Here is a 65000-nt window from a genome sequence, read left to right as displayed (position 1 = left end):
ACCAAACCTAACCAAACCTAGATATCGTTAGGGTGTTTAATTATCACGTATCATAAGCTGGGGCGCCTCTAATCTTTACGTGATGTGAGCAAGACCAAATACATCCATTAACAATATATTTACCTTGAATATAATTGAGAACGTTGAGAACAAACTAGTAAATTATACTACTGATAGATAGATAGAAAAGAGAGAGAGAGAGAGAGAGAGAGAGAGAGAGAGAGAGAGAGAGAGAGACCAGTAAAACAAACACTAATTAATGATGAAAATAATACACTATAAACTACGTCAGATTGATCCATTTTTACACACACACACACACACACACACACACACACACACACACACACACACACACAGGACCACGGTAGGAGATCAGAGTGTGTCTTATAGTACCGAAACGTAAGACACTTATGACCGTTAACACTACAAACAGACGGACACACACACGACTCAAGCAAGACCATTCGTTCACGTTCGTTCACCAAGTCGAGTAGGTGATAGTTCTTTTGTTTCCAGAGGCGGCGTTCACTACTACACGAGGAGACAAGATGATGATGATGATGATGGTGATGTAGGCACGTGAGTGATAGTGAGTGATGGTGACAAGCAGGATATCGTTAGGCAAGATCGTGTTATAATTGGGAATGTGAAATAAGACTAATTCAAGTGATGTAATGCTAAACAAGGGATCTTAAGCAAGGAAGAGTTGACGTAAGCAAGTAATAGGAAAGGAACTTATTGGGGGAAACAAAGGAACTCACTGGGAAAGAAACTCATTTGAGAAAGAAAGGAACTCATTGAGAAAAGAAAGGAACTTATTGAGGAAACAAAGGAACTCACTGGGAAAGAAACTCATTTAAGAAAGAAAGGAACTCATTGAGAAAAGAAAGGAACTCATTGAGAAAAGAAAGGAACTCATTGTTAAAAGAAAGGAACTCACTGATGAATGAATGAAACTCACTGAAGGAAAGAAACTCATTTGGGAAAGAAAGGAACTCAATGAGAAAAGAAAGAAACTCATTGGGAAAAGAAAGGAACTCACTGATGAATGAATGAAACTCACTGAAGGAAAGAAACGCACTGGGGAAGAAACTCACTGGGAAGGAACTGCCGAATAAAATGTCATGAACTGAGATACTGTTATTCATGACACTGCACTGTTCAGTTAAGCAAGGAGCTGCTCTGCATAATACAGCTAAGAAAGGCACTGTCAAACAAAGCTGTGTAAAGCAAACTCAACATTAAGCAACTCATTCTTAAAAAGGCTATGTTAAGATAAATCAACGCTAAGCGAGTCATTATCAGACTAGGCTATGTTAAGATAAATCAACGCTAAGCGAGTCATTATCGGACTAGGCTATGTTAAGATAAATCAACGTTAAGCGAGTCATTATCAGACTAGGCTATGTTAAGATAAATCAACGCTAAGCGAGTCATTATCAGACTAGGCTATGTTAAGATAAATCAACGTTAAGCGAGTCACTGTCAAACAAGGCTATGTTAAGATAAATCAACGTTAAGCGAGTCACTGTCAAACAAGGCTATGTTAAGATAAATCAACGCTAAGCGAGTCATAGTCAGCCTTGGAGTTAAGATAAATCAACGCTATACAGTTCAGTGGCGATCAATCAGCCTCTCTCGTGTTACTTATCAACAACCGAATCTTTGGGAGACACTTAATATGAAGAACTGATGAAGCACAGCAGTACGATACTACTAAATAATAATAATAATAATAATAATAATAATAATAATAATAATAATAATAATAATAATAATAATAATAATAATAATAATAATAATAATAATAATAATCTTATCATTATAAATATTATTTAAGGTTATCAATTATCACGACAAAAAAAATAATAAAAAATAACATCACCATCCTAGATTCCCACCAAAATAAACTGTCAACAATAAAAGATTTTCCCCGCCAAAACTCACATTTCTGAAGGGTTCCATTTCTGCCGCTGCTGGCGAAGACAACACCCAACTGTAGAAGGAATAACACTAGGAGGGGCATCACCAGCCTCGCCTCCGTTAGCCGGGTCACGAGGAACCCCCGGGAGACACTCGTCATGCCGGCTAGGGAACTACACAGTCACACGTCCGCTCGCTGTCACAGCCAAGACAAGACTGAGGCGGCCGGCACTCTGCCTCAGTGACCCCGACACCCGCGTGAACGTGAAGGTAGCGGCACTACCCGGGAAGGCGTGGGTTATGAGGTGTTGCTCCTCTCGTGGACCACATTGATGAGGGTTAATGAGGAAGGGGGGTGATGGACGAGATCATTGTTGATGCTACGAGTGTGGTGGATCATGCCTCGTTACTGGTGTGGATCACATGTTACTGGTGTGGATATTTGTCTCTCTCTCTCCATCTATTTATCTATCTAGTCTTCGTCCCACAGATAATAAAAAAAATACCTAAAATTAATATCTCAAGACGGCACAAGTGAGAAAAATAATATATCCACTGAAAAAATTCCTAATGTTTGTCGTAATTTTTGCTTATACCATTACCTCATTAATAGTACCACAGGTGTGTGAGGAAGGCAAAATTACCTGAACATGTTTTAGTGACGTCAGGGATCAAACTTGTGACGTCAGGGATCAAGTTTGTCAGGTTTATTTTGGAAAGTTTGTCAATCCTGGAAAAATTTTAAGAGGTGAAAGTGTAGCTGTGTTTGTGTGCTAAGTGAAGCTATTGAAGTTGAAAGTGTGTTAAGTGAAGCTGTTGAAAGTGTGCTAAGTGAAGCTGTTAAACTTGAAAGTGTGCTAAGTGAAGCTATTAAACTTGAAAGTGTGCTAAGTGAAGCTATTAAACTTGAAAGTGTGCTAAGTGAAGCTATTAAACTTGAAAGTGTGCTAAGTGAAGCTGTTGAAAGTGTGTTAAGTGAAGTTATTTAAGCTGAAAGCGTGTTAAGTGAAGCTATTTTAGATGAAAGTGTTACAAAGGCATTCAATTTGAAAGTGTGTTATGAAGCTGTTTTGCTGGAAGTGTTAAGTGAAGCTAGCGAAAAAGTAAGTAAAGGCATGCAATTTGAAAGTGTGTTAAGTGAAGTTATTTAAGCTGAAAGCGTGTTAAGTGAAGCTATTTTAGATGAAAGTGTGTTAAGTGAAGCTGTTGAAAGTGTGTGAAGTGAAGCTATTTTTAAGTTGAAAGTGCGTGAAGGGAAGCTGTACTCAGGTATAAAGTGCATTAAATACAGGTGCCCCTTTAATGGTAAATGCGATAAGTGAACTTGTATCTAAACTGTTGATGTTTGTGGTCAGGCGTCATGGAGACTACAGGGGCGTGAAGTGAAACCATAAGTAAACTATAAAGTAAAGAGAAATCACACCACACATACATTATAAGTAAGACAAAAAGCCAATATAAGTAAGGGAAAAGTGGCAGTAAACAAGACCCAATAAAATAAGATGACACCCCCAAAAAAATTAAAAACGATAAAACAAATAAAATATAACAAAAACAGACACAGAGACAAAAGATAACGGGGGGAGAGGAGAGGAGAGGAGGGGAGGAGGAGGGGAGAGGAGAGGGGGAGGAGAGGAGAGGAGGGGAGGAGGAGGTAAGAGGGAGAGTTTAGCTAGTCAGTTAGGGAAGGTGAGATACCCAAGTTGCGTCCAGCTGACACCACCACAACAGGTAGGTCTGGTACCGTAAGTTCCACACCCACACCACACCACACCTCCCTTACCTCCCCCTGGTGTGGGCCTCAAGTGGGCAACGGGCCAGATGGAGGGAGGCTTGGTGAGGGAGAGGTCCAGATGGAGGTTTGGTGAAGGGTGAGGGTATTGTGAGGGAGAGAGGTGAGGGAGTCGTGAGGGAGAGAAGGGAGGGCGTGAGGTGAGGGAGAGGTCTGATGGAGGTTTGGTGAAGGGTGGGGAAAGGTGAGGGGAGCCGGGAGGGGAGGAGGAGTCGGGAGGGGGAGGTGAGGGGAGCCGTGAGGGGAGAGGTGAGGGAGTCGTGAGGGGGAGAGGTGAGGAAGGCCGTGAGGGAGAGGTGAGGGAGCGAGGGAGAGGTCTGATGGAGGTTTGGTGAAGGGTGAGGGTATTGTGAGGATAGGAGGTGAGAGGAGAGGTGATGGAGCCGTGAGGGAGAAGTGAGGAGGTGAGGGAGAGGTCTGATGGAGGTTTGGTGAAGGGTGGGGAAAGGTGAGGGAGTCGGGAGGGGAGAGGGTGAGGGGAGTCGTGAGGGGAGAGGTGAGGGGAGTCGGGAGGGGAGGAGGTGAGGGCGCGTGGAGGGAGAGGTAGAGGAGTTGTGGAGGAGAGGTCTGATGGAGGTGTGGTGAAGGGTGGGGGAGAGGTGAGGGAGTCGAGGAGGCATGGAGAGCGTCGTGAGGGAGAGGTGAGGGAGCTAGAGGGCGAGATGAGGGAGTTGTGAGGGAGAGGTCTGATGGAGGTTTGGTGAAGGTGGGGAGAGGTGAGGGGAGTCGAGGGGAGAGGTGGAGGGAGTCGTAAGTGGTTAGGAGGCAGGAGCTGCAGAGAAAGAGAGAGATGAGGGAGTCAAGGGTTAGGGGAGGAGGGAGTCAAGGAAAGAGAGATGAGGAGTCGTGAGGGGGGAGGTGAGGATGGAGGGGGAGAGGTGAGGGAACGAGGGGAGCCGTGAGGGGGAGAGGTGGAGGGAAGTCGTGAGGGGGAGATGAGAGGGGTGAGGTGAGGAGTCGTGAGGGGGGAGAGGGAGGGGAGCCTTAAGGTTAGAGGGTGAGGGAGTCGAAGGGGAGAGGGTGAGGAGTCGTGAGGGGAGAGAAGGGAGGGCGTGAGGTGAGGGAGAGTCTGATGGAGGTTTGTGAAGGGTGGGGGAGAGGTGAGGGGAGTCGTGAGGGGAGAGGTGAGGGGAGTCGTAAGGGTTAGAGGTGAGGGAGTCATGAGAAAGAGAGATGAGGGAGTCGTGAGGGGGAGAAGTGAGGGAGGAGTTAAGGGGAGAGATGAGGGAATCGTGAAGGGGAGAGGGGGAGAAGTGAGAGAGTCATGAGGGAGAGACCTGATGAAGGCTTGATGATGGAGGAGGAGGTTTTGGGTGGCGTTTGGAGGAAGGGAGGGAGGGAGTGACCAGTGGGCACACGTCACAGCCTTCGTGGTTGCTGATGGGTGAAGACACTAGCGGCTACTACTACTACTACTACTGCTACTACTACTACTGCTGCTACTACTACTACTGCTACTACTACTACTGCTACTACTACTACTACTACAATCACAACGTAACCACAAGCAACACCACTACCACCACCACCGCCACCACTATCTCCACTACCACCACCACCAACATTATCTCCACCACCACTACCACCACCACCAACATTATCTCCACCACCACTACCACCACTATCTCCACCACCACCACTACCGCCACCACCACCACTACTACCACCACCACCACTACCACCAACATTCCACCACCACTACCACCTTCACTATCTCCACCATCACCACCACCACTACTACCTTTACCACCACCACCACCACCACCACTATCTCCACCACCACCACCACTCATTCCACCACCACCACTACTCACTATCTCCACCCCATCACCACCCATCACCACCACCATCACTACCACCACCACTAACACCACCACCACCACTATCCCTACCACCACCACCACCACTATCTCCACCATCACCACCATCACCACCACCACTATCTCCACTCATCACCACTACTATTTCACACACCACTATCTCCACCACCACCATCCCACCATCACCACCACTACCAACACCTCACCACCACTATTACCAACACCACCACTACTACTGCACTACCATCACCACCACCACCATTTTGCCACCACCACCACAACCACTATCTCCAACCATCACCACCACTACCACCAGCCTCACCACCACCACCACCTCACCACCACCACCACTACTTGGCCACTTTCACCACCACCACACCACCACTATCTCACCTCACCACCACCCTCATAACCACCAGCACCACCACGTCACCACCACCACCTCCACTACCACTGCCACCACCATCACTACTACACCACGAGCACCTCACTACCACCACCATCACTACCACCACCAGCACCACCACACCACCACCACCACCACCACTACCACCTCACCACCACCACCACTCACTACTACCACCACATTACGACCACTACCACTCACCACCACTTCACTTTTCACTATCTCCACCACCACTCACTACCACCACCACCACTATCTCCACCTCACTACCACCACCACTATCTCCACTACCACCACCACCACCACTATCTCCACCACCACCACCAGGCTTTTAGTCCGCTACCCACCAGTAACGGTAGGTGCCACCCTCCTCACTCCACCTGCGGGCACCTGTACCACTGGCCACCGGTATTACTGGCCGCAGGTAATTCTGACCACCGGTACTACTGGCCGCAGGTACTTCTTCCCACCGGTATTACTGGCCGCAGGTACTACTGGCCATCAGAACCCCTGGCCACCTGGACCACTAGGCACTTGAACCCTTGGACACGTGCACTCCTGGCCATCTGGGTCTCTGTTAAGCCCCTAAATCACCTGGCCTGACTCACCTGGGCCCCTGATTCACCGAGTAACCACTAAAATTCTTCACGAGGTAAAAGTTGTGAGGGGACTGTAGGTGGGTACTAGTGTAGGTGGGTACTAGTGTAGGTGGGTACTAGTGTAGGTGGGTACTAGTGTAGGTGGGTACTACTGTAGGTGGGTACTAGTCCTTGTGCCAGTGGGTAGTGTAGGTGAGTGTGGATGGCAGTTGTTTAGGGAGGCAGCAGAGAGCGTGACTAGCGGGCGCGTGTGAGGCCGGGCAGGAAGGGCGTAGGTGGGAATGAGTCGCGTGTTATTGGATATTACAGGTGGAGAGTTAAAGATGAAGGTGGTACATGGGCGTGTGTGTGTGTCGAGGAGCAGGAAGGGCTCATACGTGGAGGGGGAGATACGCCAAACAGGTGAGACTTGGCGTAAAACTGCGTAGGTGGTAAAGGTCATGACGTCTTGTGTGTGTGTGTGTGTGTGTGTGTGTGTGTATCTTGAAGACGACTGTACACGTTAACTGTATACCTGTATCTCTTGTCTGACTTTATGATTTACCTCACCAAATGGTAGGTTAGGTTAGGTTAGGTTAGGTTAGGTTAGGCTAGGTTAGGTTAGGTTAGGCTAGGTTAGGTTAGGTTAGGGTAGGTTAGGGTTGGAGAGAGCGAGGGACAGAGGTGACCGACGCACTCAGTGAAAAATAAAAAGGGCAAAAAGAGTGTGTTAGGGTAAAGTGTGTACAGTACAGTATGCTCTTGTCTTTTAATAACCCTCTAATTCATAATCCATCACTGTATCCAGGATGAATGGTGTTAGGCTAAGTTAGGTTAGGTTAGGTTTGAATAAATTATGTTATGTTATGTTGGGCTGGGCTGGGGGTTGGGTTGGGTTGGGTTGGGTTGGGTTGGGTTGGGTTGGGTTGGGGGTTGGGTTGGGTTGGGTTGGGTTGGGCTGGGTTGGGTTGGGTTGGGTTAGGTTAGTTGGTGAGTGAGTTGGAACGACACCTTGAAATAAACCATGTGAGGGAGATGGTTGTGAGTGATTGTGAGAAGACAGGAAGAGGATGTGTAACAAGGATGATGGTGATTGGTGGGGGGTGAAGGAAGGAGGAGCATCATCATCATCATTACTATTATCACCCCCCACTGCCACCACCACCATCACCCCCCAATCAGATCATCACCAAGCACCACCACCAACCCCCGCCCCCACCACCACCACCATCACTACACCTTCACTCACCACAAGGGGACGACACCCACAGCCACTACACAGGATACACCCAACCAAAGAAACAAGAGGAAATGGTGATCAGAGAAGCGTAATACACGATAACACAGGATATATGCTTGAGGAGTGTCACAAGAACGTCCTTACTACATTAAACACTCCAGTCAGTCAGTCAGTCAGTCAAGTCAAGTCAGTCAGTCAGTTCCTAAAGCTATCCCTAACGCAGCTAAAGGTGATGTAAATTGTGATATTATCGTCTCTTTGTTGATTATTTATTCTCCCTCATACCTGACGCAAGATACGCAGCCCAAAAGAGTGACATAAGAACATAAGAACATAAGAATGGAGGAAACTGCAGCGGGCCTATTGGCCCATACTGGGCAGTCCCGTTTACACCCAACCCCTATTGCTCATATAAGCATCCAACCTATGTTTGAAGCAATTCAGCGTATTCGAGTTAATGATGATATTTGGTAACTTGTTCCATTCATCCACTACTGCCTACGCCAGACCTGTACGCTTGACGCTAATAATGGGAGGAGGAAGGCAACGTGCAGGCCCGTCCTTTAGGGGGGGGGGGGCGTACAGGAGCGACCGCCCGGGGCCCCGCGCGTGTGGGGGCCCCGCGGGGCCCATCACTAGACCCAGTGACCTCGGACACATTACCTGTTGACTGGTTAATCTGACCTGACGGCTTACGCCACCATCACAACCGTGACCTTACCATCCATAGCGACAGTCCCATGGGGGTTGGTGGGGGTGGGTTCCTCTGACCACATAATCTGACTCCATAATCCATTGCACTCCACTCCACACAGCCAGTCCACCAGGGTCAGTAACCAGTGAGATCAGGTTATGTCCTGTCCTGTGAACTGTGACTCCTGCCTTTTGAGTTTTGTGGATATATTTTTTTTGTGTGTGTAAGACACATGGCAAGCAGAGACAGAGACAGAAAATACATCTCGGGGGCAGTGAAAAGGCAAAAGAAAAGGAAACGAGAAGATATTGATAATGTATTGAAAGGTTCCCTTAACAAATTTGTGTTACAAACAACTCCAGAAACTACTGCAAGTGACTGAGCTTGTGTGAATTATATAAATGAAAGGAAGAGAACAGTGGTGAAAAACAGATGAAAACTTTAAAAATGGACAGCTCAGACAGTAACCGTGAAACTGAAGATGATTTATGTGATCCAGCCAACTGGCCACAGCTTCTGGACAGTAGAACAATGAACTACTTGGTAATAAATGGACCTGTGAAAGTTACTAGTGAAAATTATATTTTTCCTAAAAATAGTGAAAATTGGCATATATATATATTTTCTGGGGCCCCGCAGTGGCTGAGTTGCCCCGGGCCCTGCACCCTCCTAGGGACGGCCCTGGCAACGTGACCCTGACCTTAAGGTGGAGGACATGGCATGCAGATTAGCCACTTGGTTCATGATGCTATGTGAACCAGTGCACTGTAGGTGGTGGTTCATGATGCTATGTGAACCACTGTACTGTAGGTGGTGGTTCATGATGCTATGTGAACCACTGTACTGTAGGTGGTGGTTCATGACGCTATGTGAACCACTGTACTGTAGGTGGTGGTTCATGATGCTATGTGAACCACTGTACTGTAGGTGGTGGTTCATGATGCTATGTGAACCACTGTACTGTAGGTGGTGGTTCATGATGCGATGTGAACCACTGTACTGTAGGTGGTGGTTCATGATGCTATGTGAACCACTGTACTGTAGGTGGTGGTTCATGATGCGATGTGAACCACTGTACTGTAGGTGGTGGTTCATGATGCTATGTGAACCACTGTACTGTAGGTGGTGGTTCATGATGCTATGTGAACCACTGTACTGTAGGTGGTGGTTCATGATGCTATGTGAACCACTGTACTGTAGGTGGTGGTTCATGATGCTATGTGAACCACTGTACTGTAGGTGGTGGTTCATGATGCTATGTCATGGGTCATATTACTACTACGTTATATAACAAATTATTCTTCCGTGGTTATTAATTTATAATATATTAAACTAATTAACACTTGTGGAGCATATTGAGCATATATTTGTAAAGTAACTATTTACTTCTGGAGCATATTGAGCATTTACCATAATTATATTCATAAAACATTACCAACTATTGTTTCTATTTAATTCTGTTACTTGATGGATTGATAATTTAATCTTTCGTATAATAATTCTGTAATATATTTAGTTACATTGTTTTATTGTGTTATATGAATCAAGATAAAATTATATAGTTTGTTATAGTTTTATATAATTTTTAATGTCCAGTGTTTAAGACCTGCACACATAAGGTTTAATAGTTGATACCAGCAGTAAAACTCACGAGGGACCTATGGATGACCTGTAGTCCTATCACAACCTATTAAAGAGATACACACACACGTACTGTATATAGTGAAACAGACATATAGATACTTACATAGACAGATAGACAAAGACAGACAGACAGGACACAAAGACAGACAGACAGACAAGAAAAAACAAGTCTCAGGTAGGATTAACTCATCAAGGTCGTCTGACAAGGAGGAGGACGCACCTCTTACCTGACCTTCACACAGCACCCCCCTCCCCCACACTCCTTCCTCCTCTTCCCCATCCTCTCCCACACTTCCTCCTCCTCCTCCTCCTCTCCCGCACTCCCTCCTCTTCTTCATCTTCTTTTTCCTCCTCATCCTCTCCCGCACTCCCTCCTTCTCTTCCTCCTCCCCCTCTTCATCTTTATCCTCTCCCACACACTCTCTCCTCCTTCTCTCTCACACTCTTGCTCTTCCACTCTCCTCTTTTTCCACTCACTTCGTCTCCCACTCCTCCTTCCTTCTCTCCCAAACTCTTCCTTTTTCACATTCCTTCTCCTTCACACCCGTCCTCCTCCTCCTCCACACTCTTCTTCCTCCTCCTCCTCCTCCCCTTCCACACCCCTTCTCTTCGTCTCCCACATTCCTCTCGCCAGGGGCTTTTCCCTCAGGTAGGTTCACCTGTTTACGCATTTTGCGGTCCTACGCGGAAGTGGAGTCAGGGTCCTGGGGGGTGTTACTGTCAACACTTGACAAAGATGGGGGTATGTGGGGGAAGAGGGGGAGAGAAGGAAGGTGTGGGGGAGGAGGGAGGAGAACCTCAGGGAGGGAAGAGGCAGTGTGGGGAGGCAGGGGGTAATGAGGGAGAGTAAGAGAGAATGGGGGAGGAAAGGGCAGTGTGGGGGGAGACGCAGGGGTGTGTGGGGAGGTGAGGGAGGTGTGGGGGAGGAAGGGCGGTGTGGGGGGAGAGACGGGGGTGTGGGGAGGTAGGGAGGTGTGTAATGGAAGCGGGTGTGTAGGGGAGGCTAGTGTATGGGGAGGGAAGGTGTGTAAAGGAAAGTAAACAAAATAATTAACAGGTAAGGGACCCCGGTACAGTGCAGCTATTAAGTGCTCTGCCAACTCTATGTGGAACAGAAACTTGTCTTCCCATTTTCGAAAGATTCAGAGAGGCGAGTCGTCCACCTACTTCCGTCAATGTTAACTATACATTAGTTTTTTATGAGCTCTTTCTCTATTTAATGCATTTAGTACAGAATTGCTAGTTAACTTCAGCGTATTATTCGGATATATAAAATGAGCAGGGTACTGCTATATTGCCGAAAATATAAGGCTGGAACTATTAAGTTTTGGGCCATTACCCGTGTTAGGACCACCTCAACTTATTGGACGAAATTATATTTTTCCTGTATATTTCGGTGTATTTTGAATGAATTTTACATTCCTTTCTTGGGCAACTTCATGAAAAACTCACCAAAATTGTGTGGTAAAACACGTAAAAAAAAAACTAGCCAAACGAAACTTCACGAAACCTGACCTAATCTAACCTAAAAATTTTGTCTGTCTGCATTCTACAATAGTCAGGAGAGGACGCCTCATCATCTTTGGTATAAATTTTAGATAAAACAGCATAATATTTTCCCGGGTTTAAATAAGCTACACACATTTGGAATAATATTTCTGGAACTATGACATTTCGATTATCCCAGTAAACTGAAAGCCTTAGGACTAACAACACTTCAGACAAAAACACAATAGGGCAGATCTCAGAGACATTCAAAATATTGCAAGGGATGGAAAACGTGAACCTGGACCACTTTTCTGTGATGTCCCGCACCACCAATAAGACAAGGGTTAAATAGCTACAAAGTTCGCCAAGTTATCATACAGAACGTACATAAGCAAATACTTTATCACACAGAGGGTGGTAGATCTATAGAACAGTCTACCAACTCAAGCTGTGTAATAAAGAACAGTGTTGAGGTTCAAAATGGCCCTAAATAAAATTATCACGAACCATGGTGGGATACTACACAGGTCAGTGGCCGCCTTCCTTCTGCATGACCACCTCCATAATGGGTAGCCATTTGGTAAATAATAGGAATTAGTACCAGATAACAAACTAGGTACTTTCTGTTTAATATGGAGCCTCCCGGCTAGTAACTTAGGTACAATTATGTAATTTTCTTAAAGTCGCTGAGTGCTCTTGAAAACATTTACCAAATCGTCAAAGGGTGTTTTCGAAATCATCTAAAATTATCCATTAGACAGTTATTTTGTTAATTGCAATACCATAGTTAGTAGACATGAGTCTTTGTAATACTTACTGCAAGACTGTATGTGTGCACATTGGAGGTCTGTAAAGAATCCCAGCTACTGCAAAGATATGTTTCTCCAGTTAATAAACATCTCGGCAGTAAAGACCTACCCACCTCCGCAGGCACAAGGGCTCTTTCTTCATTACACCTTGCTTGGAAGTTGCTGCTTGCGCGGGATGTCTTCGTAGAGCTACGAAAACTTCGAATCGCTGACTACGATGACGTTCAGTTGAAAAACTAACACTACGAACGCTACGACTCCTACGAGTCGCCCAACTAAACGTATAAGAAGTTAAGAACAATGGAGAATTAAACAAGTTACCGGCTTCCTTTCCTCGGCAGGGCGGTAGTTCAAGATAAAATAAGTTATCCAGTGTGACCCTACCAAGCAGATAAGTGACAAAATGGAAAATTAATAGTAATACTAATAATAAAAATATAGTAATACAAAATCACAAAACCCTAATATATCATCGTTCGCATGAGAAATCTTAAATCCGGATCATTTTGACATCGTTCGCATAAGGTGAGGAAGCTGTTTACACTACTCACTAGATATTAATGTTAAAGAATAACACAAACAAACTCTTAAAGCTATTTTTTCCCCAAGCTTTATCAACCAACTAATATTATTCTAAACAAACCGTAAATATTTTTGGAGAGTCGGATTTGATTATTGAAGGTTTGTATAGTTTGCTTAAAGAAATAAAAGTTTAAGGATTCCATTGTTCTGTTCGTATCATTTCTAACATTAACCATCTTGCTGATTGACTTGCCCAGTAAGGTGATGTACCGACAAAATTTAGTCAATATAATCAACATTTGTGATAGGTTTTGGTTTCTGGTGTAATAAAACTATTATTTATCTGTTACGTGAGTATTATGCACCTTATTATTGTATATGTAAAATGTAAGCTAACTCCTTCATTATTCTAGAAACAGGAATAAATGTTGACATCACTGACTGTATTGAAGCATCCTTGCATGGCATTGATACATTTTTATTTTTTTTCTTGGTTAAGATTTCGAAAAGGTTAACCATGGAACTGTCTAGTATTAATTTGTATAGAGGGATAGAGAGCAATAAAATAAAGTGTGCTTTATAGCGTTATCATCGGGAGTATATACATTTTTAGTTTTTTTTACTTAGATTTTAGGTTTGGTTGTTTAGGTTCTTTTGTTTTCTTCTTTTGTCTTGTTTGGTTATGTCAGGTTTACACACAGGGCTTGTCCATCCCGCCTGGATAGAAGGTTAGGTCTGGTCCTTCTGGTTTCTTTGGTTAGGTTAAGTTGTGCATGTACACTGAGATTTGAGAGTCGTTAGGTAGGTTCTTGATGGTCTTCTTGTTTGGCAAAATTTTATTTCCTCCACAATTTTTGGATTTCTTGTTAATCTGAAGAACTTTTTCTCTATTAAAAAGTTTCCTAACTCTGCTCCTTAATCCGTACATCTCATCTTAAATATTACACTCTAAAGTTTTCTGTAATTAATAGGTTAGGTTAGGTTTCATTAGGTTTGGTTTTATCATTTTTTTTTTTAGTGTATTTATACCCCACAGTTTCCTTCTACTTCAAAAGCCCTGCCCACTTTGTGGAATCAAAATTATATTTTTTATGTGAAATAGAAAAGTAAAAAAAAATCAAAAAATATAAATTCCAATGAAAATGTTATAGACTAAAGTATTATTATTGTATTTGCTTTATCTTCTTATATACAAATCAATACAGTATTGTATAGAGTTCCATGGATGGCCTTTTTGAAATCTTTACTTGTTCTTTTTTTCAGAATTGTTCAGTACACTATTATTTCTTACTGCAGAAATTGTTGTCAGTCTAATGAAAAAAATGCTATAGTTCATATCAGAAGCAGTCCATAACTAGTGATGAAAATGGGGGTTATACGGGTACATATGGCGGGTACTGGTATCTGCTTCGCAATTTCCATGTTTTTATGTTCATTTTCTGTGCTAATGGAGACTCTTATTAGATGGCCTCTGTCAAGTTTATACCAATCAGCTATGATTTGTTTCCTCTATGGTAAATATCGAAAACTCTATACATAACGTATGTAGATATAAATATATAAATCATATGTTGGATATCGCGATATATGGTAAAAGTCGGCAAATGTAATCTGGCAGTTATAATCGTAATTGTATGCCAAATGTGGCGTAGGTGTACAGATATTGCACATCACATAAGGAACCAAATGTGAAAGACAGTTGTGAAAAATATAATTTCAAAAGCATTCCAAAATGTCTATTATGATTGTTGAATCTACTACAGTACTATTAATGGCAAAACTGTTTTAGTAATGTGGCCATAAAATTAACTAGTGTAATTCCAATATATATATTCTAGGAATTTTGTAGGTTTTTTACTTTTGTGCAGTACACCAGACTACCTTAAAGTAATGTTGCTTATTTTTAAGGGTCCATAAAAATGGCTGATGAAACAAATGGAGCCTTGCTGATAGAGGAGGAGCTTGTGGCCACCCACCGTAGAGAGAAGAAGGAACTACAAGGTGACGCTCAACCTCTACTTGTTTTCAAATTTAAAATTCTCCAGTCATTACATATCAACAGTCTTCTTCCACACTGGCATATGAACTACATTCTTTACCAGTACACTTAAGTTCTGTACTGTTTATACTTTTTTCAATATCGTATTTTATTGAATTGTGATTGAAAAATAGTACACTATAATTTTTTTTTGTATTTCTGTTGTATGCCAATTGATGTCTTCTGCAATTTGTGTTTGTGGAAGCAAGATTCTAATATCTAAATGTGCTTCTTTTTCAATTGATCTGTGTGTGTGTGTTATAGCATGTATCCAACAACTGAAGAAGTCTGCCAACAAGGATAAGAAGAAGAAGAAAGAGGCATCAGATGAAATAGCACGAATGGAGAAGGACTTGCAGGACAAACACACTCAAGAGTTAGCTGCACTTAAGACTTCCCAGCAGGAGGTAAGTGAAATTTAAACATGGATGATTTTTTATATTTTTATTTTAAGCTTTCTGTACTCCCAGCTACATGGATTGAGGAAATTTAGTACAGTCTCATGGAAGGAGAGAGAAATACAGAACAGTAATTATTAACTAACACAAGGGAGACAACCTTCCTCAAATGAATGATAAAGTTAAAGTTGAAAAAGAACGATAAAAAGACACCCCCAAAAAAGTTTAATAATGTACAACAGACTAAAAAAATCCTATGGTGTCCATCTATATGTTACTTTTACTCCTCTTCCTCTTTAGTATGAGATTGAATAAGGAGTACAGAAACTTAAGTGAAGAGGTGGCCATAATAGGGAGATTTGCACGAAACACAAATAAAGCAGGAAGTAACGTGACAAAGCTAAGATAAAAAACACAAAAATACCTGCATGTGTACAGTATTTGTATCCTCAACTTACCCACCAAGTAAATCATAACATCTTCATTGATTCACACAACCTCATAGCCATTCACTGTGCCTACTAACTTGAGTCCTCAGGTTTATTGATGTTACCTCTATCATGAATGAAATGACTCTACTGTTCCCATGCCTTTATTCATACTGATATAAGTATTCCTAATCAATCTTCTGACAGCTTATGTCCATGCTATATCTTCATGGGCTCTCATGCATTCGACTCCAGAAACTTCTTCATATGTCTTCATTCCTTAATCTGCCAGTTATCCAGATTCCTATAGTCTTCTCACCCTATCCCTCACTTCTTTTCTATCACTACTCTAATACACCTGAGTTTTACATCCATATAAATGTTGGAACAAGCACTCTTTCATGTTTTTATTTATTTATTTTTTTTTTTTTACGGGGAATAGCCCACCCGGGCACAGGTCATCGACCCACATGATAGCTGATATAAGTAAGAAAAGACAGTTCCAGGGTTTAAAGCAGATAAAGATTGCCTGACTTGTCTGCTGGGATGGCAATTCTTCAGGAGATGTAAAGCTCAAACTTTTATTGGTCTACCATTCAGGGACCAAGGTTTTTGAAGGGCTGTTCCGAGAATAACTTTCCTGTCTTTGGCAAGCAAATGAAGAAGCCTTGGTGACAATGTCTGTGTTCCTTTTTTAAAGGATTACTGTTCCAGAAATAACCTGGAAAACAAAGCATTGCTAATCTTGGATAATGCACCTGGACATCCTGCGAATCTCAGTGATTGATGAAAATGTAATTTTGTTTTTGTTTTTAGTCACCAAACACAACATCATCATTGTAGGGAGTTTTGTCAACTTAAATACATAATACTACTTTGTCAATGGAACAAATGGTGAAAATAAGCCAACAACATGAAAGTTCTGGTATTGCTACAATATTAGACAAGCTATGGGTAATGTTAGGGCATCATGGTGTCAAGTTTCCTTAACAAATATGAATGGTGTGTGTGGAAGAAAATCTTGCTTCTGTCAGTGAATTCAAGAGCTTTCAAAAGATAAACCAGAAATATTAAGTGAAATTGTTGGGCTGGCTGAGAAATTTGGATTTGACAAAGTTGATGAAGCAGAAGTCAAGAAATTGTTCAAGTCTCAGAGGACTTATGTAATTCAGACTTGTTTCTGCTGGAGCAACATTGAGCAGAGGAAGAGGTTGTTAACACTGACACACCACCCCTAAACAGTTGGCAACCAAGGCATTCCACCATTTTGAAGATGGAATGACAATCTAGGTGGAGGATGATCCCAACATGGAACACAACTCTGCATTGAACAAGAGTTTTGAAAGTTTTATTCACTGCCACAAAGAACTGTAATAACATACTCGGTAAGAAAAAGGCTGTCCACTTGTCCAGGTGTGTCTGCATACATTTATTAAATGGGTAAGTAAGAATGCCTCACAGAGATCTGTGGCAGCAGTCCACAAACATAGCCACTAAAAGGCTCAAAAAGAACCCTTGCTACAAGCCCAAGGAAGTAGCCAAGAAGAAACTCTTAAGATGAGCCAGCAACCTCTAGCACTTATGTTTAGCTTCACTTTTACCTTTTTTCTCCTCTGCCTCTTTCAACAACATCTGCACTCTGGTGAAAATTTACTTGATTTTTAAACTTGTTATTATTACCTTCTTCTGGTGCTTATTTAAGAAAAGTTTTTATCAAATATGCATCCTAGGTATGTCTCTTAGAATTTTGTCATTAAGTCACAGTGAAATGGGGTTCAATTTACTGTACATTGTTTTGCCCAATGTAATGTTTTACAGGATTGAGACTCAATGTAGATCGAGGACTTAATGTATATGAATTCATTCACACCCTCCACTTCTTCATTAATAGTTACATTACACAAGACTTTGTACTCATTCATACACTATTTCTTTACCTTTCCAGTATTTACTTTTGTCATTCCTCTACAGCTAACTTCATCAGTATAAAGTACAATACCATTCTCACTAACTCTCTCTCAGACTTGGAAAACAACACATCATTCACACATTCTTAGATGTAACAATCCTAAATGTGAAGAAAAAATCCTAGCCTATTATTGTACTGCATATGTACTGTATACCTGAGCTGTTTGTACACATTATTGTAGTATTCAACCCATAAGGAATTAGTTATGGGTTCAACTTCCAATTACAATGTTGGACTGGGCTCCATTCTTGTATATTATCAATGCTTATAGCTTCAGTATTTTCCATGCTTGTGTTGGTTAGCTGCAATTATTTGATGGTAGATGTTGGTTAAAACTAGAATGGTCCCCCCTCTCCCTCACCACTGCAAGCCCAAGGCTCCAGCCCAGAAAATACAGCAGGGGATGGGCACAGCTCTGGTGACCTGGTTGCCATCAGGCATGTTGAGGCAAAGTTTTATTGCTGGATCCCATTCCTAAAACCCTAAAACCAACCCACAGAGTAGGAACAGTTAACAAGGCAGGGTCAAAACTCCCTAAGGTAATCTCTGACTACACCAGCCATTATTTGCTCAGCAGTAAATGCATATAATATCTTGTTACTCTATTATCCAGTGTTGTGGATGCCATTAAGTATTTCGACACCTCATAAGAGCCTTGCTAAAACAAATTTTTAACGAGCTATGGGGAAAGAATTTACATACAGTATTAGAATAAATCCCTTTTGGAGGCTGGTTTGTGGATACTGAATTTCTTGGTAGCTACTTTCCATGGAACCTGAGGACTCAAATCTTTGAGTTTGATCCCAGTCAGCCAAGGCTTTCATGAGTTTGTGGACTTATTAGGTGAATTGAAAGAACGCTGAAGTTTTTGAAGTTAATGCTGTCTGGGATTACAGGTAAATGTAGTGAGCAATGGTGTGGACTCATTGACCCTTACTGATGAGGATCCTGGTGAACCAGAGGAAGTAGATGGTGACATTGAATGTAGCCAGCCAGGAGGTAGGTTGTGTAGTAACCACCAGGTCTCACATTCTGCTGTGGAGAGTAATTAAACAAACAGTTTCAACAATGGTGTGGTATTTGCAGATGCTGATTACTGTCATGTCAAGTATCTAGACTACTGTACATTACTTATTCCTATTGTAAGATTGCCACCTTGAAGAGATACAGAAATAAGGTTTAGTTAACTTAATTAGGCAAATATTTCACACGTGACATCCTGATGAATATCCAAATTAATGTACAGTACTGAATATTTGAGCATTCTACTGCTGTACTTATTTGGTAGGATCGATTTTTTTTAAACTGCCCCTTCCCAAGATTGATACATTTGTCATTCACATATACTTATATTTGGTGATGTTAAATGTACTGTACAGTACTGTACTGATAATGAAGTAATAAAGTCACTCTGAGCATCCTTTGCTGTTTTATAGGGAAATGTACAATATCAAGCAGGTACAAAAGATTACAGGGATTATATAAGTCTATAACTACAGAACAATGTTGTATATTAAGCTGGGAGTGAATAGAAATGTAAATTATCATAAGTTTCTTATTCTGTCATTGTTTTGATATATAAGTAATAATAATAATAAACGGTTTATTAAGAGAATTGCAGCTGGTGGCTGAAAATATACAGACTTACATATGATTTAGACATAATGATATAATATGCGTTGAATACATTTACAGGGCTGTACAGTACATAAATCAGGAGTTGTTTATTATATCTATCGGTGCGGGCTCTTATGGACAGAATTTTGTTGTAGTGGCGGACTGCGCGAGGTGGGTGGGGGGCTGCCGGTGGCAGGAGGTGGCAATGACAAGGGTGGTGCATTAGTTCACTGCCAAACCTTGCCAGTGCTTGGTGGTGGAGGTCACTGAAGGATGGTATTTCCAGGGTGAAGAGAGCATTGATGTAGCCGGAGTATTCTGCGCCGAGCATGATTCTGCAGGCCCTTTTTTGTACCTTCTCTTGCCGACGTTGTTGGGTGGAGTTGAGAGAAGACGACCAGGCTGGTGATGCATATGTTAGTTTGGGGAAAATAAAGGCGTTGTAGATAGTCCTCAGCTCTGGCGTGGGTGTCCCAAGTGAGCTAAGTCGTCGTAGCATGTAGAGATGGTACGAGGCTGCCTTGACTGTGATATTTACATGGGCCTTCCAGTCCAGTTTGTTGTCTGTAGTTACACCCAGGAGTTTGGCAGACTGCATTAACTGGAGAGGATGGGCACCCACTGTGACTGCTGGAGCTTGCACTGGAGTGGTGGCAGTATTGATGTGCATGACTATGGTTTTGGTGTGGTTGATGGTGACCTTGTTCTCCATTGTCCATGCCTGTAGCCTGTCCAGGGTGCCTTGTAGCAATGAGTAGTCTGGTGCGGTGTTGTCCACTGTAACCCCCACAGTGCAGTCATCCACGTACTTCCACCTGTGAGGAGTGTCTGATAGAGCGTCGTTGATCAGGATGAGGAAGCACAGTGGTCCCATCTTGGTCCCCTGGGGAACACCGCAGGTGAAGTGTTGGAATGTGGAGACCGAGCCCTGATACCTCACTGCCTGACGACGTCCCACTCAAGAAATCAGTGAGCCATGAGATAAGGTTGGTGGGCAGCCCTAGTGCAATGGCCTTGTTGATAACAGTGCAGTGATCAAAGGCCTTCCTGAAGTCAACAAGGGCAACGGCCAGTGATGTCTTACGTTTCTGCAAGTTTTTGTGCAGAAAATCCAGAAAGCTCACTTAAGCAGTGTGATGTAGAGGAGGTCCTCAAATTGCCAAATTGCTGTGGATCAATTGACTGATAGATTCTAGCAAATGCCCACTCAAAAACAAAGTCTTCACAGAGTAGACTGGGTATGGGGGTAATGGCAACTGGCCTGAAGTCGTTAGGGGACTGTGGGGTGGTTACCTTGGGGATGGGGGTAACAAATGCGGTTTTCCATTCATTAGGGCATTTGCTTTGTCTGAGGGATGCATTAATAATAGAACAGAGGGGGGTGACAAGTTCGACTGCAAACTCCTTGTATATTTTGATTGGGAGGTCAATTGGGGTCGTGGAGTGTTTGGATTTAAATTTCAGGAGTTTGTTGGCGATTTCAAATGGTTGAACACTGGGAGGGGGAAGGTAAGTAAGCTGGGAGGAGAGTGAGGTCAAGACTGGGTAAGGTATGACATATGGTAGCAAAGTGGTTATTAATTATCTCAGCTGCCTCCTCACTAGGTAAATGTGAGATGAAAGGAAGTGCGGGAGACTGATGGTTGAGACCAGAGAGATCTTTTACCTTGGAGTACCACTGACCGATGCCGACTTCCTTGAGGCCGTGCACTTTCCTGGGATAATAAGTCTTCTTGGCCGACTTGATTTCCCTGATGACCTGGTTACATAGACTTTTGTACAGCCGGTTGTTGGTGTAGTATGCCTTGTTGCGCTGCTCAATAAGTCTTTTTATGCGGGGCGTAATCCACGGGACATCATCGGGGTGGATCCTCAGTGTCTTGGCTGGAAAGAAGTGGTGGTAGGCTTTGGTGATAGTGTCCAGGTAATTATCCCACTTGTTCTGCACATCGTCTACCGTCATCACTTCAGTCCAGGGATACCGGGTTATCCATTGTCCGAAACGCTGCATAGCAGATTCAGGGGTGGGTCGGTAAGTCCTGGTGGCAACTGGCGGTCGTGAGAAGGTGGGAGTAGGTGACCACAGTAGAGACAGGTGGGGGCTGCGTCCCATGGGAGGCAGCGGCTGGGGGGTGGGGAGGTAATGGTTACCGAGATCAGTCATGATGAGGTCAAGGGTGGCATTCCCAAGTGTGGGAAAGTCAACTATTTGTGTAAGGTGGAGGTGTTGGGTGATGTCACTGATGTGTATATCTGTGTGTGCACATATTTACTGTACAGTACTCTTTTAGAGCTTGTTATAATTTGAAAATACTGGTTACATGTGTCCTTTATACTCTAGTACTTACACATCTCTTAGATCATTTATATAATCAGTTTAAAGTATAGGCTGACTCCAATTTACTCGAGTTACCTTCCTGAAAAAACATTCTGTAAATAAACTTTTCCCCATTGACTTGTGTTATATAACTGAAGATACATTGTCTATGAAAAAATCCCACACTTGAGCCCTGATGAACTATTGTGTCATCCTTTCTTTATATAATGGAAACACTTTGGTCACAGACACTTGCACTATGACCCAATGCTTCTAGGAGTCTTTGTTCCTGTTCGAAGTGATAGAACTGAGTTTTAACAATGGTAAAAGGAAACAGTATGGTAGGTGTAAAAAAAAATTTTAATTCTTCAATACTGAGCCAAAGACATTCTATGAAACGTAAGCAGAGGCGCAAAATGTTACGTACCCACCCAGCACTCCCAACAGCCAGCTGGCCAAGTGTCGGGCTCGCCTCAGCTGATGCTCCTCATGTGATGCTAACATTCTCCACACCTCGAAACATTTTTTCACTTCCAAATTCCACACTTTCTCTTACAACTCTACACTTTTATTGTATGTAATTAGCATACAAAATTTAAAAATACCTGTACAGAATAATTATCATTTACTTAATTTTCCCACACACTACATGAGAGTAAATGAGGAGAAATTGGACAATTAAACAACAGGTTGAATAATTGTGTGTGTGGTGTAAGTGACGTGTCATTTACCTTCACATGAGTTTTAGGAGTACAGGACGTTATTTGGTGATGAAAGGAGAATTGTGACACATGAACGCTAGTTTGTAGCTGTAGATGTATTAACATTGTGGGTATTAGATGACACTGTTAGTGAAATAAGTAATCATATTGGTACAGTACTGGATTATTTAAAATACATTATTTTAGCACTCCATTGTTCTCAGTATTTCTAGTGAAAATTTTTTCAAAACTTTGGGGCTTTCACTTGTAAATCAAAGCACAGGATAAAAGTTTTCTTTTGTAATTGCAAATATTTGTAAATAAAATCCTTGTGAATCGGGATCTGCCAGTAATGTACACTTCAGAAATTACTAGGTCTGAGTGCTGCTGTAAGTATTCCAAGCTAGAGTGTCTTAATAGTTTTCTCATGTGGGAAGATATTGGAAGCATAATGTGTTGTCTAATGGTAGACCCTGCTGCCATATGGCATCACAAAAATTGTGACCAAGTCCCAGGTTGTTGATCTGACTTTCTGCCTCATTTACACACAATTACAGGGTCTCAATTGTTTCTCTTACTTTGGTAACACAACATACATACTGTATATCGTTTCTCACTGTTGATCTTTTTTTAATTTATTTATGGTCCTTTACTATTAGTATCATTATTGTTGCTGTATGTATTATATTTTTATTTAATATTTAAAAAAAATTATAATTATTATTATTATTATTATTATTATTATTATTATTATTATTATTATTATTATTATTATTATTATTATTATTATATTTTTACCCCCAGGCCCAGATGTGGGTCATTGACCTGTGCCCTGGTGGGCAAATCCCGTAAAAAAAAAGGAAAAGAAAAAAAAAGATAACTTACAACTAGTTTTTATATAGCTGTAATTATATTCTTATCAAGAATGTACATGGCTACTTGTGTCAGATATAAAATCTGTTGTATAATTTTTGTTTGCATATACTTCCTGTACTGTATAGTAGTCCTAGAAAGTGATGTTTGAGTATGGATAGAGTAAAAAAAAAAAAAAATTATTTCTGGTTCAGGAAACTGATGCGTGGATAGGAATGGATTGAATCAGTTTGTTTGTTAATAATTTTCAGGGAAGAAGTTGAGTAAAGCAGAGAAACGCCGTCAGAAGAAAGCAGAGGCCATCCGGGAGCGGGAGGCAAGAATTAAGGAGGAGGAGGCCAATAATAAGTACAGCGCTCGTAACATAGAAGCGGAGAAACTAAAGTTGTTACTACGAGAAAGAAAACTAAAGATGCACGAGATTAAACCTGATGGCAATTGGTGAGATTCACTTGGTATTCTTTAAAAACATTCATTATTGTTGTTATTATTTTTAACAGTACAATATGTATTTGGAATATTATTAGTTTATTTATTTTTATTTTTTTTATTTTTTTGAGGTTGGGTGAATCTCTTCCAACCCAATTAGGTTTAGGAAAACAAAAAGAAAGTTTACATACCATATTTTGAAAGCCAGCTGTTTGCAACACAAGTACAGTATGTTGACAAAGTAAATCTTGAAACCACAGATGAACTTGACTACAGATTTTGTGAATAGAAAGGAAACACAATTATTTTTAAAGTACCGATACTGTACAGTATACAATAGTGTATACTGTTTTTCACAATGGATGTACTGTACTACTTGTTTTGAGATTTTTACTTTTAATAAAAAACTTTGAATTTAGATGAGAAAAATAGAAGTTTTGTTCACAAAGTGTACATAAGGTATAAACCATAGACTTGTCCACTTGGTGTTATTAACATGGACAAATTCAGAGAAAGCTTTTACTGATACAGTACTGAAGAATCTTAAGAGCCTAGAACAGTTGTTTGCAGCGTATTTGAATTATGTACCACTAACCCATCTCTCCTTCAACTGTTTTATTACTGTACCGTATACAATACCTGTATCAAAAATATAAATTTAATATTGCAGGATAAGACATTTAAGACTAATACCATGTACAGTGGGGTGTTTCAAAAAAGACCAAATTGGCATTTTAAACTATCCGGTAGCTTTGCATCATTCACTATTCCAATAGCATCCAGTGTCTCCCTATCAATCACGAAAGCCCAAATTCATTCAGTGAATTTTATGACTATTTGTAGTCTGCACAACAACAAATGGCAGGTTTCACTATCTGAACATGAGAGAGTGTCTTATGTTCATTGTATGGGACTCTACCATCTGGATATTTTTTCATTTACCATAAGTGATTTGTTTAATGCAGGTTAATAACCTCTGGTCTAAAGTGTAAACTGGTAGTCTGACAAATATCTAATTTTTTGTCATGCCACCATCATCATCGCCATTTTATTGTGATTTTTCACACTTTTGTGGGTTAGCTATGATTACCTGATGGCATGGTGTCCCAGTTGCCATCAGGCAAATTCGAAGCAAGTTTTACATCTGGATGCTCTTCCTATTGCCAACCCACTTTTACAGAGTGGGAACTGGACATTATATGTAGGACTTCCAAGTGCCCTCTTAGTTTGCAAGGCAGGGTCACTACTACTCCCTGAAGGGATCAATAATGTATTACCACAAGGAGACTTTTTTGTGAGAGTGTTTGCAAGAGAGTGTTTTTAATTCCAAATATTCTATATCATTCCTCAGTATGTACACTGCCATAGCTCACCAGATGGAAGGAAACACAACAGTTCCATGGCTTCGACTACAAGCTGGTCAGTTTATCCGCCAAAACAATGAGGCCTTTGCACCTTTTATCACCGACCCCAAGACTGGAGAACTACTGACACTGACACAGTTTGCTGATTATTGCTTCCAGATTGAGAACACACCAGCATGGGGTGGCCAACCAGAGGTACTATATATCTGTCAGGATTCTGTTTAATGTACAGTATTAGTAAATTATTTAGCATGTTTCACTATTTCTTCAGAATGTAGTACAATGCTGTGCATGGGATCAAGAGAATAATAGAAATTTGCAGTACAGTAGTATAGTATTAAGTGAAGGAATAAAGACGTATGAAATTTCTTAAAACAAATCAGTAGGGATGAAGGCCATAGGTACCTAAAGTATGGATGATGTGAAGCAATTAGTTGTTTGTGACTCGGAGGAACAATTGTTACATTTATAAAGTCTAAAAAGCATTATGTTTGTAGGATGACTAAAAGTGTTTAATCTAATTATATGTTAACTTTATTGATATTACTGTATTTATTTTAGAGAAAAGGATGTGTTAGTTCTCCAACACAAATATCCAGTGTTTATTTGAACTTTTTCATTTCATTAGTTTCATTTGATTTTGTACCTCAAATATTTACTTGCTCAGTTGGTGTTTAATGTCTTGTATAGCTACAATAAAACTCTGATAATGTGGACCTCAGTAACCCCAAAACATGTTAATCCAAATTTCAGAGAGATAGTAGTGGTGTGGAGGGTTTTCTGTCAGGCTGTAACCTCAGGGGGAACTCCTTAGAGGACTCAAGCATCATAGATGAGATGGTTTACACATGTCATTCTGTGAAAAACATATAAGATCAATCCATCTGTGTGTCTCTCCCAATATCAGTGGCCTTCACAGAAAACTAAAAGGTGACCCAATCTAAGCATACTTACTTTGCTTTCTCAAATCTCATCCTCTCATAGCATGTTTCTCATATCCCCTTCCAGGGTGCTGGTTGCTTTCCCATCACCCAAGCCCAATTTTCATCATTCCGGCAAGTGTAACAATGTACAATTATTTTTCAGCTTCGTGCCTTGTCCCAAGTGCTGCAGAGGAAGATTGAAGTATTACAGGTATGTATTTATGATTACCGGTAGGTATTTGTCATTACAGTGGTTATTGGTGTGTGTGTGTGTGTGCGCGTGCGTGCGTGCGTGCATGCGTGCTTTTTTTTTTTTTTTTAAGAGATTATTCAAGAACATGTAGACTGATTTTGATAGAATTAGTGGGTTGCATTCTAATCAAAGAATGAGCTGCATTGATTATGGAGAAAATGGGTCTAGAGTTCACAGTATCCAGGAATACGTCCTGATCAGTGAGAGTAAACGGCCAATCAGGAGGACGTATTCCCGGGCAGATGACGAGATGACCCGCAAGAGGTATATAGGAGGCTGTCTGAAGTTGTTTTGTATCATTCTCTCTGAGGAAGGCATAATTCCAAAATGTAAAAGAATAAAACTTACCACCATTAATTCACTCATACTGTACTATACATTCAGTAAGTGTGAAAATAACATATATGCAGGAAAGGGGAAACACTGGAGCATCTTCGCTTTCATCTTTATTCAAGACCCCTAATCCCCCACCACACCTTCGCTGCAAATGAAAAAATAGTTTATATGTAAAGGTGACCTGATATAGCTTCAGGTCAGGTCAGTAACATGAGACCCACCTCCATCACAAGTGTTGAGATGTAAAAAGTGATTACAGTTACATATACAGTGAGTCCTCGCTTAACGTTGCTGTTATGTTCCTGAAAACGTGACGTTAAGCAGATTAATTTTTCCCCTTAAGAAATAGATAAAATACGGGAGTTACATTCCTGAGCATCCCTTTGCCCCATGAAAAAAGTTACATATACAGAAAATTATTGCCATTTCTATAGAGAATAGTACAGTATATAGAACTACAGTACTAAGTTTGTATTAGTACTCACCGATGGGCGGAGGTGGTAGAGCGACTGTATGGTGGGTAGTGGAGCGAAGGAGGATGGGAGAAGAGGAGGGTGGTGAGTCACTGAGACTCTGCGGCTGCCTCCTGCTCTGGGTTCCTCCGCCGCTGGTTGCTCCTCCTCCGTTGTTGTTTGCTCCTCCTCGGCTGCCGGCTGTTGTGAAGAAGCTCCTGCCGTCCCGCGACGAAAAAATGAATCCAGTGTTGACTGCTTGGTGCTACTCATCATCTCCTTATAGACCTTGGTGTAGCAACCAAGACTGTCCTCAATTCTACGTTGAACCTTTGAACTACATTCTCTGTTTGGGTCGTCATCTAGAAGCATTTGCATTGCTTGCTGGAACATGTTCAACGATTCTGCCAACCTCTATGAAGTTAGTGTTTGTTGAGGTTCTTCGTCGTCGTCGTCTTTAATGGGACTGTGCTCTGTTAATTGTTGCAGATCTTTGTTGGCGAGCTCTTCTGTATCGGATGCCAGGATATCCTCAATATCCTCTGATTCCAGCTCATCAAAGCCTGCCTGTCTAGCCTAGCTGAGGATATCCCTATTCACAGCTGGCACTAAGTCCGTGAATCCCGTAAAACTGTTGACACACTTGGGCCACAGTTTACGCCACACACCATTCAGGCAACTTTCTGAAACCTCTTCCCATGCCTTGCCAAATGTTGTCAATTGCATGAAGAATGTTGAAGCCGCTCCAATACTCTGGGATCTTTGGTTTATTTTCTCCGTCTGTAACCTTGAGCAGCTGGGCCATGGTAAGGCGTAAATAATACGCCTTGAATGCGGCTATGACGCCTTGGTCCATAGGCTGCATCAGTGCTGCCATGCTGGGAGGCAGGAATACAACTTTTACACTGTCAGGCAAGTCGTCGAGATTGGGAGGAGGAGCTGGAGCATTGTCAAGGATCAGAAGGATTTTGAAGTTAAAGTTCTCCTTGGCGTACACGTTTATCCACTGGCTAAATATGGCGCCGGTTATCCATGTCTTTCTGTTTGTCTTGTAAATGACAGAAAGGTGATTCTTAGAGTAACCTTTCAGGGCCAGTGGGTTGGCAGTGTGAGAAATCAGCATAGGCTTCAGCTTGAGGTCACCGGCAGCGTTCGCACCAAGCAGCAACGTGAAGCGGTATTTTGCTGCTTTAAAACCTGGCGCTTTTTTGGCTCCTTGGAGATATAGGTCCTCTCAGGCATCCTCTTCCAAAAGAGACTAGTCTCATCCACATTGAAGATATTCTTCGGTGAGTAGCCTCCTCGCTGGATAATCCGTTTGAATTCTGGCGGGAATGTCACGGCAGCAATCGTATCTGAACTGGCAGCTTCACCAGTGTCATCTTAATATTGTGGAAGTTATAACAATGCTTAATCGTTAAAACCATCCTCAGCTGGCTGTAAAGGTCTCTTCCTTCGATCCTTCTCCCTCTTCTGCCTTTAAGTCATCAAACAGGGATCTGGCCTTATGCTGGGTAACCATAAGGCTCACTGGGTCATTGCGTTGATTCTGGTCCTCCATCCACATTGCCAGCATCTTTTCCACCTTCTCTATCACAGTGCTTCTAGTACGAGTCATCTTAGTAGCACTCAGGGAAGAACCACTTTCAGCACTAACCTTAATTTTGTCAGCGTTGGTCCGGATAGTACGCGCTGCTGTTGTGGGGGTTAGACCAAGCACAGCGGCAATGTCCATAGCACGCTCCCCTTTTTCACATCGGGTTGCCTCTTCACTACACTAGCAACGGTAGCTCTTGATGGGCACTTGGAAGCCATTTCAAATGGTTAAAATACAGTATTTAGAGCAAGAACACTTAAGCACACACGAATGATGTGAAGTCATAGCAGAGACTGGCTTGGCGTCACTTGGGAACGCTGTGACGTTCCGCGACTGAGGGCAGCGCTCTGAGCTGAGAGAGCGTAGCGCGGCCAGACAAGAGCGGGTGATGCGCCGTAGAAAGTAGTCCGTGACGATGTAGTACCAAAACAACGTTAAGCGGGACGACGTTAAGCGAGGACTTACTGTAGTACTTTACTGTACATTCAGCAGAGTGGATAGTGTATGCCTACTATAGGCTCAAGATGGCAGCATCTGCTGGTGAGTACAGTACAATAGTAGCATACATTATTTTTTTTTATTTACAATATATTGTATGTGTACAGAGGTGTTTGCATTAATAAATGCAGCTCTCTGTCAGTACAGGTATCTCTCGTTTAATGGTGGGGAGGCATTCCTGAAAAACCTAATGTTAAGCGAAATTATCACTAAACGAGGGATAATGAGAAATTATATCATAAACGAGGGATAACGAGCAATAATATCCATGGAGAAGGCATGTAATTGTGTAACCAACTCGCCACCCAGTAGCTCTCAGAGTGGGTGATGCTGAGCTATGAGCTATGTTATTTATTGTTCAACTCGTAATTTTGGATGATATTTTCTTCTTTTTTTTACTCTGTTACATGCACACACAATCATTCATATAGAATGTACAAACAAAATTATCTTAAGGTAAAAAACAAGGTGACTACAGTGGTCCCTCGGTTAATGAACGCTTCGGTTAATGAAATTTCGGTTAACGAATTACTTTCCATAAGAATCTTCAATTGGGTTAACAAACAAAAATTTTATTAACGAAATTCTTACAAAACATATCAACATGTTTTGGCTTGCTCATTGGCTGGTAGGTTAGTCCGCCAATGCAGTAATCAGTTCTAGGGCTTACATTCGTTTCCATTGGAGTAAATATCAAGAAGATTGTGCTCTTCAATATTTTTCCAAGTTTTATATTAAAATTATTAGTCATTTTAACACTTATTTAACATAATTGCAGTACAGGGAACTAGTTTTTGGTGCGCCCATCAGCCACTTCACTCACTCATCAAGGCGTCTGTTTAAGTCTCTGTACAGTGAAGGAAACATCTTGCTTGAGGGTCTCTTGAATACACAGTATTTTTATGTTTTTACAGTACAGTTATTGGTCATTCTGATATTTATTTAACATATTGATAATATATAGTGCAGTGCAGTGTTGATTTAAATAAAATAATCATTAATTACAGCTAGTGAACTTAAAATTTTAGTGGTGAAATTAATGTATTGAATCCAGCACGAGTCCAAAGAAATCTAGAAAGGCGATTTCAATTCAAGTGAAACAGGAAATCATTAAGAAACATGAAGAAGGCATTAGAACAAATGTGCTAAGTAAAGATTATGGCGTGTCGGCATCAACTGTGTCGACTATTCTTTCGCAGAAAGACAAATTTAAAGAAGTGAAAGTGAGAGATAAATCTACCAGTGTTTAAAGGTAGATCATTAATTGCAGAAACAGAGAGGTTACTTCTTATTTGGATTAAGGAAAAACAACTGAAAGGAGATTCAATTTCTACTGAATTTGTTTGTAAAATAGCCAGGGAAATTTACAAACATTTGAAGGAAGAGCAACCTAGTTCTTCTGAAACTGAGTTTGAAGAGTTTAGGGCCAGCAAGGCTGGTTCGAGAAATTTAAGAAAAGAAGTGACTTTTTAGTGTTGTTAGGCATGGTGAAGCTGCCAGTGCAGATAAAGAAGGAGCAGCAAAATTTGTAGTGGAGTTCAAGGAACTGATGGATGAAGAAAACTATCTTCCACAGCAAGTGTTCAATGTGGATGAAACCGGACTGTTCTGGAAGAAAATGCCCAAAAGGACATTCACCACCAGAGATGAAGCCTCTTTACTGGGGCATAAACCCATGAAGGATCGTCTCACTCTATTGCTTAGTGCCAATGTTTCAGGGGATTTCCGGCTGATGCCTATGCTTGTCTACTACTTTGAAAACCCCCGGATGTTCAAGCAACAAAAGGTGGTAAAAGGACAACTTGGAGTTTATTGGAAGTCCAACCGTGAGACATGGGTAACAAGACAGCTCTTTAATGAATGGGCTGTTGAGGTGTTCTGCCCTTCTGTGAAGAGCTACCTAACCACCAATAAACTCCCTTTAAAGGCTCTTCTCCTTCTGGATAATGCCCCTGGTCATGACCCTGAACTTGCCAGCACTTGGAGGCTCGATTTGACTTTGTCAAAGTGTTGTTTTTGCCCCCCAACACTAAATCAATTATGCAGCCAATGGACCAGAATGTAATCAGCAACTTCAAGAAGCTGCACATGAAGAAAATGTTTAGGTGTCATCAGACAACTTCCACTGATCCTGATTTAACACTGTCACAGTTCCGGAAGACGCAATACAAGATCCTGGAGGCTGTAAAATTGATTGTGTCATCATGGCAAGAAGTCTCCATTCGATCCATGAATTCTGCATGGAAAGCACTGTGGCCATCAGCAGTCCATGATTTTGAGGGATTTGAGGAAGAAACGGAGTTGGACAAGGAGATTGTGTACATTGGTCAGTCACTGGGACTCGAAGTGGAGGAGGATGATGTGGAAGAGCTTGTGATGTCTCATGAGCAGGAACTTACTCCTGGAGAATTGAAGCAACTGGATGAGATGTTAGAAGCAGACAGTTGTGAGGAGGAAAGGGAAAGTGATGACCATATGTCTTCTTCCGATTTAAAAGATGTTGTTCACCACTGGGAGATGTTCAGGAAACTGGCTTCAAGGCACCCTGATGTGAAAACGACAGAACCTATTTTGTGTACTGTTGAGGACAAAGTGGTCTCCTTCAAAAACCAGTTAATGATCAGGAGGAGAAATGCCCCACAACCAAAAATTGACAGTTTCTTCTCTAAAAGGCAGTGGGAGAAAGATGCTACCCCTCAGCCTTCCACTTCAAAAATGAGAGAGGATTTTCCTGTTGGAGAATCTGTCAGTCCAGAGGTTCCTGACATTATTATGGAAGGTGACTTGTCTTCCAAGAAGCAGTAAAATGCTTCTCCTCCACCCCCACTTCCTTCTCTTCTCCCTTCTCCACCTCCCACTTCAAATTCACATCAGCATCATCAACCAGGAGCCTTCTACATACACACCTCAAAGTAAGTGTACTTTACTGCATTTTTTTTTTTACTTTGTATGTAATTTTCGGTGAGCTGGAACCAATTACCCCAAATCCCATTGAAACAGTGGATTCGGTTAATGAAATTTTCGGTTAACGAACGACCCTCTGGAACGAATTGTGTTCGTTAACCGAGGGACCACTGTACCAGTAAACATTTCTTTGAGCCAGCTATGACCTGCATATGTTATGGTTATTTTTCAACACATAATTTTGGAGAATTACATAATTTTCTTCATTTGTTTTGCTTTCTTACATGCACACAGAATTGTTCATACAGAATGTGCAAAAAAAAAATTGTCATAAGGTCAAAACATTTCTTACTTGCACTAGAGTTAGCACACAAAGAGGGGGAAGGGGAGGAGCAATATGGGAATCTCTCCGCTAAATGGCAGTGCAGTATTTTTTTTTTTTTTTTTTATTTTTAATATTTATATTTATTCCTCACATTTGCTGGTATGGTATGCTGTACTGTATATGCGACACAGTTCAGCCAGACAGTCACCAAGCTGAACTCAAGAATATTTAGCCCTGAAAAAGCATTGGGGTCAGATTATATCTTGAATGGAGATAAATTAGCATACAGTACTGTATCATAATAAAATACTGTGTATTAAAAATGGCATTCCATCACATATAAGTCCCTGTAGGTGGCTTTATTCACACTGGTTTTGTTTTGATATTTACCTACAGTTCAATTATTTCTTTTTAGGCTGAAGGGTCACCCGTTATATTTGGTGAAGAGTACACAGATAAGAAGACTATCCTGCTAGCATACTACCGTCACTACTACGGCCTTGGTGAACACTACAACTCTGTCACTGCCCTCACCCCCACAGCTGAGGAAGAATCCAGATAATGTCATGACTGTAGGAATCATTGTATTTATTGTGTTCATAAGAGCTCTGGATAAAAGCATCACAATTTACGGCAGATAATTTTTTTCTGAAAAATGGTTAAAGAACACCCCACGCCCTATATTTCAAGTTGCGGTCTCCCGTTGGCTAAATTCTACCTGGCCCAACTTCAGAATTAAAAATGTATTTTTTTCTTAAACATATTATTATTACTTTAAATTATTAAAAGAGGAATTACATTATTTTAAATATAAAAGCTTGATTTATAACTACACTACTGATGATGATAACACGAGACAATTAGCGACTGTATGGTACCCAACTTTTCAGAGCTAAGCAGTAACCGTTAATCTCAATTCTTGCAAGCATTACTACCTATTATTGTCACACTTGCAACATTTATCTTATTGCTTTTATTAGGAAATATCCTTAAGCTTTTGAAAGAAACTTAAATTTATGATGGTAACGGTCAATAACACCAACAACCATCACCGCACACTAGTAGCGTCTCACTAGCGCATGACATCAGCTATCAGCATGCAGCAAAGTTTTGTTTTCAGTTGCCATTTCGTGTTTTTGGAGTGCTTAGTATGGACATCTTATTACAACGAGTAAGGCAACTTAACCAAGGGATAGCCAATAAAGCTGTCATGTGCCTATTTCCAGGAGGGTCCTTTGCTTAGGCTTACTCTTGTTCCCTAATCAGTAATACTGTAGTATGTCTACAGAAGTGTGAGTGAAAGTTTATTTGTTAGAAATCACCAAGCATTACATAGTTCTTGGATTATCCGAGACTGACGGATCACTATTACAGTGGTTTAATAATATAGAAACTCACTTTTTCCTCTTGCTGTAGCTTCATCTGTTTTGTATTTCTTTGTCTTAGCTTTGAATTGCTTAAAACCATAACTGGTTTTAATGTGGTCTAGTAATTTGTTCCAGTCTGTTATATCAGTAAAGAAGAAAGTGTTTTTTTTTTTTTTGCTTGACCACGGATGCCAGGTACCATAAAATTATGTTCACTCCCATTAGTGCCCTGCCGGTTCATATCCCTAGTCCTTGCAAAGTTTGCTGTTAGATGGTCTGGGTGCAATCCATTGAATATCCTGTAAGCTTGAAGTTTTTATTATTTTATTTATGTTATCTGTTACTTCATAATGTAGTGACTGGTATTGTACACAGTGTAATTAAAGAACAGAAGAGTAGTCATATAATAAGTTATAGATGCTAAGTGAAAGTATATAGGAAGATATTTTTAAGTGACTCATTTCAAAATTTTGCAAGTACTGTAGTACAGGTTGTACCTCTCTAGTCCGGCATTCTGTGGTCCGGAAACTCCCGTGGTCCGGAACGATTTTAGTTTGTCCAATAGGTAGATAGGCAGCTTTTTTTTTTTTTTTTTCTGAATTATTATTATTATTACAGGAGTATTAAATTTTTGCCCCTCAGGCCCCAATGTGGGTCAGTGACCTATGCCCGGGTGGGCTGATCCCCTTAAAAAAAAAAAGCCGCGGGAAATTAAGGTTTGTTTACATCCGGCAGTTCGGCTGCACTCTCTCTCTCTGCTTGTCTATGCAGAGTACAACATTTAACCCTTCAATATATATGAGCAGTAAATAAGTGTTGCTTTCATATTCTTATGTAGAGTAATGACGATAAATTTTCACATGTGCGCACTTACATACTAGCAGTCTCACTTTTTTTTTTACCATTAATGGTTAGCTACTTATATTGTTCCATTTATTAACATTAAATAACATTACAGGTACTTCAAGCAACCATATTCATTCTTTACATTAATTTTACTACAGCTAAACTCAGGGTCTTATTTTCTTCAGTTTTATATGTAGAACCAATCAGTCACTGGTTTCGTAAGCTTTAACATAAACAATGCCGGCAGCCGCCTCGTCTCCTCTAATATTCCACGTATTATTAATAAATTGTATTGTTAATTTTGCACACACGTACATTAATTCAATAAAAACAAATTCAGAAACATTAATTAAAATATATATGAACAGTAAATAAGTGTTGCTTTCATATTCTTATGTAAAGTAATGACGATATGTTTTCACGTGTGCGCATGCGCACTTACATATGCGATCTCTTTTTCCTTTACCATTATCGTTAGCTACTTCTATTGTTCCATTTATTAACATTAAATAACATTACTTAAAACAACCATATTAATTTTACTACAGCTACAACCAAGGTCTTATTTTCTTCAGTTTTATATGTAGAACCAGTCAGTCACTGGTTTTGTAATCAACGAAAACAATGTTGTGTCATTTCCTCGTGTGTTTTAATATTCTACGTATTATTAATGAATTTTATTGCTCATTTTGCACACATAAACATTAATTCGATAAAAAAGACATTCAGTAATAAACAATAATGAATCTCTTGTACATAAGAGAAATGACGCTGTTTACACGATTATGCACGTCGTCTGCACGTTGGCGGGCCGTTCAAACCCGTCGAAATTCAAGTTTCCGCCGTCAAAATTTTTATTTATTTATTTTTTTGTGTGTTTCAATAAAATACGTTAAGAATTAAAAACTCGCGAAATTTGAGAAGCTACTATACGACATTTAACCCTTCAATATGTCTTCAAAGAGACCATGACGCAGAGAAAGTGGTGCTAGTGCTTCCAGGCATAAGCACAATTCACTATCTATCCAGGAAAAGGGTGAATTTCCATGGTACGGCAATTTCCATGGTCCGGCACCGGTCAGGTCCCGAGGTTGCCGGACTAGAGAGGTACAACCTGTATAGACTGAAAATATAGTTTGTTGATTTTTTGTAACAAATACAGTACATTTAAACCTCAGTAAAAGAAAGGTGTCTACTTTAGGAAATATTAATAGAAATTCATAAAGTTAGTTAAAAAGAATTCATGACTATATACCGTGTGTATATATATATATATATATATATATATATATATATATATATATATATATATATATATATATATATATATATATATATATATATATATATATATATATATATATATATATATATATATATATATATATATATATATATATATATATATATATATATATATATATATATATATATATATATATATATATATATATATATATATATATATGTATATATATATATATATATACAGTGGGGTATGCTATAACGAACGGATCCTACTACGAATATTCCTATAACGAACGGTTTTACCTATAAAATTGAGAATGCTATAACGAACGAAACTCCTACAACGAACATTATTTAATTTTATTTTTTTTTATTTTTATTTTTTTCTAATTTATTGTTTTTTATTACAAGTATTAATGATATTCTTTATTTCAGGGGTTTAGATGCATATTTATGCACTTTTTTACAATTTTTACAATTTTATATTATATTTTTCAGTGTTAAGTGGTTGTATTTGGGGCCTGGAACGGATTAATCCTATAACGAACGAATGCTATAACGAATAAGGTTCTAGAACCAATTAGGATTCGTATAGCATACCCCACTGTATAGTGTATGTATATGTAATCGTGTAGGAGCACTTTCAGGGTGAGTACCTGTACTCACCCCTGAAGATGTGAATTACATAAAGCGCTTGGGAATTCGGTTTTCTTTCTGTGGTTATAGCATATATATATATATATATATATATATATATATATATATATATATATATATATATATATATATATATATATATATATATATATATATATATATATATATATATATATATATTTATATTTATATATATATTTATATACACACACACACACAGTATAATCTTCATTTACGCGGTCAATTGAACCTGTGGAGGTCCGCATAAAACAATAAACGCGTAAACGAAATAACAGAACATATAGGATTAATTGAAAGAGAGACTGGGCCGACTCCCAAACTCCACTTTTTCCAACACAATATATATATATATATATATTTATATATATATATATATATATATATATATATATATATATATATATATATATATATATATATATATATATATATATATATATATATATATATATATATATATATATATATATATATATATATATATATATATATATATATATATATATATATATATATATATATATATATATATATATATATATATATATATATATCCTGTACTGTATGTCATACATGATCCCAATTGATTTGCATTCCCTATCACTATGGATGGATAACCTCAGCTGACATGAACTTTTAGATGCAAACTCTGACACTTCTGGCACCAACTGTAGATATCACTCCTGCCTCATCTATCATGGTTACAATCCATGTCAAGGTTAGTGGTAGTCAGGTCTTGTACTGCTTGTTTGGGGATGAGCTAACACTTGTCAGGCAGCCAGTCACCTAATAAGTGTATGAATCAGAGCTGTCTGGTGCCTTGCTTGCTGATATTTTTTGTGGTGTTTGTGATTGGAAAAATATGTCTGCATTCCTGATTAGTGCAGTGCCTGCGTTACCCCAGACAATATTAATTTTTAGTGGAAGTGTACAGTACAGTACCCCTATACACCCCTTCCCTCTCCCTCCTGCTCACTAGTGAATGCTTCGAAATCACACTTCAGAGTTCAGGCTTCACACATCATGGAGAGAGAGGATTGGCAATGCTAGGTGGTAAGTGCAGGAGTAAAGCCAACTTATACATCCTTTTTCCTCCAAACAGTACAGTATACTTTAAGTTAGATATTATTTTTGAGCACTTTTCCCACCACTGGGTTCATGATATACTTTTCTGTTGTACATCAGGAGTCGCAGTGCTCATTTTGAAATTTATCGGACCCTTCCATAAAGATATTTTTTGGAACGAGTGTTCATTGTTACAAATAATATAGTGCAGTAGATTTACAGTACAGGTACTGTATTTTCCACGAGAATATTGTATTGAAATTTGATTTATTTTGCCGCAGAAATATATGTTATGATAATTGTTGTGTTTTTTTATTTTATTTTAATAATTTATGACAAGTTATATCTCAGTGATTACAGGAAGTTAATCATGTGACCCACCTCTTGTGAACTGTCTCACAATATTTATTTATGTACACAGTATCTCTAAAAAGTATGTATCTGTCTACACACTGTGTGAGACATTATGAGACAACAGATGTTAGATATTGGGACATGCATTTACTTTGGTGTATATAGTTTAACCTAAGTAATGCAATGTGTACAGTATTTATTTTGGCATACAGTAATTAATATGGTGTTCGGTTACGAAATGTAGTAAGAACAGTATGCCACAGCCACGCATACCAACCCTCCTGGGACATCATGAGATGCAGGTAGCATTTCGGAAGTCATCGGACCCATCCTGGCAGATACTTTTGTGAGCTACTGTACATAAATGCAGCTGTGGACTATTCTGGGTTACTGGAAAAGAGTGAGGGAATTTCTCTCACTACATTATTCCACAAAATTCACCATGCTACAGTGAGTTTGGTTACAAGTCTTACAAAATATTGAGATTTGATTGTACAGTACTATTATATAATGTATGACATAGATACTTTATCTGCTACAGTGGCTACACTATGATGGCTTTGTCTGGTGTGAATCCCAACATAGTACAGTACAGGTCATTAATAAACTTATTAATCCTTTCTACATATTTCATTTTCATTTTTGTCTGAGTTAAAATCCTGGAAGAAAAGGTAATGAACTTCTTAAAGTACAAAAACAGTGAGTTGTGATTACTTCAGGACTACATATTATACCCAAAAAACATTGAGTACACACTAGTACTGTATGGATGGTGGTACTATACCTCCTGTACTTTCTCACAACTTGAATTTTTAATCTCCTCAAAATGTCTGATATATTATAGTGTACTGTATATTTTATTAATCTTTAGTGGGTTTAATAATATAAGTTCCACCCACAAAATCTTTTAAAGATTTTGATGTATATATTTTACTTCTGTTGAGGGGGGATGCTAAGTTGTGTGAAGTGATAGGGTGAAAACTGATGCCAGACATTTAAGGCATTGTGGAAGGTTGGTACCATAATACAGTACATCTTGACAGCAATAAGACTGTGTGAGCAAAATTAAATGAAGAAGGAGTCTGTATGTCTGTGATTGTTCTCTAGTCAAGCCACACTGCATTGTAACAGGAAAAGATTTGAAAGAGTAAAAAATATAGTTAATAGAGTTATGACACCTGATGTAACCAGTGCTGTACACATTATGAAAATTTTGTATACAGTACAGAACTCATTACTGGAATTTACTTAAATTCTCTATAGGATGAATTTACCCCAAGAAGGAAAGTTTTATATGCACTGTATTTTTCTAACTATAATTATAATACAGGTTGACAATCCCTTATCCGAAATCCTTGGGACCAGAGGCATTTCGGATTTCGGAATTTTTCGGTTTTCAGAATGATTTTTTTTTTTTTTTTTTTTTTTTTTTAGTAGCCCACCCAGGCACAAGTCACTAACCCACATTAAGTTTGAGGCGAAAATATAATAATTATAATTAATAATAATAATTAATAATAATAATAATAATTAATTCATAGGTCTAGGTTGTGTAAAATTCGTGTTTTCTCACTTTTATCTTTTTTTCATTCTTGTATTTCTTTTATTATTATTATTATTATTATTATTATTATTATTATTATTATTATTATTAATTTTATTATTATATTTTCTTATTATTGTTGTTGTTATTATTATTATTATTATTATTATTTTATTTTGGTGTATTTTATTAAATTTTTTATTTACTATGAATAATTATTATTATAATTAGTATTACTATTACATTTTCGCCCCCAGGCCCCGATGGGTCAGTGATCTATGCCTGGGAGCTAATCCCTGTTTAAAAAAAAAATGCTCCACAAAAACTTAAGGTTTTCAGAGCTTTTCGGTTTTCGGAATTTCGATAAAGGGTTGTCAACCTGTACAGTGCAGTATGTTAAGCAAAAAAATTCATGTATTTCTTTTGATGTGTTTCATACTGTAATGTTACTGAAAATGTGATTTAGTTACCACATAAAGATTGTAACTGTAGAATGTGTTATCATGTATCTTGTATAAGATTGTGTGAATCAACTTATTTACTTGGAGAAATTTTCTTTCACAATGGAAAAGTATGACATTGTCATTATTGGTAAATAAGTCAACTCTGCCAATGTCAGTTGAGACTTGCATTATTCTTTTTGTACAGTCTAAGCAAAAGTGATAATGCAGAATTTTTTTTTTTTTGCACCCCCACATCCTTGTGTAGAAGTAGAAGCTGCTTATACGCTTCAACAGGAAGATGCTAAGTTCATGCTTCCTTTATGTCTCATGAGTTAAAGGCGAGAAGCCTGAAGAGTCAAGGGTGAGAAGCCTGAAGAGTCAAGGGCGAGAAGCCTGAAGAGTCAAGGGCGAGAAGCCTGGAAGAGTCAAGGGCGAGGCCTGAAGAGTCAAGGCGAGAAGCCTGGAAGAGTCAAGGGCGAGAAGCAAGGGCATAGAAGCCTGAAGAGTCAATGGTTTATGTCTAAACAAGTTAATGGAAGCTCCAACAACTTTCCCTGAATACGAATTTGGTTGTGATTTTTTCCCTTAGAAACTTAAGACTGAACTTTATGCTCAAGTCTGATTTCCATAAGCCAAAAATCTGTCACTTATATAATAGTCAAACCAGCTTGTAGAACTCAACTAATGCTTAGTGTTTCACTAGTTTTATAATGCTTATAGAGATATGATGTTGTTTATGACCAAGAAGGAGAGATCCTATATTTATTAATATGGCTGTATTTCAAGATGCAGAAGAAAATTTTTATACAGTACATATGTACAGGTATATAATTTTATGTGCTACAATGCACTAATTTGGTTCAACACTAAATTTTTTGCCTCAAATGTTACTCATAATTTACTTAACTACTTCAAGCACCCATCTTTGGTCATCCTTTCTTTGGGATTATGGGGACACTTTCGTCATGGCCCTCGACATCTCCAAAGCATTTGACAAGGTATGGCACGAGTCTTTGCTTTCTAAACTTCCCTCTTATGGTTTTTCTCCCCCACTTTGTTCTCTAATCTCTAGTTTCCTTGAGAACCAATCCATGGCAGTTGTTGTCGAGGGATTGATCTCTCACTCTTTCTCATCCAATAGTGGTGTCCCACAGGGTTCTGTTCTTTCACCTACTCTCTTCCTTCTTTTTATCAATGATCTACTGTACTTCACACTATTACAACTAATTCTATCCATTCTTATGCTGATGTTTTACTCTTCACTCTGCTTCACATTTTCCTCTTCCCCCTAACTCTCAAACTAGATCTGTTTCTAGAGCTGAAATCATTACATCTATCAATGCGGATCTGTGCAGCATCTCCGAATGGGGAGGTAGAAACTTGGTGAAATTCAATAGTAATAAAAAACAGTATTTACCAATTACACTTTCCAACTTAGATGATCTTCCACCAATCACATTTCAAGGTGCTATCACTCTGCCAAACTCTAAAATAGATATGCTAGGCCTCACCATCTCTAATATGTCATGGGAGCCACACATCCTCAACATTGCTAAAGCTGCCTCCCAAAAGCTGGGAATGCTGTACAGATGCCATAACTACAGTACTTCACTCCTGAGCAGCTGCTTCAATTATATAAGGGATTCATTCGTCCTAACTTGGAGTACTGCTCTCATGTCTGGGGTGGCTCTTCTTCTGTCCAACTGTTAGATAGGGTGGAATCAAAGGCATTTCGTCTCATTAACTCTCCTCCTTTAGTTGACAATCTTTCTTCCCTTTCTCTTCACTGCAATGTTGCTTCACTCTATCTCCCCTTTACAGGTACTGTACTTTAACGTGCAATGTTCGGTGAATTTGGTATCCTGTGTACCGTCGGCAAGGCCTTGGGCTCATAATACACGTCTTGCCAGCGGTGCCCACCGTTTCTCTGTGGATGTCGGTCACACTATAATAACCCATTATAGTACATCCTTCTTTCCTCACACAGCCAAACTGTGGAATGTTCTGCCTTCTTTGTTTCCACACTCATACAATCTGTCTCACCTTAAAAAGGGGGTTTTCCGGCATCTTCGTGGTGTAGATTAATATAACCTTTTCCTCTTCTATTTTTAATTTCTTTCTGCTCTTATTTTTTCGCCCCTAGGCCCCCCATTTTGGGACGATGACCTGTGCCCGGGTGGGCTATTCCCCGTAAAAAAAAAAAAAAGTAATTGACATAACATCTTTCTCAAGACATTTCAGAACATTTACGTCAGAGACTAAATGGTTGCCTGTAGATCCTTTTTTTTTCACGATTATTTTGGTGTTATTCAAAGGATAAATTTAGTTCACACCAAACCCATTTGTCAAAAAAGTTAAAAAAAAAATCGTAGGAACTGTAGACCTGAGTCACTCAACTCGATCACACAAGGAAATTGTACAACATTGATAAGAACATAAGAATGGGGGAAACTGCAGCGGGCCTATTGGCTCATACTGGGCAGTCCCATATACACCCAACTCCTATTGCTCATATATCCATCCAACCTATGTTTGAAGCTATCCAACATATTCTAGTCAATGATGATATTTGGTAACTTGTTCCACTCGTCCACTACTCTATTTCCAAACCAATGATTGCCTATTTCGCGCCTAAATCTGAATTTGTCTAATTTAAAACCATGTTACGAGTTTGGTTCTGGTTGGATAGTTTGAGTACCTTTGTAATGTCCCCTTTGTTCAGCCCCGACTTCCATCTATACACCTCTATCATATCGCCCCTCACTCTACGTCTCTCGAGGGAGTGAAAATTAAGATGCTTTAACCTGTCTCTGTACTCAAGGTTCTTAATGCCCAGGATTAGCCTTGTCATTCTCCTCTGAATTCTTTCCAAGGATTCTATATCCATCCTGTAATACGGTGACCAGAATTGAACTGCATAATCCAAGTGAGGTCTCGCAAGCGCAAGATATAGTTTTAAGATGACCTCGCTAGTCTTGTAACAAACACTCCTTTGTATGAACCCAAGTACTTTATTAGCCTTGTTTCGAGTAAATACACATTGTTTACTTGACTTAAGATTCCTACTTATCATTACTCCTAAATCTTTCTTGCAGTCGGATTTCTCAATAACATTGTTGTTCATGTGGTATCTGGTTTCCCTGTTTACATCTCCTATACTGGGTACTTTACATTTGTCCACATTGAATTTCATCTGCCATTTTTCAGACCATTTGAAATTTTTTTTTAGATCTTCCTGTAGTTTTGTGGAGTCCTTGTCAGATTTAATCACACGCCCTATTTTAGTGTCGTCAGCAAATTTACTTATGTTGCTGTCTATGCCAATATCAATGTCGTTTATGTATATAGTAAATAATAATGGTCCCAGTACTGAGCCTTGGGGAACTCCACTAGTGACGTTGCTCCAATCGGATTTAGTGCCGTTAATGCTCACTCGCTGTTTCCTGTCCTGTAACCACGCTCTAATCCATTTTAGAATATCTCCTTTAATGCCATGAGCCTCCACTTTTCTTATTAGTCTTTCGTGGGGGACTCTGTCGAAGGCTTTGCTAAAGTCGAGATATACCACATCATAATTGTGCCCCTCATCCACTGATTCGAAAACCGATGAAAAGAATGTTAATAGATTAGTTAGACATTAATGCCCATTTCAAATGGCTATTTTGATGGACACATTTTGAAAGGTGGTCTTCCAGGCAAAATTCCTCCAAATTTTCAACAGAATCGATCTTGAAGTTTTGGACAAGAAAATCTTTGTTTTTTTCTGGTTATAACAACAAGAATCATCTTGGAGGATGGACATTGATATCAGATACAATTTAGAAAGTGGACAGATCATCCAAGGAACATCTGAAAAGTTTCACCATAATGAAGCTGTAGTTTTGAGGGGTTGTAAATGTGAAAAAAATTACAGACCGATAGGCAACAAAACAGTAGACAAATGGCCATATAGCAATAGTCCAGTAGGGCTAAGAAGAAAGTTATTGAAGTCGCACTGGTTATTATAGTTATGTATGTTGAACAACCTCATGACTAATGATCAAAATTTTTGTATGATTTGTCACTGAGTTTTATTAATGAAAATAAAATGTTAACAAGTTTATTTTCCTCTTTAATGTACTGTAACATGAATTACTCACTTTAAAGATATTTTTCTGCAATTTCTGTGCCTAAGCTAATAATTGATAATATTCAGTGTTGCATTATAAGGCAGGTACCTTAATTAATTTTCAGCAGAGCCTATTTGAAGTTGTGGCCAAAATTCTTTCACTGTACTGTATCTGGCATCTAATTGGGCACAGGGCCGGATTCAGGAGTGGGCAAAGTGGGCAGCTGCCTAGGGGCCTCCACAATCTGGGGGCCTCCACATATTACAATATTTTATTTATTTGTTTATTCATTTGGATTATTTTTATTTTCATTCTTTAAAATTCATGTTTATCTATTCCATCACGTAAAACTATGTTCAGCAAGAAGCGTGATAGAAATTAGGCTAGCTACTCCTTGAAATTCATGAATACCTGGTTTTCCTATGACCGTATATTTTTAATATTTTTAATATAACTGCATATGACTTCAAAATTCTCCAAAGAAGTGTTCAAATTTCAAAATTTTCCCAGGAGGCTTACAGAATCCCCCGGAACTCCCAATGTTTAGGCTCGCTTCACTCGCCACCCCACCCTCTTGGGTAGTTATAATGAGGGGGGCCTCCACAAAGAGGCTGCCCATGGGCCTCCACAGGTCTAAATCCGGCACTGCTTGGGCATCGTGCATGTGATTAGTTTACAGTTGATGAATGTTGCTTTTCTTTATAAATCACCACAATACAGTCACATGAAAAACACCAGAACAATAAAAGAAAAAAATGCATAAATAGTTATTAAAATCATTCTTTTTTAACTACATGACCTCAAGCAGGTGAAAAAGAAGGTATTCTTGGAATTTTGTCCATAACTGTACAGGATAGTCTGCATTTACGCGGTCAATTGAACCCGTGGAGGTCTTCGTAAAACGAGAAACGCATGCACGAAATAACAGAACATATGGGATTAATTGAAATAGAGACTGGGCCGACCGCCAAACTACACTTTTTCCGACACAATACGTATATTGTAGTAAAAATAACATCTTAATTTTATGATGGTATGCACGCACAATTAATATTTAAGAGAAATATCAATAATATTAGGTTTTTTAACACTTATGTTAGTAGAAAAGATGGCTGGGCACACGGGGATGGGGGTTGGCTCCGAGGCAGAGGGCAGATTATTGGCCCTCACCTGTATCACTTGTATCAATTGTATCACTATCCACCACAGAGGCTTGCAGGGCCTCTTTGTCAAACCCCTCAAAGTCCATATTTTCACTATCACTGGGCCGGCTGTGGGGCGGTGAATATTCCGTAATGTTTTTAGATGGATCAGCACTTGTATGACCCTGCTCTGTCTATATTCGAGTTTGTTGATTCTAATAATATTTCAAGTATCCAAAGTTCCATTTTAGTTCTGACGGACTCGGCGCATGACAAGGTATCAGAGTTTTTGTATCATCAAGAAGGTGTCAAGGAATCGATTCGGAGGAATCTATATCCACATTATTAACTAATGGCACCACTACATTTAACACCATCACTGCATAACACTATCCATCATCACTTAATATATAACACCATCCATCATCACTACATATAACACCATCCACCATCACTATACTTAACACCATCCATCATCACTACATATAACACCATCCATCATCACATATAACACCATATACACTACATCCATCATCACTATATAACAATCATCATCATTTAAATAATCCATCCATCACTGCATATACCATCCATCATCACTACATATAACACCACCCATCATCACTATATATAACACCATCCATCATCACTATATATAACATCATCCATCATCACTACATATAATACCATCCATCATCACTACATATAACACCATCCATCATCACTAAATATAACACCACCCATCATCACTACATATAACACCATCCATCATCACTATATATAACACCATCCATCATCACTACATATAACACCATCCATCATCACTATATATAACACCACCCATCATCACTATATATAACATCATCCATCATCACTACATATGATACCATCCATCATCACTACATATAACACCATCCATCATCACTACATATAACACCATCCATCATCACTATATATAACACCATCCCTAATCAATACATATAACATCACCCATCTTCACTACATATAACACCATCCATCATCAATTACATATAACACCATCGATCATTACTTCATATAACACCACCCATCATCACTACATATAACACCATCCATCATCACTATATATAACACCATCCATCATCACTATAAATAACATCATCCATCAGAACTACATATAACACCATCCATCATTACAACATATAACACCATCCATCATCACTATATATAACACCATCCATCATCACTATAAATAACATCATCCATCAGAACTACATATAACACCATCCATCATTACAACATATAACACCATCCATCATCACTACATATAACATCATCCATCATCACTAAATATAACACCATCCATCATCACTACATATAACACCATCCACCATTACTACATATAACACCATCCATCATCACTATACTGTATATAACACCATCCATCATCACTACATATAACACCATCCATCATCACTATACTTAACACCATCCATCATCACTCTATATAACACCATCCATCATCACTATACTTAACACCATCCATCATCACAATACCTACCACCATCCATCATTATATATAACAGCATCCATCATCGCTATACATAACACCATCCATCATCACTACATATAACACAATCCATCATCACAAAATATAACACTATCCATCATCACTATTTATAATACCATCCATCATCACTATATATAACACAATCCATCATTACTATATATAACACCATCCATCATCACTATATATAACACCATCCATCATCGCTATATATAACACCATCCATCATCACTATATAACACCATCCATCATCACCATACTTACACGATCCATCAACACTATATATAACACCATCCATCATCACTCTATATAACACCATCCATCATCACTATATATAACACCATCCATCATCACTATATATAACACCATCCATCATCACTACATATATCACCATCCATCATCGCTATATATAACACCATCCATCATCACTATATATAACACCATCCATCATCACTATATATAACACCATCCATCATCTCTACATATAACACCATCCATCATCACTATATATAACACCATCCATCATCACTATATATAACACCATCCATCATCACTATATATAACACCATCGATCATTACTTCATATAACACCACCCATCATCACTACATATAACACCATCCATCATCACTATATATAACACCATCCATCATCACTCTAAATAACATCATCCATCATCACTACATATAACACCGTCCATCATCACTACATATAACACCATCCATCATCACTACATATAAAACCATCCATCATCACTACATATAATATCATCCATCATCACTATATATAACACCATCCATCATCACTACATATAACATCACCCATCATCACGACATATAACACCATCCATCATCAATTACATATAACACCATCGATCATTACTTCATATAACACCACCCATCATCACTACATATAATACCATCCATCATCACTACCTCATCATCACAGTAATGAACTGAGCTTGAGTTTTACTTTATTTAGAAATTCCAACTTCATTAAAATTAATTTTATTTCTGAATGGTCAAATTTTGAATTGGCCTCAGTGAGTGTGCTGTTAATCTGGTTCAGTCATTTGTATTTGGTTCCCATAAAGTACAAAATCTTTTAGATTTTTATGGCCTTGTCTATTCACAGGCACCATTTGTGAAATGTATTGTAATAAAAAAATTCTTTTTGGTATTATTATGACCAGTCTTCTCTTTCGTAGCATTGTGACTGGTCACCTCTTTCATAGCTTTGCGGATCTGCGCATTTCTTTTCTGGCGTTGCGACCGCACACTTTTTGCAGTTGCGACCACTCACTTCTTTTTGCGTTGCGACCGCGCATCTCTTTTGTGGAGTTGCGACCGCTCACCTCTTTCGTGGCGTTGCGACCAAGCACCTCTTATTTCATGGCATTTGGACCGAGCACCTCTTCTTTCGTGGCATTGGGACCGAGCACCTCTTCTTTCGCGGCATTGGGACTGAGCACCTCTTCTTTCACGGCATTATGTAATAAGAGAAATTTCTCATCCTCTTTTCAGGATTAGCGAAAATATAATACTACTACTAATAATAATAATAAAAATTAATAAAACAAATATATATGAAATAAACATATAATAATAATAATAATAATAATAATAATAATAATAATAGTAGTAATAAGGAAAAAACTATAAATTGTGAGAAACAATAATATATATATATATATATATATATATATATATATATATATATATATATATATATATATATATATATATATATATATATATTTGTTGTCAAAATAAGAGAAACAATTGAAACCTGCACCTATGTGTAAATGAGGCAGAAAGGAGTCAGCTCAGCAACCTGAGACTTGGTCACAGTTTTTGTGATGCCAAATGGCAGCAGTGTCTACCGTTCATATGTTCTTAGGGGGAACCTTCGTTGGTGAGGTCTGAGGTGACTCGAGAGGCCGATATGGACCGACAGGACAACCAGGGTTCCTATTTTTAAAGGTTCCTAGATCGGAAATTTAGTGGATTTAGGGAAAATCTAGGGAAATAGCAATTTTGGGGGGAAATTGTGGGAAATATGATTATTATGAAAGGATCTATGCTTATTATTCCAAAGACTACAATTCCATTAAGTTTAACAGTGGTTAGTGATTTATATACTTTACAAAGAATGTATTTTTCATAGTAAAGGCTTAGGACTTCATTTGAGCCATTTTTTTTCTAAAACAGTACAGTTCTCCATTATAAGTAATTTACTGCCTGCTAGTGCGTGTATCTGAGAGAGGGTTTTTATGCATAAAGGCTTATAAAAAACCTCTAATACAATGCATAATAATAATTAAATTAAGAAAAAATATTTTTCATTCTCGGGAAACTTTCACGTTAGTTTGGGGGATTCAAGGTTGTGCTTTGTGGGAACACTGCTAGCGATCAGCCGACCACCACCCACCGGCACCGTTGGCGCCTCCAGTTGTGTGAAAAGTGTCTCGGTGCGTTGGTGTAAGTCGTGCTTTCCAGGAAACATTTGTAGTTTTATTGAACTGCACTGTTTTTAAACGTTAAAATTGTCACGCCAGGAAATAGTGATAGTGCAATAGGCAAGAGAAGCAATTACTCGAGCTCAAGTGGAAGGAGCAGCTGAAATGGTTAGCAAACTTTATTAGGGGCAGTGGTTGTGCCTCAGATTGTTGCCGTGGTTGTAACAAAACCGTGTGGGATATAGATACTGTAAATTTGGTCAGTGTGTTTATATAAAATTTTAATAGTTACAGTTCATTGTTTTGTTACAGTATTTAAATTCTATATATTAGTGACTATACTGTAGCATAGTGTTTTCTGATTAAATCTCATCTATTACCATGTTAACTGCCGCCCAACTTCTACACCAGTCAACTTTAATCTACACCACTTCAAAAGTGCTAATTAACTGTACTATACTATTGTATATCACCATCCTATGAATATTGTTATGCTGGTACAGTTGCAGATAAAATTCCTTAAACACTTGCACCATCGAACATTTACCGTCAATAAAGGGGATCGGGATCTTAGCATTTATTTTCTAGATCTTTCTTTGCATTATGACTAGTTGTTTTCATATTTCGGCAAAATTTATCACAAAAGACAGTGTTCGCCAGTTATAAACCAGACACATAGCAATGGTTTTAAATAGACAAATTTAGATTTAGATGTGAGATAGGTAAATACTGGTTTGGGAATAGAGTAGTGGATGAGTGGAACAAGTTACTGAACTTCATCATTAACTCGAACACAGTGGGAAGCTTCAGATATAGGTTAGACAGATAATTATAATATGAGCGATTTGGCTTGGGTGTAAACGAGACGCTTTAGTATGGGTCAATAGGCCCGCTGCAGTTTCCTACGTTCTTATGTTCTTATGTTTATTATGTGAACCGCAAGCGTACGCCAAATATTACCAGAGTGGAGGGAATTTTGTTGCAAATGGAATACCATATTTTTAATCTCTATTCTGTTCAGTGTTTAGTACATTTTGACAGTGGTTAGTTAATTTGAAGTTAAAATATATTTCTAGTCACCAATGGGAAATGTTTCTCCCCATAATTTTGTCACTGTTGATTGGGTTACCCCTGCACTCTGCCTAGTCGTTGCTGGCAGTGTTCAGCTGTTCACTGTGTCTTTACAGAAGCGGCCGATATGCTTAGTGGATATTGCTCAGTTGTTAAGTGGATTCCTATTTTTATAGTTGGAGAAGTGAATGCAGTCGAGTACAGTGCCGGCCATACTGCCTTCTGGGTCACCAAAAGTTAAGCATTACAATGTGCAGTAGCCACACTCCTCCGTCATGTCTCTTGGACCCACTTTCACAATATCATAATTTGAAACTGGTATAAGCGAGGCTTCACTGATTTTTTATCGGTATTATTATTACGAAGTGTGTATTGACCTGTCATGGATCCTTACTTCCGCTGTTTGTCCGGCTTTCGTTCTGATTGGTAGAGGCTGATGACGACAACAAGTTTGGAAAAAGTAAACAGTCTTCTTTTCAATGAAGGATTAATTCATACAGTGGGCTCTCCTGGGAGTAAATATTCATTATAGGAGGTAAAGCTTCCTCATTGAGTGGTTAAATAGCTAATCTACGCCGCTGGCCAAATTACAGTTTACTGTTTTATTAATGTTGCCGTCAGACACGAGGGGAAAGGTGGTAATTATCCAAACTCTGGTGTTTCCAAACGCCATGTTTACTTGTATTCATTAACTGGGTAAAGTGATGCCTTCTGCCTACTGATTATTACTTATTTTGAATATGTATTACTAATACTATATTATTATTAGTAGTAGTAGTAAAAGTAAGGGTACTAGTATGATAGTAACAATTATTATGGTCGTGGTCGATCATTGGTACTTATGGATACATAGAAAGTATCCGCACCACGAAAATCATTACAAATAGATTTTTTATTTGTTTTTATTTTTATAGCTTTCGTGTACTTTCTACCTCCTGGAGTTGAAGGTAATAGTGGCTGGGCCTGGTTGCGTATACTGGTATCTACGTAAGACTTGTTGCTTAACCAAATTTCACTTATCAAAATTTGCACGTCGATAAATTCAACATCTACAGTGTTTACACTGTACAATACATGATATTTTTCAGACACACAAACCAGTGTGTAAAATAATGACTTGTGGTGTTTTTGGTACAAAACAGGCAGTGGCCGCCCCTGCACTCAATCACCTTCACTTTCACCAACTAAAGTTAGGCCCCATTCACAGCTGGGTGAACTGTGGTGTCCTGGGCACGAACCAACGACCCTCAGAGCAGGAGGAAGGTGCTTCACCCATTTGGTCATCACACCTCTTACCTTAAAAGTTAGAAAACAAATATTAGGTAATGAGGTCATATTAAAGTTACTTATGATAATTTTAGGATGGTAGATAAATAGGGTTCCGTCGACGGTAATAATTTTCTTACTTAAAATTCACAGGAGGTTACATCACATTCGAAAGGCAAAATAACAATGTTTACATTTACACACCCACAGATACATCAGGTGCTGTTTCTCTAGCATTCATATGTCAGTAGCAGGTAATAAGGTAACTCATCTCGTCTCTAATAGCAGTGGAATTTCATGTAATTTTCGCTATAACTTACAGTTACCACTAACACTTAACATGTTCTTGCGTCAAAAATTATGTGGAAGAGCAGGAGGGGGTGAATATACCACACAGTAGATACTTTTATACTTTTGAGAATCGATGATTGTAGCTTGTGCGCGTCTCCATATAACCAGTTAGGGATGAAATCAAAGTACTGTACGAACCTTTGAGAATTGATCCATATCCCATGGCTTATAGTTAGCCAGTGAGATGCGTTTTCATAATTAAGGGAAATTTGAGGTGCGAACCTTGGAGAATGTTGGCCCAGAAGGCCATTGTCGCTGCGTGTCCAACAAAAAATAGTATTTTATTAGCCGTGACGGAGCTGGCAGTTGTAATATATGTAAATCTTGTTCCACAACTTCTCACAAGAAGGCATTTCACGACTCAGTAACTTGGCTCACGATTTTCAGCGCGAGTGAACACCAAGGACACACACACTCAGATTCATACCTAAAAATGTTCCTTTTAACTGGAAACTAGAGAACGAATCCAAGTTTCTTTCTTTAACGTCATGATGCAATTTCGGCGCCTTTCTGGACACAATTGTTGTACATTTACTCAGTTGAGCCACTTCAGTACGCTCTCACGGCAACAGTTAAGGGAATATATATTTTAATTAGAACACTGGCATAATGTGATATAACCCTTATCAAGAGGTGCTCATATGAGAAGTTGTCTCCTCTATGGAGATGCTAAGCGCTGAGACACGAAGATGATGACAAAAATGGCATGGAAGTTGCACTCAGACTCTTGCAGAAGAAGATTAGGTCTCACCCTTAAGTTCAGAGGGAAAAGTAGGCAGTTTATAGGATCCAGACAGCCGGGTCTAAGATACTCATAGGTTTATGAGATCAATATTACTCATAACTGAAGATTTGAGAATATACTTAACTGGTTGATTTAAGTTGAATCAACTACCTGTACAATAAAATGGACCAAGGAACTATTTACAGTACCCTGTGGTTTTGAGACGCTCACTGGACAGTGAGGGCTTATTATAATAGGTGATGAGAAAATACGAGGGGAGTCCTTCATCCAGCAGGGAATTAATACAAGCTGATGATAACTGAAGTGTCTGACCTACTGTATAGGGTACTCGTTGATTTCACATATATACTGTACTGTACTGACAGATTCATTCGTTTTAAACTCTTTAATTTTTAATCCATTAAAGATATTATTACCCATACTGAGATACGCCTCCATATTTGGAGTATGCTATAATTCTCAGGTTCACACGACGAATATTTCTCTTAAGTAAAGACGTAAGAATGTACAATTCTGGCTGACCTAAGCTAAGGCACAGAAATTAACTTTTAAAAATATCATCCAAATTACATGGATTACCTTAACTAGATATGCTAAGACAAAATAAATGTGACAGGTACAGTGAGAACCTACAATAGGCCGAACTAGTTAATATATATATATATATATATATATATATATATATATATATATATATATATATATATATATATATATATTGGCCAGATATAGAAATAACAACTTAAGTCGTTATAAAGGTGGAAGTGCACGACACAATGCATCACACAAGTTCCAAAATTCTGCAGGCAGCAAAAGTAACGTCACAGTCACACACTAACCAAGAAAAACTCTTCCTCCCAAGGAATACTGACCAATAAGAACTCTCTCGCTCGAGGAATACCGGCGAGAGAGGAATTCAATACGAAGGAAGGATAAGAAAACTCTGTGATATATACGAGACGTTGGACTCATCAAGAAGATTTATGATGAGTGTCTGTGGCAGCTGCTGTCATGACGGGAGCAGGAGGACGCGCGCGGGGTTAACCTCTTTCTGGAACACTAACACACTCATATTACGTACCGTATGTTATGACTGAGTACTTTGCATCTATGTGCCGCAGTAAATAATAAAAAGCAATATTTGGGATATTTAGATGGATATGATTTCAAATTGTTATACTGTATAATACTGTAGATGTCTCGGGGTTAAAGTCCCTGGTAATCTAAACTAGATCTTGTTTTACATAATTATACGAATCTACAGCTCCCACAGCTATTATTTGATTAAAACTGTGAAGAAATAAATAATGTTTTTATTGCTATTAAGAAAAAATGTCACAGGTAAATGACTGATTAGAAATGTTTAGACTTTAATCGCCACGATGAAAATGATGTACGAAATACTTTTATGAGAAGTCTCGTTGTTGCGTCTCACCGGCAGATGTACTGTACAAAATATGCCTTATGCAAATATAAATGTTCCTTGAGATTAGCATTAGGAGTAATTAATGACTAATTAACGGTAATTCCTATAAACGAAGACGTAACTTTAATTTTATTTTATATTAAAATGAAAATAAAATGCACGCCAAGGCTATGTTTTCCCATGTTTCTTCGGCTAGCAAACTAGTTAATCAGAGCCGTTGTTCTATCATTGTTATGTACTATACAATACCTGTTGTGTGTGTGTGTGTGTGCAACATGCAATTGACTCGGGGAAGCATATTCGTAGGATGAATAACAGCACCAAAGAATGAATATACAACGACACATTTATCTGGTAACATTTTGACACTGCCCTTGTCATCATCTCACCTTCAATACGTCAAATGAAATAGAAATATAGTCACATTCATAACTGTAGAGGCCTATAACAGAGAGTTACATCACTGGACACAATTCTTGATGCACTTATATTTAAGACAAGTAAGCGAAAACTAATGACCCTTTTTGGATATAGTGTATTGAGCACTTTGTTACTTAAGGGAGTACCTGTTGCACCTCCAGTTATAGTTTTGATCAATAATCATCTCTATACTAATCCATTATATACTAGAGGAACTTAATAATACACCTATTTATAACATCTGTTTATACTGTCACAAACTACGTCTTGCACTCTAATTCATTATGATAGAAATACTTAATCCCAATGGCTCCCCCTTGGTTGACCATTGGTTGATACAGGAAACAACCGTCCAGCTCCTCCGGCCACACCTTCAGCCAGGTACTGTTACTATACCTCTTGGTTAATTTACAACTCGGTTCCAAGGCTCAATTTATGCTTTACATTATTTATTTAATGCTTATTGTGCTTGTTTTATAAGTCTGCTTTATTTTCTTGAGTGACAGTGTACCAGGGGTAGATGGGAGATTTTGGGGGGTTGGCCGCTCCTTAACTCCTGGAATATGTTATATTATTACGGGATTAATTTGTGTGTATATATGTTACTTTTTACGGAATCGGTTATTTTGCAAAATGACCTGCATGCATATTGGTAATTTTGCAAAATAATTTACAAACAGGCAACTTAACTAAACTAACCTAACCTTATGATTGAATAAGGTTAGGTTAGGATGGCTCGTGTAGCGTGATACACAGCTAGTGGTCCTGTTCCTTTTTTATAACTTTGGACTATGTGTTGTCTGTCTGTAAGTTTTTTTGAAAAATTACCAATATGCATGCCGGTCATTTTTGCAAAAACCGATTCCGCAAAAAACCCGAAACACACACACACACACACACACACACACACATATACACACACACAAACATTTTTTTTCAAGATAAAGCAAAACTTAAGATTTGTATATTTTTGGGTGTTAGCTAATTGATGCGTGCAGAAGGTGCGGGGCTAAGAATTTGAGGCGTAAATCATGATTTTATTCCACATTATACTGTGATTAATTGCTTTTATGAATCATTAGTCGACAAACACAATATTTTAGCTCATTGCGGAGAACAATTCATACGTGTTGGTGGTACGTTAGGTACATCCACTAAAAATGATTCGACACCTGTGTCATATTGTATCACGCGTAAGGGTGCCGATTAATTTTTTAGTGGGTGTACGTGTATGTATCGTGCATGTATACATGTGTGTGTGTATACAAATATCATGTACACCCACTAAAAAAATTATTCGTCACCCTTACGGCGTGATACAATATGACCCGGCTGTCGAATCATTTTTTAGTGGGTGTACATCGTGTGCACTGTGGTGGTGTAGTGCAGGATCCTTGTGGCTAGAGAGCGCCCTTCAACCAGACTGTGCTTGGTTGGAGTACATGACGTGACACATCATGTTTCTTGATAAAAACGGGTTCTTATAACGCTCGCACTATGACACCAGACAACCCTCAACCAACATAATATAACCATCCTTGGCTGGGTTTAGTCAGGTCAGATTAGGTTAGGTCAGGTCAGGTCAGGAGGAGGTTCTGTGTTGATAACAATAAGAGCGTGGCTGAGGGGCTGGCTGTCTGTAGCCTCACGTGTGGAGGCTTAGATGAAGTCGATGTGAACCTTTGATGCTGAGAGGGACACGTACACTGGCCTAATATATATGCTAAACACTTAATATTAAAAAACTACAAAAGACACTGACTATGTGCTATTAACTTTGCTATCGTGTATTTTTTTGTATATACGTACCAGTAGGATAAAATTATTTTCTCGTATCCTGAGTCAAGTTTCTCAATAGCTGGTCCACACGATCAAGAACCCTCGCTATTGGAGCCGAATCAACCTAATTGGCTGACCTTTTTCACCAAACCATAAATATTACGTTCAAAATAACACGAAAAATGTTGTCTCGACCATAACAAGTTACATTCATTTAGCAGAGGTTAAGAGCTGCAATAAAGGTAGAGAATTCTTGTAAAGCCAAACATTTAAGTGTATTATTTTCTAACAGTTTTTGATTCGTATACTTGCTGTTCCTGATAAAGATAACAGCTCTTTTTTTTTCCTACGTTCGTGAAATTAAAAAAAAAAAAATCCTGGAAAATCACCACACTAGTGACTCCCATTACCCACATTACAATGATAGAGTCAGTATCTCGACCATAAATGGATTTTGCATAGTTTGCCGAGTGTTGTTTAATTACACTAGCTACATTGTTACCTTCTCGTCACTGGGGAAAGTTCATAATTTATCTGATGCAACCGCACAACGATGACCCGCTAAAATGGCTTCATAATTACATGCTTACCGTAATTGGAGTTGTTTTATCTTTACACGTACCGGAAAAATTAACGTAGGGGTCTTCGAGAATGTAGATCACTTGCTCAGTAAACACTAGGCTTTCTCAGGACGCCGACTTTCAAAGATTCGTAGCCAAGTTAAATTTCTTCTTAGTCGTAGCTGGAGATATAAAGTCGCGTTTAATTACGGCAACTTAAGATAAAACATGTAAATAATGTTCGAAATTAAATAAAAATTACGCCGAAACTATACTTTAGAAGTGTTCAATTAGTGCTGAGTAGAGGACGTAATTATTAAACTTACAATAGTTGTGTTAGGTTAGGTTAGGTTAGGTTAAGTTAGGTTAGGATAGGTTAGATTTAGGTTAGATTAGAATAGATTGGGTTAAGTTATTAGATAGGTTAGATTGTTAGGTTAGGTTAGATTAAGTTAGTTAGGTTAGGTTGGGTTTAGTTAGTAAGGTTAGGTTAGGTTAGGTTAGGTTAGATTAGATTAGGTTAGATTAGATTAGGTTAAGTTAGATTAGATTGCTAAGTTGGGTTAGGTTAGGTTAGATTAAGTTAGGTTAGGTTAGATTAAGTTAGGTTAGGTTAGCTAGGTTAGGTTACATTAAGTAGTTAGGTTAGTGGTGTCCGTACAGTGGTAATTGTAAGAACACCTTTAATTATTGTACTTTACTTACGCTAATCCACAAAGGTGTCCGCCAAAATGGTGTAATTAAATGCGGTGAGACATAGTGTAATTAGATGGTGTCTCACTGCCAGTAACGAAATGTCTGGGGTCAGTGTTTAGTTGCAGTACAATATTGTTCGCCATCTTTGTGTGTTATAGTTCAAGTCAATAACCTGAGTATCTCCTCTTGGGGAAAAATCGCCTAATGGTCTTTGATATTAACTTCTAATTTACAGTACAGTCAAGTGTAATTTTGTCCGCCATTTTGTTCACCATGAAGTTAGGTCTAGGTTACACGTGAGACTACTTATATGCGTCTTCAGTTAGGGGAGATGATGGCACAACTAAGGGGTGGTTGTGGTGACTTACCTCCCAGGCTGGTACACCCCCACTAGGCTGGTACACCCCCACTAGGCTGGTACACCCCCACTAGGCTGGTACACCCCCACTAGGCTGGTACACCCCCACTCAGGCTGGTACACCCCTACTAGGCTGGTACACCCCCACCAGGCCGGTACACCCCCACTAGGCCGGTACACCCCACTCAGGCTGGTACACCCCACTAGGCTGGTACACCCCCACTAGGCTGGTACACCCCCTCAGGCTGGTACACCCCACTAGGCTGGTACACCCCCACTAGGCTGGTACACCCCCCTAGGCTGGTACACCCCTACTAGGCTGGTACACCCCTACTAGGGCTGTACACCTCACCAGGCTTGTACACCCCCCACCAGGCTGGTACACCCCTGCTAGGCTGGTACACCCCCACTCAGGCTGGGTACACCCCCACTAGGCTGGTACACCCCTACTAGGCTGGTGTACACCCCTACTAGCTTGTACACCCCACTAGGCTGGTACACCCCACTAGGCTGGTACACCCCTACTAGGCTGGTACACCCTTGCCAGCTACACCTCACTAGGCTGGTACACCCACCAGCTTGCACCACCAGCTAGTACACCCCTGGCTGGTATAACCCCACTAGGTTGGTACACCCCACTAGGCTAGTACACACCCCCTACTAGGCTGGTACACCCCCACTAGGCTGGTATACCCCACTAGGCTGGTACACCCCCACTAGGCTAGTACACCCCCAGCTGTACACCCCCACTAGGCTGGACACCCCCACCAGGTGGTACACCCCACTAGGCCACCCCGCCTAGGCTGGTACACCCCACTAGGTTGTACACCCCATGAGCTGGTGCACCCTACCAGGCTAGTCACACCCCTACTAGGCTGGTACACCCCTCACTAGGCTAGTACACCCCACTAGGCTGGTACACCCCACTAGGCTGGTGCACCCCCCACTGAGGCTGGTACACCCCCACTAGGCTAGTACACTCTCCTACAGGCTGTGTACACCCCCACTGCTGGTACACCCCACTAGCTGGCACACTTCCTGTGGGCTGGTACACTCACTAGGCTGGCACACCCCCACTAGCCAGCACCCCACTAGGCTGGTGACACCCCTACTAGCTGGCACACCCCACTCAGGCTGGTACACCCCACTCAGGCCTGCACCCCACTAGGCCTGTACACCCCCACCTGAGGCTTGTACACCTCCACTAGGCCTGTACACCCCACTACGCCTGTACACCCCCACTAGGCTGGTCACCCCCACTAGGCCTGTACACCCCCACTAGGCTTGCACACCTCCACTAGGCCTGTACACCCCACTACGCCTGTACACCCCCACTAGGCCTGTACACCCCACTAGGCTTGACACCTCCACTAGGCCTGTACACCCCACTAGGCTTGTAGCACCCCACCAGGCCTGTACACCCCCAACTAGGCTGGTACACCCCTACTAGGCTGGCACACCACTCAGGCTGGCACCACCCCACTAGGCTGGTACACCCCTACTAGGCTGGTACACCCCTACGCTTGTACACCCCTACCAGGCTGGTACACCCCACTAGGCTGGTACACCCCTACTAGGCTGGTACACCCCTACTAGGCTGGTACACCCCTACCAGGCTACACCCCACCAGGCTGGTACACCCCCACCAGGCTGGTACACCCCTACTAGGCTGGTACACCCCACTCAGGGTGGTACACCCCACTAGGCTGGGTACACCCCTAGCTGGTACACCCCCACTAGGCTGGTATACCCCCACTGAGCTGGTACACCCCACCAGGGCTAGTACACCCCCACTCAGGCTGGTACACCCCACTCAGGCTGGTACACCCCCACTCAGCCGGTACACCCCACTAGGCTAGTACACCCACTAGGCTGGTACACCCCACATTCAGCTGGTACACCCCTACTAGGCTGGTACACCCCCACTAGGCTGCACCCCTACTAGGCTGGTACACCTCACTCTAGCTAGCACCCCCACTAGGGGCTGGTACACCCCCACTCAGGCTGGTACACCCCACTAGGCTGGTACACCCCCACTAGGCTAGGGGTACACCCCCCTACTAGGTGGTACACCCCACTAGGCTGGTACACCCCACTAGTTGCTAGTACACCCCTACTAGGCTGGTACACCCCCACTCAGGCTAGTACACCCCACTAGGCTTGTACACCCCACTAGGCTGGTACACCTACCAGGCTGGTACACCCCCCACGGCTAGTACACCCTTACTAGGCTGGTACACCCCACTAGGCTGGTACACCCCACTAGGCTGGTACACCCCCACTAGGCTGGTACACCCCCACTAGGCCTGTACACCCCACTCAGGCCTGTACACCCCACTAGGCTTGTACACCTCCACTAGGCCTGTACACCCCACTACGCCTGTACACCCCCACTAGGCTGGTACACCCCCACTAGGCCTGTACACCCCCCACTAGGCTTGTACACCACCAGGCCTGTACACCCCCACTTACGCCTGTACACCCCACTGAAGCCTGTACACCCCACTGGGCTTGTACACCTCCACTCAGGCCTGTACACCCCCACTAGGCTTGTACACCCCCACTGGGCCTGTACACCCCACTAGGCTGGTACACCCCACTAGGCTGGTACACCCCTCACGGGCTGGTACACCCCACTAGGCTGGTACACCCCTACTAGGCTGGTATAATACCCCACTAGGCTGGTACACCCCCACTAGGCTGGTACACCCTGCTCAGGCTGGTACACCCCCACTAGGCTGGTACACCCCCACTGGGCTGGTACACCCCACTCAGGCTGGTACACCCTACTAGGGCTGGTACACCCCCACCAGGCTGGTACACCCCCCACTCAGGCTGGTACACCCCCTACTAGGCTGGTACACCCCCACTAGGCTGGTACACCCTCACTAGGCTGGTACACCTCCACTAGGCTGGTACACCCCACCAGGCCTGGTACACCTCACCAGGCTGGTACACCCCCACTAGGCTGGTACACCCCCACTAGGCTGGTACACCCCACTAGGCTGGCACACCCCCACTAGGCTGGTACACCCACTAGGCTGGTACACCCCCACTAGGCTGGTCACCCCACCACTGGCTGGTACACTCACTCAGGCTGTACACCCCCACTAGGCTGGTACACCCCCACTAGGCTGGTACACCCCACTAGGCTGGTACACCCCCACTAGGCTGGTACACCCCCACTGAGGCCTGTGCACCCCACCAGGCCTGTACACCCCACTAGGCTTGTACACCTCCACCAGGCCTGTACACCCCCACTACGCCTGTACACCCCCACTAGGCTGGTACACACCCCCACTAGGCCTGTACAGCCACCCCACCAGGCTTGTACACCTCCACTCAGGCCTGTACACCCCCACTAGGCCTGTACACCCCCACTAGGCCTGTACACCCCCACTAGGCTTGTACACCTCCACTAGGCCTGTACACCCCACTCAGGCTTGTACACCTCACTAGCCTGTACACCCCCACTAGGCTGGTACACCTCACTCAGGCTGGTACACCCCCACTAGGCTGGTACACCCCCACTAGGCTGGTACACCCCTACTAGGCTGGTACACCCCCACTAGGCTGGTACACCCCCACTAGGCTAGTACACCCCTACTAGGCTGGTACACCCCACTCAGGCTGTACACCCCCACTAGGCTGGTACACCCCCCACTCAGCTGGTACACCCCTACTAGGCTGGTACACCCCCACTAGGCTGGTACACCCCACCAGGCTGGTACACCCCCTACTAGGCTGGTACACCCCCCCACTAGGCTGGTACACCCCTACTAGGCTGGTACACCTCCACCAGGCTGGTACACCCCCACTCAGGCTGGTACCCCCACTAGGCTGGTACACCCCACCAGGCTGGTACACCCCCACTAGGCTGGTACACCCCACTAGGCTGGTACACCCCCACTAGGCTGGTACACCCCCACTAGGCTGGTACACCCCACTAGGCTGGCATACACCCCACTAGGCTGGTTACACCCCCACTAGGCTGGTACACCCCACTAGGCTGGTACACCCCCACTCAGGCTGGTACACCCACTAGGCTGGTACACCCCACTAGGCTGGTACACCCCACTAGGCTGGTACACCCCACTAGGGTGGTACACCCCACCAGGCTAGTACACCCCTACTAGGCTGGTACCACCTACCAGGCTAGTACACCCCACTAGGCTGCACACCCCACTAGGCTGGTACACCTACCAGGCTGGTACACCCCCACTAGGCTAGTACACCTTGACCAGGCTGGTACACCCCACTAGGCTGGTACACCTCACTAGGCTGGTACACCCCCCACTCAGGCTGGTACACCCCACTCAGGCCTGTACACCCCACTCAGGCCTGTACACCCCCACCAGGCTTGTACACCTCCACCAGGCCTGTACACCCCCACTACGCCTGTACACTCCCCACTCAGGCTGGTACACCCCCACCAGGCCTGTACACCCCCACTAGGTTGTACACCTCCACTAGGCCTGTACACCCCACTACGCCTGTACACCCCCACTCAGGCCGTGTACACCCCCACTAAGCTTGTACACCTCCACTCAGGCCTGTACACCCCCACTACGCCTGTACACCCCACCAGGCCTGTACACCCCCACCAGGCTTGCACCCCACTAGCCTGTACACCCCTTACCAGGCTGGTACACCTCACTCAGGCTGGTACACCCCACTAGGCTGGTACACCCCACTAGGCTGGTACACCCCCACTAGGCTTGTACACACCCCACCAGGCCTGTACACCCCACTAGGCTTGTACACCCCTTGCCAGGCTGGTACACCCCCCCACTAGGCTGGTACACCCCCACTAGGCTAGTACACCCCTACCAGGCTGGTACACCTCACCAGGCTGGTACACCCCACTAGGCTGGTACACCCCCACCAGGCTGGTACACCCTTACTAGGCTGGTACACCCCACTAGGCTGGTACACCCCACCACTGGCTGGACACCCCTACTAGGCTGGTACACCCCACTCAGGCTGGTACACCCCTACTAGGTGGGTACACCCCCACCAGGCTGGCACACCCCTCACTCAGGCTGGCACACCCACTAGGCTGGACACCCCACTCGGCTGGTCCACAACTTCACTGGTACACTCACTAGGCTGGTACACCCCCCACTAGGCTGGTACACCCCCCACTAGGCTGGTACACCCCCACTAGGCTGGTTACACCCCCACTAGGCTGGTACACCTCACTAGGCTGGTACACCCCCACTAGGCTGGTACACCCCACTAGGCTGGTACACCCCCACTAGGCTGGTACACCCCACTCAGGCTGGTACACCCCCCACTGCTTGTACACCCCCACTAGGCTGGCATACACCCCCACTAGGCTGGTACATCCCCACTAAGCTGGTACACCCCCACTAGGCTGGTACACCCCCACTAGGCTGGTACACCCCCCACTAGGCTGGTACACCCCCACTGCTTGTACACCTCACTAGTGCAAGTACACCCCTACTAGGCTGGTACACCCCCCACTAGCCTTGTACACCCTCTACTAGCCTTGTATACCCCTCACAGCCTTGTACACCCCTAATAGCCTTGTACACCCCTACTAGCCTTGTACACCTCTTACTAGCTTTGTATCACCTCACTAGCCTTGTACACCCCTACTAGCCTTTTGACACCCCTACTAGCCTCTGTATACCCCTACTAGCCTGTACACCCCTCTTGGCTTGTACACCCCTTCACTAGCCTTGTACACCCCCCATTGGCCTTGTATCCCCCCTTACTAGCCCTGTACACCCCCTAAGCTGGCACATACACTGTAGATAGGACCGCGAAAGAAACTTTAATTATCTGTTAATACAATTCCCTAACTTGAGGCTGGACCGAGAGTTTCATGAACTGTAACCATTGCCGAAATGAAACCACACACCCTTATAATGTGCCGCTATGTGAACCTAACTTAACCCTAACTAAATGTATCCTAACCTGACCTAACCTAAAGTAACCTAATGTATCTTAACCCAACATAAACTAACCTGATGTATCTTAACCTAACCTAACCTAACCTAATGTATCTTAACTTAATCTAACCTAAACTAACTATCGTGTCTTTAACCTAACCTAACCTAACCTAATGTATCTTAACTTAATCTAACCTTAACTAACCTAATGTATCTTAACCTAACCTACTAATCAAGCTTAACTGAAATTATCTCACCAAAGATAATTTAAACCTATGTTAAACTAATCAAACAGAACCTGAATTAACTTACCTGGTAACCTAACCCTAAAGTAACTTAACCTAACCTAACCTAACAGTTTAACCAAATTAACCTAACATGACCTAACCTGGCCTAAAGGGACATATCTAACTCCAAACTTCAATGAACTTAATAACCTAACCAATCAAACCTAACCTAACCAAACCAAACCTGACCTAACCTAACCTAACCAAACCTAACCAAACCTAACCTAACCTAACCCAACCTAACTAAACCTAACCTAACCAAATTTATCGTATCCTAACCTAACCAAACCTAACCTAACCTAACTAAACCTAACCTAACCAAATCTATCGTATCTTAACCCAACCTAACCTAACCTAATATGCCCATTCATCAGCGAAGTGAGATGTCCAGATGTCTCTCCTAGTGTGGCTGTGGTGGGGTCCCCTAGTGTGGCTGTGGTGGTCCCCCTAGTGTGGCTGTGGTGGGCGCCCTAGTGTGTTTATGTTGACTCCCCTCGTGTGGCTATGTTGGGTCCCTTAGTGTGTCTGTGGGTCCCCCTAGTGTGACTGGGTCCTTGTGGCTGTGGGTCCCCTAGTGTGTTTATGTTGGACTCCCTCGTGTGGCTATGTTGGGTCCCTAGTGTGTCTGTGGGTCCCTTAGTGTGGCTGTGGGTCCCCTAGTGTGTTTATGTTGGACTCCCTCGTGTGGCTATGTTGGGTCCCTTAGTGTGACTGTGGGTCCCCTAGTGTGTCTGTGGGTCCCTTAGTGTGACTGTGGGTCCCCTAGTGTGTTTATGTTGGACTCCCTCGTGTGGCTATGTTGGGTCCCTTAGTGTGTCTGTGGGTCCCCCTAGTGTGACTGTGGGGTCCCTAGTGTGTCTGTGGGTCCCTTAGTGTGACTGTGGGTCCCTAGTGTGTTTATGTTGGACTCCCTCGTGTGGCTATGTTGGGTCCCTTAGTGTGTCTGTGGGTCCCCCTAGTGTGACTGTGGGTCCTAGTGTGTGCT

At 41.1% G+C, this 65000-nt stretch overlaps 1 protein-coding gene across 3 annotated transcripts; it reads left to right on the top strand.

Annotated features, from left to right (window-relative positions):
- The first annotated feature begins 13144 nt into the window (after window positions 1-13144).
- LOC121873222 (deubiquitinase OTUD6B-like) lies at window positions 13145-38519 on the top strand. 3 transcript variants are annotated; one of them, XM_042376594.1, is made up of 9 exons: window positions 13156-13269; window positions 14828-14920; window positions 15222-15364; window positions 18649-18751; window positions 23512-23701; window positions 25041-25248; window positions 26140-26187; window positions 32757-32913; window positions 37121-38519. In XM_042376594.1, exons 2-8 carry the CDS (start codon window positions 14839-14841, stop codon window positions 32901-32903), a joined length of 921 nt encoding a protein of 306 aa, XP_042232528.1. In that variant the 5' UTR covers window positions 13156-13269; window positions 14828-14838; the 3' UTR covers window positions 32904-32913; window positions 37121-38519. The 3 variants fall into 3 exon arrangements, with proteins under 3 accessions (XP_042232527.1, XP_042232528.1, XP_042232526.1); XM_042376593.1 differs by lacking the exon at window positions 37121-38519 and having other exon boundaries at window positions 13145-13180; window positions 32757-32972; XM_042376592.1 differs by lacking the exon at window positions 37121-38519 and having other exon boundaries at window positions 32757-32972.
- The last annotated feature ends 26481 nt before the right edge of the window (window positions 38520-65000 follow it).

Source organism: Homarus americanus, unplaced genomic scaffold, assembly GCF_018991925.1.
Source record: "Homarus americanus isolate GMGI-L3 unplaced genomic scaffold, GMGI_Hamer_2.0 scaffold32929, whole genome shotgun sequence".
In the NCBI taxonomy this organism is placed as follows: Eukaryota; Metazoa; Arthropoda; class Malacostraca; order Decapoda; family Nephropidae; genus Homarus; species Homarus americanus.
The sequence above is the reverse complement of the archived record's forward strand: the minus strand, read 5'-3'. Positions and strand labels throughout refer to the sequence as shown.

Coding starts and splice junctions, on each gene's coding strand:
- LOC121873222 (XM_042376594.1), top strand. CDS start 14,839: ATGGCTGATGAAACAAATGGAGCCTTGCTGATAGAGGAGGAGCTTGTG. Junction 25,249..26,139: donor CATGGGGTGGCCAACCAGAG/GTACTATATATC, acceptor ATTATTTTTCAG/CTTCGTGCCTTGTCCCAAGT. Junction 26,188..32,756: donor GGAAGATTGAAGTATTACAG/GTATGTATTTAT, acceptor ATTTCTTTTTAG/GCTGAAGGGTCACCCGTTAT.